The sequence below is a fragment of the Camellia sinensis genome, chromosome 8 (assembly GCF_055761805.1).
Source record: "Camellia sinensis isolate YWXY chromosome 8, ASM5576180v1, whole genome shotgun sequence".
NCBI classification, from domain to species: domain Eukaryota; kingdom Viridiplantae; phylum Streptophyta; class Magnoliopsida; order Ericales; family Theaceae; genus Camellia; species Camellia sinensis.
The window spans coordinates 197,897,521-197,969,609 of record NC_138968.1 but is presented as its reverse complement, the minus strand read 5'-3'; the positions used below and the strand labels follow the sequence as shown (position 1 = coordinate 197,969,609).

The window sequence follows — 72,089 nt, the reverse complement described above, 5'->3', positions numbered from 1 at the left end:
CACATTCCCATTCCCGTTCCATGTACCGGAACGATCCATGTTCTAGGTAACATAGGTTTAAATCTTAAAAAGGATATATATATTTGTTTTCTTCTCCATAATAATATCCCAATAAACATAACATTGTTTGTAATGATTTATATGTTATGTGGATTAGACAAAGTGTGGTTTCCTGAGATTGTGGTTCGATGAATTTTAGGTTTTGTGTAGACCTATGCAAAAATACGGGATGTGTTGGGGATAGATGCTTTCCACACTGCAAATTCCCTTTGGATGGTGACTCACTTGATGGTCATTGGTACATGCAAGAACCTCTTTACTGGCAGTGGAGACAATGGGATTGCCAAAGTGATTGCCGTTACTATTGTATGGTGGACACAGAGAAAGAAAGGGCATCACTTGGTCTTGGGCCTGTGAAATATCATGGTAAATGGCCCTTTCAGCGTGTATATGGGATTCAGGTTCGTTATTTTACAGCTTTATACCTTGGTACCACCTTCCTTTGCAGTAGAAAGTGCTGTCGTAATTTTCTAGTTTGCACATGTTGATTAAATTCCTATATTAATGTCATACAATTACTCAGGAGCCTGTTTCTGTAGCTCTCTCAGCACTCAACCTCGCAATGCATTTCCGTGGTTGGCTGTCCTTTTTCACCCTTCTGTACCACAAGCTGCCACTAAAACCAGATAAGAAACCATACTATGATTATACCAGCTTGTGGCATATCTATTCCCTCTTAGCAATCAACTCATGGTTCTGGAGTGCTGTTTTCCACAGTCGGTAAGTTTTTCCCTCTCCAATTTATTTTTCTAGTAGCTGTGTATTTATGTCTGTAAATTCGATGGAGAGGCAAGGTTAGTTTATGTTAGAATAGGAATTATTATCAGGATAGGAAATACGTAATTGTGTGATTGTGTTTCCTTATATTATGCCTTATGGTTCTCCTGTAATTACTCAATATTATCAATATAAAAGGGAATGAAGTCTACCTCATTCCCTAACTCTTTCTCTTCTCTAAACTACATGGTATCAGAGCCTAAACCCTAGCCCATACCTTATTCTTGTCTGCCGGTAGCTCTATCTTCCCAGGAGCCCAATCGGCCACAGTAGCCTCTCACCCAGACCATCGTCTGTCATCCCACAGTCCATCCAGGCCATCATCAGTCTCCTAGGGGGTCTGTCGGCACTCTAGGGCCTCACCCAGGCCATCGTAAGGCACCCTAGGGCCTGTCGACAGCCTCTTTGGCTTCCTTGGCTTCCTTGGCTTCTGTCAGCATCTCCTAGGTTGCTGTCGACTCTTTCTCGCAGTGTCGTCTCTCTCGATTGTCGTCTCTCTCTCTCTTTCTCTCTCTTCTTATAAAGTTATAATGGTTAGTTAGTTAAAAATAAAATAAAATAAAATAAAATAAAGATAAAAAAAAGAGAAAAAAAATGATGCTACGTTAGAAAAATAAAATAAAATAATAATAATAATCTTCTGCTGATCTCTTTGTGGTCATAGTGTTTGCTATTCCTCCACCATCTTCCGAGTTTGTGATTGGCATTGGGTTTGAGGGTTACTTAGTAGAATATTCATGGCAGATTTCACTAGTGAGTCCACAACCTCTCAGCCACCTAAGAGCGAGAGTTTCCTTATCCTTTCTACTATGATTAATAATCTCAATCCTGGTCTTGAAATCACCACTTCTCTATTCAATGGTTAGAACTATCTAGCGTAGTCACAGAGTCTGATTATTTTCTTGAAGAGTAGAGGGAAGATGGGGTATGTTGATGCCAGAATCCAGGCACCCCTCGCCACAGACCCGAGTTATGATCGGTGGGAGATCACCAACTCCCTTATTATGGGTTGGTTGATACATTCTATGGTCTTGGAGATTGGAGAGGGCTATCTCTCTATAGACACTGCACAGGATATTTAGGAGGTCGTGACTACCACTTACTCCCGGAAGGGGAACTTCTCACAGACTTTCGAGTTACGTCGCTCCATTGAAAGGTCGGTACAAGGTGAGATGACGATTCTCCAATATTTTACCTTCCTTAGCAATGGATGGTGATGGGTCGTTACAGACATCAAAAATAAATACTAAATTATACCAAATTCTTTTAGAATAATGGCAAGTCCAGGTATCGATTTACAGGGATAAATGTGAAATTAGACTAATTTAATCGCTAAATTCCTAAATTAATTTTGATTAAAAGATTGGTTGTTCATAAACTAATATTAAGATTGGTTGTTCTTGAAGAGTAGAGGGAATATGGGGTATGTTGATGGCAGAATCCAGGCACCCCTCACCACAGACCCGAGTTATGATCAGTGGGAGATCACCAACTCCCTTATTATGGATTGGTTGATACATTCTATGGTCCCGGAGATTGGAGAGGGCTATCTCTCTATTGACACTACACATAATATTTAGGAGGCCGTGACTACCACTTACACCCGGAATGGGAACTTCTCACGGGCTTTCGAGTTATGTCGCTTCATTGAAAAGTCGGTACAAGGTGAGATGACGATCCTCCAATATTTTATCTTCCTTAGCAATGGGTGGTGATGGGTCGTTACACACACCAAAAATAAATACTAAACTATACCAAATTATTTTAGAATAATGGCAAGTTCAGGTATCGATCCACTGGGATAAATGTGAAATTAGACTATGTTAATCACTAAATTCCTAAATTAATTTTGATTAAAAGATTGGTTGTTCATAAACTAATATTAAGTAAATCAAACAAAGTGATTAAACTATCAATTATACATAAAATTGGAATTATTGATTTTTGGGAAAAACCTAGGGTAATGAGTCCACCCCTAGTTACATAAATAAAGCTTCAATTTGAGACTCAATTATGTTACGGTTCGAACGGAATAATAGTTCGCAACGACAAATTTGAAGCATTTATCAAGAAAATCATCACGTTCAATGTACGAGCACGAACCATCTCAAGTAGTACGAATCGTTCGCTCTAAACTAGGGTAGCGACACGACTCGTTCCTCGTAGTATGGTTCATCTCATACCTTGAATATGAAGGAATAGAAAACTATTGTATGGGAAGCATTTAACAATCACAGAAAGTAGAATACTTAAAGAGATAATGAAAAATAAATATTTGTAACTTCATAAACACCATACAATTTGTTTAAACCTTTACATAATCAAAACGCAAAGAGAAAACCGAATTACATAGCTAAGGTTTCATCAAAACCCTAGAAAAGAAGAGCCTAGCCACTCATGGAGGAGTGGGAAAAGGTGGAAGAGATGGAAGACCCCATGGAAGTTGGATTGAAAGCTTGAGAATCACCTTTTTCCAAACCTTAGCCTTCTCTTTCTCCTTCAAAATTTCAGAACGCTCATCCAGTCTCTTTCTTGCCTTTTTTATACCTCTACTGTCTTTCAAATAGGTTTAAAACATCGAACCGTTTTCCGAGGTTCGGCCGTACGTGCGGAAAGCTCTTTTCTCTCCAAATTCTGTATTTTTGCCCATTTAATGCTCTAACTATGTACAACCTAATTGACATTAAACAAACATAAAATATATAGTTTGACAAGCAAGTAAAGTTAAGAGATCCTAATTAACAGCTTCAATGTTGCACAATTCGGCCTTAATCACATCCCTCAACTTACAACTTGCTAGTCCTCAAGCAAGCAATAAAAATAAAATAAAATTAAATTAAACAAAATTTAGCTATTTCCTCTTTCGTGGGAAGAACGGTTGCATTTAGCATATGCAACAAGCCTTTAAACCACAAAGTTACCCTAAGTGGATGAGTAAAGTCTCGTGAGGGTTTCCAGAAATGATACCCACAAATATTAACATATTTACATCTATCTAGCAACAATCAATCACACTACACTACTCAAGAATTAACTTATGTGCCACTATAGTGCAATATTAAGACATTATAAGTCATTGAAGGCACAGTAGACAAGCATGAAGGAATCTATTGAGTAGAGACCGTAATTCAAGATTACACAAATCTATGTACTTGTGAATGTTAGTAGCACACATCATCAGTAACCTCGGTGTAACGTGCAATCTCCATAACTAGTTAATTGACCACAATAATAGCCCAGTGTAACTCGTAATAACCCCCAACATATATAGACAAGATTAAACTTTTGCAAATAGGATTCTCAAAATGTTTTTTTTTTTTTTGGAAAGACTGTGCAATGTCTTGATCCATTAAGCTTTCTAATTAACCCATGTAGCAAGTATTGAGCCAATGATTCCCAAACCAGACGGTTTTAGGGCACTAGGTGTGAAGACAACCCTACAGGCTTAATAACTTGAGTTGAAAAGGTTACGAATCCGAACAAGTCTTTTTCCTTATTTTCCTTAACTGTACAATGTCTAGGTTCCTTAAGCTTTCTAATTAACCCATGTAGCAAGTATTGGGCCAATGACTCCCAAACCAGACGGTTTTAGGGCACTAGGTGTGAAAACATCCCTACGGACTTAATAACTCGAGTTAAAGAGGCTACCCCAAACAAGTCGAGTGTTTTTTTATTTTATTTTTTTATATTGATTTATTTTGAGAATCAAGGCTAGTCATTTATTCTTTCCTGCAACACTAGCAATTATTAATGATGTACTATGAAGCATGGACACGGCAAATTTCATGCCGTGGCAGTGTCTGACATGGGGACACGCCGGGGACACGTGGACACGCCGAGGACACATACGGGACACGCCGGGTGGCGTGTCCCTTTAATTTAATTATTTTTTTTTGCAGGGGACACGGCGGAGACACGCGTGTCCACCAAATCTAGACATGCGTGTCCAAATCTGAACATAAAGAGCAAAAAAGAAGAGTAAAGGAGAAGGTATCAGGATCCTCTAGAGTAAAGAATCCTGAAGTGATCTCCTAGAGTGAGAGATCCTGTGGCTGAAATCAAAACTAACCAAAACGACGTCGTTTTGGTTAGTAAATTGAAAGAAAAAAAATAAATAAATTTCTGCTCTGGTTCAAAATGACGAACAGGTTCCTGCAAATATGAAAGAATAGAGAGACTCTCTCTCTTCTTCTCGGCAGCCATGAAAGTAAGTTAAACAATTTCAAAAACATTTTTATAGATTATACTCACATTAAACAGTTCATTGCTGTTATTGGCAAAGCCATTCTCCATAGCTCTTTCAGCTCTTCCACAACCTATTCACAGAAAAGAAACAGAGCACTTTTGAAATGGGTTATTAATCAAACTCTATTTTTATGCTTGATTCACTGAAAAAATAATAAAAAAATTTATTTTAAATAGAATAAGGGCAAAATGAATATTGTTATACCTGGGTGATTGTGGGGAGTTTGGGGGAAGAAAAATCTGGGTCTTTGTCTTCCGTGTTGGAGATTGATTGAGAAATGGGTTTGAAGAAGATTGATTTTAATCAATAAGAAAACTGATGACCCAACTTGCTATGTTTTGGTTTTGAGTCCTCATATTTTTTATGGGTAGTTCATGAACTTAGGAATAAAGAATAAGAATCAAAAGGTTTTGGGTTGAATAGGAAGGAAAGGCTAAAAATGGGGAAGCATTAGAAACAGAGGTTGTGTTTTTGAAATCAAACTCCTCTTTTTCTTTTTTTCTTTTTTTTCACTTACTAACCAAAACGACGCCGTTTTGATTAGTTTTGATTTCAGCCGTCAGATCTCTCACTCTAGGAGATCACTTCAGGATTCTTTACTCTAGAGGATCCTGATACAAGGAGAAGAGTAAAGGTCTTGAAACAAACTTGGACTTTGATCCAGTCAACTCGCCTGTCGATCTCCATGACTTCGACCACCGTAAGCCGTCGACCTGGACCTCCATCGCCTTCGACTTCGACGAGCTCTCTCTCTCTCTCTCTCTCCCTCGCGATCGATCGCTTCTTCCTCTCTCTCTGTTGCGTCTTTATCTTCTTTTATCTTCTTGATTCATATATATATATATAACTATTATTATTATAATAGTTATAAGGATGACGTCGACTTAGTTATTATTATATAACTATTATTATTATGTAACAACTATTATATTGTTATTATATAACTATTATATTATATAACAGTTATTATACATATAATATATTTATAAGATAATATATAATACATATTATAAGATAATATATACTTGTACATATTAATAAAATAAAATAAAAAACACATGTATGTAAAATAAAATAAAAAATTAATTGCAACACATTATTTAAAAAATATAATAAATAAATAAAATAATTAATGTGTATTAAAATAAAAATATTTATAAAAAAATTAAAAAATCTGCCGTGTTCCTTGTCGTGTCTGTGTCCGTGTCCCCATTTTTTAAAAATTGCCGTGGTCCGTGTCCGTGTCCGTGTCCGTATGCGTGTCCGTGCCCGTATGCGTGTCCGTGCTTCATAGATGATGTTCACCAGAGATTATAATAGAGAGGTCACCGCTATGATAGTGTGTTCATGTGAATCAAGGCATACTCATGATAAGTGTACTAATATCGCAACCACGAATAACTATCCTAGTGCAAACATCATATACGAGTATTTACCCAATAAACTCTTTTCATACAAGTCAGCTATGCTTTCCAATTAACATATGCAAATATTATCACCCTACTAGCAACAAGTCGACATCAAGTGGAGTAGTGTAATCAAGTGAAGTAGGTATAAGCATGAATTAGGAGCCAAATAGAAATGCACAAAAGAAAATACCCTCATTCACCAACTTGAATATGACATTGTCCTCAATGGAAGCAAAAGCCAAGCAAATAGAAATGAGAGAATATTACCAGAGATTATAAGTGCACATCTAGGTAGGCAAATAGTAACACACATTTTACTCTTTTTTTTCTTTTTTTTATTATTATTTATATTTATTTATTATTTATATATCTTTTTTATTTACGAAAGAAGAAATAGCTAAAAGTAAAAATAGAAATAAAAGAGACAAAGCAAAAGATAGGCCGGTACTACTGAGAATTCAGTGGCAGTGGTGGCGGGAAATGCTGGGCAAACAAGGCGTTCATCAATGATCGCGTCTCGAATGCTTCATCCTGAACCCAGGTGTCGAGCTGGTCAAAACGTTGTTGGCTCGACTCTCGATATGTGTAAAAGTCAGTTTGCAGTGATGCAACTAACTGTTGAATGTTGAGCTAGCGGGCATTGAGCTGGTCGAAAGCCGCTTGAGAATAGTCTCGATGCGCCAGAAAATCCGTGCGCAACTGCATGAGAATCTGGTGGTGATTACGAAGAGTATTGTGGATCTGATCCACAAAGTGCTGAAGCTGTAAGTACTCCTCATGAGTCATGTCTAGTAGGTCCCCTTGGGAGGCACAGGGGAGGCAGGATGAGGTGGTTGGTCGTGAACGGGTTCCTGGGCCTTATCAACCGGGGCACCAACTTGCTGCGGGATGTGAGATATGCTATCCTACCATTCCCGCTGCCCGAAAGTCGGATAAGCTATGTCAATCTCCTCACTCGGATCAATGGGAAGGCCGTTCAACTCGAAGACAAGTGTAAGCAAGTTGGTAAATGACAGGGACCAAGTCAGGTTCTGCATAGGTTGAGACTGAATTGCCTCCTGTAGAAATTTGCGCATATGCATCCAGATGACGTCCGCAAGTGGTACCTGATAACCATGTTGGTACCCATCCATGTAGGACCCGGACAAACTCCAATTGGTGCTCAGGTTTATGTCCAAGTAGAAGGGTATTCTTATGTATGACGGAGTCAATGAATAACAAGCGGTCAGGCAACTTGCTCCGGTGTAGGCATGTGTAACTTGCATCACCATGGGCCCCCGGGAAGTACTCTTGGATGAGGCTGTGTATCGGTTGTCGGTCCTCAACTTCCGAGAAGGGCTGGTGGTCCTCCTTGGAAAAGAACCCTAATACTTGGGCAATCATGAATGCGGTGATGTTGACAAGGTGGCCATCAATAGTGAACAAAAGTCCGACCTCAGTAAGTGACTCATACATGTTCTGGTGGAAGAGCTGTACCAGACAAGAATAAGTGGGTGCTGTCACAATGCAAAGGCCCAATTATTGTCGGAGTTGGAGCTGCTCAACGACCCAAAAAGTGACTGGGTCACGCTGAAAATATGTGATGTTAAACTGTGTGAGCTTGTGAAGTGGGTGTGAAGCCCACTCTAGTCGTGGCAACTCCACCGGTGGTGGTGGCAAGGATGGTGGTGACGGTGGCGGTGGTGGCACTGAGGAAGTGGAACCTCTGGCCTTTTGGAGGCGCGGGTGGATATCCGTCGACTCATGACCTGCGCACACCAACAATAGACACATATACCTGTGAAACCAGCATGAGAATCAAATAAGATATTAAAGCACAAGTCTGCTCACTGAAGTACTACATGCAATTCTTATCATATTTTTTATTTATTTTTATTTATTTTGAAACCTAAAACAATTAAAATAGAATAATATAAACTTACACATTAACATTTTAATAAGTAATGAATTAAACAAACAAGTAAGACTGAGATAAGAGAATACATCTAAACAACTAAATAAATCAATAGAAAATACAATTAATTAGAAAGCTAGGCATTAGGATTTTTATTTATTTATTTATTTTTTGTAATAGAGAAATAAATGAACTAAAATAAAATATGAAAAAAAATAAAAGGAACAACAACTAAACCAGTTACACAATTAGTTATTAAACTAACTACTGAACAATAGGACAATTTTATTTAAGTAACTAATGGCTGAATAATTAAAACTAACAGAACTAAATTATTTGCATGAACTAAACTATGGTAAGCAACCAAAATAATAAAAATAACAAAACAAAAATATATATATATATTTTTTTGGAAGGGACTGCACGTGTGTCGGAGATGGCCGCATGTGCAAGCGGTCGTCTTCTTGGCTGCCCAGTTTTTTTTTTTTTTTTGGTTGGAAAATAGACTGACTGGAGAAAAACAAAAACAAAAACAAAAACAATACTCTACTCCTACACTCACAAATCTAAACGAAAAGGAAGTTTACTTTGGAAGAGTGGAGAAAGAGAGAAAGAATGGAGATTTGCCAGAAAAAATGGTGGTCGTCGATCGCCGGACGGAGAAATGGTGGGCAGTGGGATGATGGTGAGGAAGGAGGGTGATGGTGTGAAAAAAAGAAAAGAAAAGAAAGGAGGTTAGTGGTGGTGAGGCTCGAGTGAAAGAGAAAAGGTTGAAAGAAGATGATAAGGTAGAGAGAGAGAGAGAGAGAGAGAGAGAGAGAGAGAGAAAATCTGTGAGAGTGATTGTGAGAAAAGTGGGTTAGGTTTTTGATGAGGTCAATTTTTTTTTTTTCAAAAACGAAATAAACTAAAAAAAAATAATAATCAATTAGATAAAATAAAATAAAATAAAAATGGAAAAATAAAAATAAATAAATAAATATAAATAAAGAAATTTATTTATTTATTTATTTATTTGGAATGACATTCGGCACGTGCGGGGATCAAGCCGCACGTGCAGCTCTATTGCTGCACCACACACCCCCATCTGCAATTAAAGCAGGCTCAAAAAAAATTCCAGGAATTTTTCCAGCATGTGTGAAACCCAGGCCGCACGCGCGTTGACTGCGACGCACCACCCCCACGTACCTGCATTTAAAGCAGTGTGCAAATTGTGAATTGAAATATCTTCTGCACGTGCGGTGGGTTGTGCCGCACGTGCGGGATTTTTATTTTTTTATTTTTTTAATTGCAACCCAAATAAATTTACAAAGAACGACAACCCAAGTAAAAATTCAAATCATTTCTACCTTCATTTCACATCCGAAATAAATAAAGCATTACTAAAATAACTAAATGCTCACCAAAGGTATAATCTTCACGCGAAAACCACGGGATTTTTATTTTTTTATTTTTTTAATTGCAACCCAAATAAATTTACAAAGAACGACAACCCAAGTAAAAATTCAAATCATTTCTACCTTCATTTCACATCCGAAATAAATAAAGCATTACTAAAATAACTAAATGCTCACCAAATGTATAATCTTCACGCGAAACCACGGGTACTACTTTTCTCCCTAACTGTGTTTGTAACTTTCCCTATTCTTCAACAGGGTGACAAACTAGGTTGGTTCGGTATCCAGAATCGAGGCGACTAAGGCTAACTCAACTTATGGGGCTGCCATACAGAGTTTAAGCCGAGGTGGTTTTGAAGCAATCTCCACACCCCTGGGTATTCAAACCAGACTTTAGTCTCAGAAATTCCAAATCCTTGTGTTATAGGCTTTGCCATTCGAACTCTAATTTCCACCGTCTAAGTTGGTCTCCTAGGAACTCACTACAAACACAGTTAGGTGGCTATACTAGACCGTCAGATGCCATTCGGGCACAGCTAATACCAAAAGAGTTACACCTTTAGAGGATTTAAAGTCTCCTAGACGTCAATTAAAGCACAGCAAGAATAAAGAAAAATATAATAGAATAGAAAGGAAAGAAAAGAGATCAAGACTTCAATTTCTCAATCAAAGTAAAAAGGGTCCATCAAAACAATGGATCATATCTCCATTCTCAATCCCTTTTATATATGGCTTCAGTCTTTGGCTATTCACTTCGAAAGTGTGGCCATTCTTTGGATCTTACACCTCAACGGTGCCATGAATAAATGCCTCTACAACCACAAAGGAACCATCCCATCTTGATCTAAGCTTACCCGGAAAGAGTCTCAATTTTGAGTTAGAAAGCCACACTTTTTGGCCGGGTTCAAAGGATTTTCTATTAATGTGCTGGTCATAGAATTCCTTAGTCCGAGTTTTAAAAATTCTCGAACTCTCATATGCATCATTCCGAATTTCCTCCAACTCATTGAGTTGCAATTTCCGGTTGAGCTCAACCGCGACCATATCAAAGTTAAACTTCTTTATGGCCCAAAATGCTCAGTGCTCAAGTTCAACTGGGAGATGGCAAGCTTTGCCTAACACCGCCCTATATGGTGACATCTCAGTGGGTGTCTTATAAGCAGTGCGGTAGGCCCATAGTGCATCAATCAAACGTTTTGACTAATCTTTCCTATTTGGCCTCACCGTTTTCTCTGTTATGTGCTTCACCTCCCTATTTGAGACTTCCACTTGGCCACTAGTTTGAGGGTGGTATGGAGTGCCAACTTTATGAGTGATAGAGTATTTCTTAACTATCGACTCAAAGAACCAGTTACAAAAATACGTACCCTGGTCACTTATTATGGCTCTAGGAAACCCAAAACGACTAAAGATGTTTTCATGCAAAAATTTGATTACTACTTTATGATCGTTTGTTCGGGTAGCTATCTCCTCCACCCACTTAGACACATAATCCACTGCCAAGAGAATATACTCAAATCCGAATGACGACGGGAAAGGTCCCATAAAATCAACCCCCCCAAACATCAAAGATCTCTACCACAAGAATAGGAGACATTGGCATCATGTCACGACTAGATATCGAACTTATTTGTTGACAGCGCAAACAAGTTCTACAAAATTGATGGGTATCTTTAAAAATGGTGGGCCAATAAAACCCGCTTTGTAAAACCTTGGCGGCCGTTTTATGCCCACTAAAATGACCGCCACCTGCAGGAAAATGACAAAATGTAAGAATGCTATGCACCTCACTCTCCGGCACACACCATCGGATTACTTGGTTAGAGCAATATTTGAACAACCCTGGATCCTCTCAAAAATAATACCTGGCCTGTGAAAAGAATCGGTCTTTGTCTTGCTTAGACCAATTTTGAGGAATTTGTCCATTTGCCCAATGGTTAAGTAATTCACAATATGTGCAAACAACGGGGGGCTCGCTCGTGACACCACAAGAAGTTGTTCGTCCGGAAACAAATCATGCAAAGTTAGATGGTCACTAGCATACTAAACAAGGACTCGAGAGAGGTGATCCGCCACCATATTCTCAGACCCTTTCTTATCTCGGATCTCTAGGTCAAATTCCTGAAGCAACAAAATCCATCTAATCAATTTAGGTTTGGTCTCTTTCTTAGATAGTAAGTGAAGACTATGACCTTGGAACCTACGAGATAGGATCGGTACTTATCTAAGGCAAAGACCACGGCTAGTAACTCTTTCTCGGTCATAGTGTAATTCAATTGTGCATCCGAGAGAGTACGACTAGCATAGTATATAGCATATGATGCCCTATTGATCCATTGGCCCCAACATCATAATTTGAGGCATCACACATGATTTCAAAGGAAAGCGACCAATCTAGTGATTTCATGATTGGGGCGCTGGTAAGGGCCACTCTTAGTGTTTCAAAGGCTTTCAGACATGCCTCATCAAAGATAAAAGGTGCGTTCTTAGCAAGTAAACTACACAAAGGACGGTATATTTTACTAAAGTCTTTGATGAACCTACGGTAAAAACCTGCATGCCCTAAGAAAGAACAGACTTGACGCACAAAAGTGGGTGGAGGAAGGCTTGCAATGAGGTCAACTTTAGTTTTGTTCACCTCTATACCTCGAGGGGACACAATGTGTCCCAACGTTATACCCTCACGAACCATAAAATGGCTCTTCTCCCAACTCAAAATCAAGTTTGCCTCAGTACATCGTTTCAACACTCTAGTTAAATTCCTAAGGCATTCCTCAAAAAACGGTCCAAACATAGAAAAATCATCCATGAAAACCTCTAAGAATTTATCCACCATATCAGAGAAAATGGCCATCATACACCGTTGAAAAGTCGCCAATGTATTACATAGCCCAAAAAGGATGTGCCTATAAGCAAAAGTGCCAAAAGGGCAAGTGAATGTGGTTTTTTCCTGGTCAGCGGGATACACTGAGACTTGATTATATCCCGAGTAGCCATCAAGAAAATAATAAAAACCCTGCCCCACTAAAGGTAAGGGAAAATGATCCTACCTAGTCATGGAATTCAATCTCCTATAATCAATGCACACTCGCCACCCAGTAGTGGTTCGTGTGGGGACTAACTCTCCTCTCTCATTCTCAACAACAGTGATGCCCGATTTCTTGGACACCACTTGTGTGGGACTCACTCACTTGCTATCCAAGATGGGGTATATAATACCCGCATCTAACAATTTTCACACCTCCTTTTTCACCACCTCTTTCATATTGGGATTAAGCCTCCGTTGCATTTCACGAGAAGGTTTGGTGTCCTCCCCTAGTTGTATATAATGCATGCACACGGAGGGATTTATCCCTCTCAAATCAGCCACCGACCACCTTATAGCACTCCGATGTGCCACAAAAACACTCATTAATTGACTTTCCTGCTCAGCGGTTAAGTCAGATGCAATGATGATAGGTAAAGTATCCTTTGGCTGTAAAAATGTGACTGGGAGTGGCTTCAACTCAAGTGTAGGTGGTGTGACTAGGGAGGAAGGGACTCAAACTGGGTTTTCCACGGAGGAAAATCCGGTGTAGAAGAAGAATTAAGTAAGGCATTCACCTCCTCAATTGATCCGTCAATATCAAAATTCTCGAACCCAAAATGAGCTAGACAAGCCTCTAGAGGGTTCTCTACAAGAATTGAGGGTAAAGCCTCCTTCACAATCCCATCCACAACATCCACAAATAAACACTCCTCTCTCTCATTGGGTTGTTGGAATGCTTGGAAAATATTAAGTTTCGCTTGCACATTCCCAAATGAAACTTCCATAACCCCGGTATGACAATTTATGCATGCATTGGCCGTAGCAAAGAAAGGTCAACCTAAGATCACTGGGATTTGTTTCCTAGAACTAGCTACCAGTTCCATGTCTAAAACCAAAAAGTCAACAGGAAAATAAAACTTATCGACCTTCACTAGCACATCCTCAATCATGCCACGTGGCACCTTAAGGAACCAGTCAGCTAACTGGAGAGTAATAGTAGTGGGTTTCAACTCGCCAAGCCCAAATTCTTCGTACACAGAGTATAGCAACAAATTGACATTAGCCCCTAAATCTAACAAGGCCCTATCAATGAAATGGTCCCCTATAATGCATGCAATGGTTAGGGCACCCGGGTCTTTAAGCTTAAGGGGTGTGTCATTCAACAAGATGGAGCTTACTTGCTCCGTGAGTACGACCTTTTGGGACACGTGTGTCCTAGATTTACGCTTTTGCGTATAAAGGTCCTTAAAAAATTTAGCATAGGAGGGTACTTGCTTAATCGCCTCCAACAGGGGGAGGTTGATTTTAACTTGTTTAAAAACCTCCATCATTGCTTCCATGGATGCCGCCTTCTTATTAAAAGGGGACGGTGTATCAAGGCATTGGGGAGAGGGTGCCTTAGGCACATATGGAAGTAAAAGTCAATATTTCTTGGTCATGCATGTCTTTTATGTGCTACTTGAATGCTTTCATGTACTGATAAATGGAAGTAAAAGTCAATATTGTTTTGGTTAAATATTCAAGTATCTATATCTTATTATTGTTTAGTTTTATAGCTTCGTATAATCTCCCTTAATAAATAAGTTAAATAATCCAAGACTGTTAAGTCACATGTCTAGCCTATTCCATAATGTACTCCTTCTTTCCTATGCCGTTACTAAGCCTTTTAAATTTATTTTTGCACATTTAATACAACTGAGTTGCTCCTGAAAACTGAGTTGCTCCTGAAGAACTGATAAGTATCTTATTATGTGCCAAATCTGGAATTGTAGTTTCTCCTAATTGTTGGTGTGGGTTGTCTTCCTATACTACAGAGATGTGGATGTGACAGAAAAGCTAGACTACTCATCTGCAGTGGCATTACTTGGTTACTCGCTTATACTGGCTATTCTAAGAAGTTTCAGCATAAGGGATGAGGCTGCCAGAGTCATGGTTGCTGCTCCACTGCTTGCTTTTGTCACTACCCATATATTGTACCTGAACAACTATAAACTAGATTATGGTATTATCACCTTCTCTATCTGCTGCAACTTGCAAGATGCACAAACTTCAATTATCCAACAAGCTATATTTCTTTTGTATAATACTGTTGATACAACAAAAAAATATTTTTTTTATTTACTATGTATATGAATATAAATTTAGGATACAATAGATGTAAGAGTCATCAATGTATTTGTGGGTGTGTTTTTTTTCCTCTCCCTTTTCCCTCCTTATTTCATATATTTTACTTAGACCCCAAATCAAATTTCTTTTACTTTGAATCGTTTAAATGCTAGGTCGTTCCCCTCAAGTGACGCGTTGCGCCTGCCTCCGGGTGTTTCGAAAAGTGAGCAAGGGGCGCCGCATCGACGCCTGGGTGCGGTGAAAAATGGGCAAAGGTTTGCGCGTTTTTCTGGACGAGCGCGGGTAAAGAAGCTAGTCCAAGACTATAGGTTTAGGATAGCCACTTGGAACATAGGAACCTTAACTGGTAGGACGATGGAATTAGTAGATGTTATGATTAGGAGGAGAGTTAGTATAACTTGCATACAAGAAACTAAGTGGACGGGAGAGAAAGCTAGGGAAATTGAGGATACTGGTTTTAAACTTTATTATAGTGGTAAGGATAGACGCAGGAATGGGGTAGGAATCATAATTGCCAAGGGTCTTGTGGAAAGTGTGGTGGCGGTCATTAGGAAAGGAGATAGGATTATGCTAGTTAAATTAGTTATTGGAGGGAATATAGTGAACATTATTAGCGCTTACGCCCCTCAAGTAGGGTTAGATGATCAGACTAAGAGGCATTTTTGGGAGCAAATGGATGAGATCTTACAGGAGATACCCGTAGGAGAGAACCTGGTTATAGGTGGAGATTTTAATGGCCATGTGGGCATAGATAAAGTAGGTTATGAAAGGGTGCATGGTGGATACGGTTTTGGTGACAGAAATGAGGCTGGAGAGAGAATCTTAGATTTTGCGTTGGCTTCTGACTTGGTGGTGGCTAATACTATGTATAAGAAGAGGGATGAGCATTTGATAACCTTTAAGAGTGGATTAGTTAAGAGCCAAATAGATTATTTCTTAGTGAGAAAAGTAGACTGCCTAAAATGCAATGATTGTAAGGTGATTCCTGGAGAGAGTCTGGTCTCTCAACATAGGATTTTGATACTAGATTTATGTTTTAGAGGGCAATACCAAGCTAGGAAGGATGGTGGGCGTCGTAGGACGAGATGGTGGGACTTAAAAGGGGATAAACTAGAAATATTTAAGAATCGAATGGATAAGGAAGGTACTTGGGACTTAGAAGGTGGGGCTAACACTATATGGAATTCGATGGCCAATTGTATGAGGAGAATCTCAAGGGAAGTGCTTGGAGAGTCGAAAGGAACGGGACCCAGCTCTAGGGAAACTTGGTGGTGGAGGGAAGAGGTCCAAGCGGTAGTTAAGGCAAAAAAAGAGTGCTTTAAAAAGTGGCAGAAGGATAGAACTGAGGAAAACCTTAAGAGCTATAGATTGGCTAATAAGGAGGTCAAGAAAGTAGTGAGAGAGATTAAGTTGAAAGTTTATGATGACCTATACACTAGACTAGATAGTAAGGAGGGAGAGAAGATGGTATACAAACTTGCTAAGATGCGGGAGAGGAAAACAAGAGATTTTAATCAAGTAAAGTGCATCAAGAGTGAGGATTCTAAGGTATTAGTGAAGGACGATGAGATTAAGGAAAGATGGAAGAATTATTTTGAGAAACTATTAAATGAGGAACATGGAAGTACGACAATAGGGGAAGAAATAATCAGTAATACGATAAACCAAGACTATAGGTTCTATCGCAGGATTAGAAATTTTGAAGTGGAGATTGCACTTAAGAAGATGAAATCAAATAAGGCTTTAGGACCTGATGATATCCCTATTGAAGCTTGGAAGTGTTTGGGTAAAAAGGGAGTTGCTTGGTTGACTAGGTTGTTTAGTAAAATTTTGTTGACTAGGAACATGCCAGATGAGTGGAGGAAGAGTATTTTAGTGCCAATCTATAAGAATAAAGGTGATGTCCAGAATTGTAACAACTATAGAGGAATTAAGCTAATGTGTCATATAATGAAAGTGTGGGAGAGGGTGATGGAACGTCGATTGCGAGACATAACAGAGGTGTCAGAGAATCAATTTGGGTTTATGCCTGGTAGGTCAACAATGGAAGCGATCTATCTTTTGAGGAGAGTAATAGAAAAGTATAAAGAAAAGAAAAGAGACATTCATATGGTGTTTATTGACCTTGAGAAAGCATATGACAGAGTGCCCTAAGATATAATATGGTGGGCGTTAGAGAAGAAAGGGGTGACAAAAGGCTACATTGACGTGATTAGGGACATGTATGAAGGGGTGGTGACCACTATTAGATCGCCAGCTGGAGAAACAAATGAATTTCCTATCACTGTAGGGTTACACCAAGGATCTACCTTAAGTCCTTATCTTTTTGCTTTAGTTATGGACGAGTTGACGATAAATATTCAGGATGACGTGCCATGGTGTATGCTTTTTGCAGACAATATTGTGTTAGTGGATGAGACTAGAGAAGGAGTTAACACAAAGTTGGAGATCTGGAGAAAAGCTCTTGAATCTAAAGGATTTCGGATAAGCAGAACTAAGACAGAGTACATGGAGTGTAAATTTAGTAACAGTAACAATGAAAGCAGAGGAGAAGTGAAGATTGAGAACCAAGAACTGCCTAAGAGTGAACATTTTCGTTATTTAGGATCAATTATCACAACAGCGGGAGAGATTGATTCAGATGTGGCCCATAGGATTAAGGCGGGATGGTGTAAGTGGAGAAGTGCGTCTGGGGTATTGTGCGATAAACGAATACCTACTAGACTCAAAGGTAAGTTTTATAGAACGGCTATTAGACCAGCTATGTTGTATGGGACGGAGTGTTGGGCAACTAAGAAACAACATGTAGATAAGATGAGTGTGGCTGAGATGAGGATGCTAAGGTGGATGTGTGGTAAGACTAGACAGGACAGGATTAGGAATGAGTGTATTCGGGAATGGGTAGGAGTAGCACCGATAGAAGATAAGTTGAGAGAGAATCGTTTGAGATGGTTTGGTCATATTCAACGGAGACCAACAGAGGCAGTAGTGAAGAGATGCGATGCTGTAACGGTAGATGGAAGTGTTGGTGGACGAGGTAGGCCTAGATTAACGTTGACTAGCGTTATAAATAGAGATATGAATCTACTTAATTTGACCAATGAAATGGCCTTTGATAGGGCCGCGTGGAGAAGAAGGATTCATGTAGCCGACCCCATTTGATGGGACTTAAGGCTTCGTTTGGTTTGGTTTGGTTATAAGAAATAACCTATAAAGGTGTGCCCTGTGGCGGGTCCACAATGTGTCCTACAAAAAATAATAATTTTAAAAAATGACATGCCCCATGACATCGAAGGCTTGTTTTAGTGCCCCCCTGCCTTTTTTGGACCTTTTGCATTGATCACATTTCTTTTTCCTATGATTGTTACTCTTCTAATGCTTGTTTTTAATAGTGTGCTGTGTTGGAAATTTCTTGACAGGATGGAACATGAAAGTGTGTGTTGTCATGGCTGTTGCTCAACTTCTCATTTGGACTTTCTGGGCTGGTGTCACTCACCATCCTTCTAGGTGGAAGTTGTGGGTGGTGGTCGTGGGAGGTGGCCTTGCAATGCTCCTAGAGATCTATGATTTCCCTCCATATGAAGGATTCGTTGATGCGCATGCTCTTTGGCATGCCTGTACTATCCCACTCACCTACCTTTGGTGGAGTTTCATCAAAGATGATGCTGAGTTCCGAACATCTATCCTTCACAAGAAGGCAAAGTAGCTTTTTGAGAATTTGATGCGTAAACCCACATGATGGGGTAATGTTTCAAGAGCAAGTTGTTAGTTAGGCCAACATTAATCTCTGTAGGTACTACATTCTTCTTTCATTCTTGTGTTTTTGTTTTGTTTTTTGGTTTTTTTCCCTGTCATGCGAAAGGGAATGAGGATGCTTCATTTATTGAAAGAGGTTCCACAAGTTGGAATCTGATCATCTGCTGAATTAGAAAGTTGTAGCAGTGCACTAATTCATTTTGTTTTGGCAATGAAACCTTGATAAGCTATATTAGGGTGTTTTTTATATTCACATATCTACATATATTGGTTTTTTTTTGAGGGGTTCATGCCAATCGTTGGTTTTTTTTAATATATATATATATATATTTATTTATTTATTTTTATCAAGAAGCAAATGATTCATTGACTAAAATATAAAAGGAAGCCGAAGAATGGTCGTTTTCAGTTTCATATGTAGTACTTGGGGAGCAAGTAGTCTTATTTATTTATTCATTTTGTATTGAAAAAATTCAGATTCATATACTACTTGGGCCGCAAGTATTCATTTTGGATATTTATTTATTCATTCATTTTTCTTTTTAGGAAAAAAAGGTTGTTTGTATTGGTTTTCATTAAAGAAGAAAGTGTTGTTGGTTGCTAATTAAAACCCTTCAAACCGAAGTTAGGAATTACTATAGTATTTAAATAGAGTTTAAAAAAAAAAAATTACTAAACAGAACAAATTTAAGTTATTAAATAAAAATGGTGTCCTATCTGGAAAAAAAAAAAATTGAGAATGGTGCAGGATGTTATTACTATAATTTAGTTTTTTCATTATTTAATTTAGAAATTTTCATTTTAATTAATATTTTATCTTTAATAAAAAAATAAATAAAAATTTGAGTCCGTTTTTACATTAAAGGCCTAGGCCCAACCATGAGGTAGGCTCACGTCATGTATATAGAGTTGAACATTCACCCTAATCTAAAGAATATGGAATAATTGTATAAATTACGCAACCCTAATGTTGGGTTTGATTGGAGGATTTGAAAAGAAATTTAGAAAAGAAATAGAAAAGGGGAGTGAAATTAGGTGAAATATAAATATATTTTATTCATATTTTACCTATTTTTTCTTTTTTCTTTTCAAATCCCTTCTTAAATCCCACAATCAAAAACTTTCAAAACTATGTTAATCCATTATTCTAGCACACTATTTTGTTGGGCATTTTGATCCACAAGACAACATTGATCAATCGGTTTAATTAGTTTATTTATTTATAATTATTTATATTATAAAATTAAAGTTCTTGTTGAATATTTTGAGACATTATCTCATGAATTTTTTGTTGAATATGGTTGATTTATATAGTAAAATCAAATGTTTAACTTAATAATATAGTAAAATCATATGATAATAATGTGAGATACCATATGACAATACAATATCATACCTAACATTTTTTTTTTTTTTTGTGCTTAACTCTATTTTTCTTCTTCATATTATTATCATTTTTTTATATTTTATCTTTAAAATATTAATTTTATCTATTTAATTTATAATTTTTTAAAAAGTTTGAGCTAATGTAATTCGATTGCAGATGATTATTAAAATAAATGTTGAAGCCTAAAGTGAAGGGCAAAACAGTCAATTTAAAATTTGAATAATTAAATGAATGCAATTAAACATTACAAATTCTTATTTACTATTTTGAAATTAAGAGTGAAAAGAGAGAGAGACAAGCTTTTGGTTGTAGGGTTTAACTCGTTGAATATAATAATGTGAGTAAGAAGATGAATGTTTGATTTTATAATTTAAGTTTTTAAAATTGTAAAATTATAATTTTGCCCATTAAATCAAATTAGATTTTCACCATTACTCTCGTTTCAAAACAGACTATTTTAGTACTTTTTAATTTTTTATGAAAAAATATATAAAAAGTAGAGAGAGTGATGTGACAATTTATAATGAATTTTTGACTCGTTTGGCAAGAGGCTATTTTAGTCAATTAGTCAAAAAGTTACTAAATTAGCCAAAAAACCAACAACCCATACCAAAAAGTCAAAGATTCTCTTTTCTCTCTACTTTTTGCACATCTTTTCGTAATTAGCCAAAAAGTCATCTCAAACATACAAGTTTTTTTTACCTACCTTTTTAACCAAATAGCCAAAAAGTTACTAAATTAGCCTGTTCCCAAACGAGGCCTAAAAGTGAAAATAATTAAATCATATGACCTAAAATAAATAAACAAATAAGAAAATTAAATGAATGAAATTAAATAATTTATGAAATAGAGAAAACAACATACTATTAATAATTTTTTCTTTAAAATTTTTTTGAGGAGAGATTTTTCTTTAAGACTAAGTTTGGTTAGAATGCAAAATGGTAAAAAGTGAAAAAAAAAATAATAATAATAAATAAATAAAATTCTAAGTTTGATTACCATGAAAGTGGTGGAAGTTGTAAGAAAATTAATTTTATTGTACAACTTATAATAACATGATAATTAATCTTGCAAAAAATATAGAAAAATATAAGAAAGTTTAAATTTATTATAAAAGTAGTTACTTATAATTGAAATTCCTATTTTCTTGCAAAATTTTCATTCTAATCAAATTCATATGAGAAAATATATTCTTTTTTCCTTTTCTTCATTTTACTTTCTACCATTTTCACCTTCTATTATTTATTTATTTATAATCAAACAAAGCCTAAGACCATCTTCAATGGCTTGCCTTTAGAGCTGCCAAAGCCATTTTATATCAGGCGTGGGCCAAAAGTGTTCTCCAATGGTAAGCTTGAGGATGCCTTAGCTCGGTCTCAACTATAACTTGATTCGACCTTTCATGAGATTGCTTGTAGAGATGGGTTGGCCCATTTGAGTGGGTTCAGTCCATTTTGGTTATGTTAATGGATACAGCTGACCAGTTCAATCCAGCTCAATACCTCTTCTAGGCTGCTCTTGTCAGTATGAGCTTGCCCTAAGTACTTGAAGACTTTGGAGAATGGTCTACATGAAGTTGGGCTCAGTATGATCCACCCCACATAGGTATCTAGCCCTTATTGGATGGTTGTTCGGGTTTGGGCTTAATGGTTTTGATGGGCCCAAGGCTTGTATAACACCTTGTTTTGTGAGACCGCTCGAGCGATCAACTGATCGCTTGAATAGAGAATTAGGGCCCCCAGTATCTTGTTTGTAAAATGGGTATATGGAGGAGACTGCGCAAGCGGTCTGGTGGTCGCTCAAGCAAAGATATGTTGCTCCCAGTATTTTCATTGTAGACCTGCAAAATTTCTAGGACATTGCGTTTACCGCTCGAGCAATGAAATGATCATTTAAGTAGTGAAATGATCTCTCGAGCGATTTGTTTAGGGTAGCAAATTTAAAAGTCGATCTAAACTCATTTTTCTCTCACTTTTTCATACCCTTTCTCTCTCAAACACCTATTTCCGAAACCCTATCCATAAAACTCTTGATTTATTTATATTTTACCCAAGATCCTTCAAAAAAGTTAAAGAACAGGTGTTGTTCAAGAGTTCCACCAGTTGTTTTGTGATTTCTTGAAGTTTGGAGTTGGGTTCTCATCTTTTGTCATCAATCTTGAAGTAAGGATACTCTTAACTTGATATATCTTTGATTTGGGACACATATATAGTATTTTTTGTAACGCCCTCAAAATAATAACATTAAACCCATCCATTTAGAGACATGCATTGAAATATAAAAGGTCCACATTCATCTATTCATCAGAGTATTTCATTATAAAAGTATTATATGTTTACAACAAAAGCAAATGCCCTACGGGTTTACAGCTTTCCAAGTTAACACTTGGTTACAAAAGAGAGTACTAACTTAATTACACATTAAGTCCCTGGCTTGAATCTATATGTAATACAATCAAGGAAAACAATACAACAACAGTATGTCTGTCTCTAGTCTCCCAAGTTATGTCCTCAGAGGTGGCATGCTACCTGTACTTGAAAATGATGTTCCCATATAGGGTGAGCCACAGCCCAGTAGAAATATACTAAACTGACTATGAACAATGCCTAAAAGATTAGCAACTGATAGATGGTCAATACTTACACTTCCATTTACATCTTATTACAATTCCATGACAGCCAAGTCTATGTTACAATTCACTTTCCATTTCTTATTCAACTTTGAGTTTGAAAACAAGGCTCAATACTCTGGCCAAAACATTTGATGAGATTATAGTTCATCACTAGGACACTTTCGAAATTCAAGGTGGATACGCATTTTGGTGTTGTATCAATAACACATAAACTACTTCCATACTTCGCAAACGATGATGATATACCTTTTAGTGCTATATCAAATCAAACAAACTTTTCAATAGATAAGTATATGAGCTATATCACTACTACAACAGATAAGCATATGAGCTATATCAACATTCCAACAGATAAGCATATGAGCTATATCAACACTTCAACAGATAAGCATATGAGCTATATCAACACTTCAATAGATAAGCATATGAGCTGTATCCTCACTATAATAGGAGAGCATATGAGCTACAACCCTCGGTCCATCCCCCATCTTCCCTTAACCATTAACCGGTTTAGAGGTGCATCCCTCATCTTCCCCTAAATCGTGGAGTACATTCCCCATCTCCTCCCATACACAAGCAATGCATATAAACACAGAATCACATATGCAATCCAACAATACATAAAGTTAATGTATTCTATCAACTGTCTACACTTAATGCATATAAACACATTGGTCATATACACAATCAATCAATGCATAAGGTTAATGTATTCTATCAACCGTCATACTCTATGACACATCCGATTGATTAGTTTTAGTTTGCCTAATCATCATGCATTATCTACAACAATCAATACTACCCTCCACCAGCAGCCCAAATCAATTATTTCTAAATAGGAAATAAATGCACAAATGGATAATATATCAATATTTCAATTAGGTGAGCAATAAATGATCTAACTACACCCTTTTGTCTCATACATTCCCAATTTCAACATTTCCAATTCAATTCCTCATTTCCTTTAATTAATTATAGGCATTAATTAATTGAAACAATTAGGGCAAATTACCAACTCTAAGGTTCCATTTTCATCCACAACCCGTCATCCAACTCATTTTTACATCAAACTTGCGTATAGGTTTATTTCAAACAAAACCTCAACTTTTGTAAAATTACACAAAAGCCCAAACTTTCTTGAATCTACCCAACAACACCCAACATATCAAAATGTTAAAATTTAAAGACAAAATTCATAAAGAGGAGTAGGATATCCCTACCTCAAAAGATGGCTCTCAACGGAGAAGACGAAGAAACTCAACGTGCTCCAAAGCTCAATATTTTCGGATCAAATGATAGCCCTCGATGATCAACCCAACTTTTAAAAAGACCAAAGGTAAGGAGGACACCCTAGCTAGGTCAAACCCTAGAGAGAAAGAAGATTCTAGAGAGAGGAGCTCTCAAAAAAATGGGTTTTAGAAAAGTAAGAGAGAGAGTGTGGATGTAAAAAGTGATTTAAAATAGCCTAGTTGTCAATTGATATACGACTCTCCCGCTCGAGCGGAGAACATAACGCTCGAGCATCAAGAACAAAAACTAGGTCCGCTCGAGCGCAAAAAGGCCCGTTCGAGCGCCAAGACACAAGAATAAAGCACATCCACTCGAGCGTGAAAACCAGTCCGCTCGAGCGTAGATTTCTCCCTCCCAGAACTTACACCAAAAAGTACCACCCGCTCGAGAGCTAACATGTCCGCTCGAGCGTGACCCGCTCGAGCACAAGAAACTAGCTCTAGCGTAGAAAACACATCTGCAGAAGTTTTGCAGAGGCACGAAATACTGAAACTGTGAAAACCCCGCTCGAGCGCAATAAGACCCGCTCGAGCGGACTGTCCAAAAAACTGGGTAACAACAATGGGAGCTGAAGCTCTACCAACCTGATACAACCTAGCCTAACGCATTCTAAAACTCAAACAAAAGAGTTTAAAGGTTGACAACACGATAGGTTCAACTACCAACTCCACGGAACCGCGTCTGGAAAACAACAGAATAGTAAAGGGATAACTGGGATCGCTATATTTTCTTAGTTATATAGATATATGAGAGGATTTTTGGTTATATAAGTGGATTTGAGGAATAAAAAGGGAAATACTCTATGTTTTGGAAAAATTTATGTATATGCTATCTTTGACAAATACCAAAACTTGTGTTAAATTTGACACAAGCTGTGAGGCCCCTGAAATATGTATTCACTTTAAAGATCTTAATGTTTGAATTATTTTCTTAAAGCCCCTCGGTTATTTGAATTATTTTAGATCTTGTCAGTTAGCATTTTATTTTATTTTTTTTAGCAAAACAGGAATTTCCCTAGCCGGAATAAGTTCACTAACCTAATTTAATTCTACATAAGTTACATGTATTTAACTCCAAGCCCTCACTCTTTATTTAAATTCAAAACTTACCCCAAACTAGTACTTGTACCTTATACCTTGAAGTATTATCAATCATGTAATGTATATATATATACGTGTGTGTGTGTGTGTGTGTGTATACTAGTACCTAAAGTGATTAAAATAATAACCCATCACACTCCCCCAAGGCCGGCCACCCTAGGGAATAGAGACGAGCCAATTTTCAAGATTCATGATGAAGATATTCTAGGAAACCAAAACCTAGTACCTTAGACCTAGGTTGCTAATTCCAAAACTAGTTCCATTCTAACTAGTATTGACCTAATCCTTGAGTAAGCCTCCCAAATCATCCCTATTTCCTCTAAAATTTCAAACAAATCCTAACATTTCCATCCATTTCCAACTAATGGGCTCTTAGGACTTTTTACCCCAAAAATTGCCTATAAATACCAACCTCCCCTAAGCTTGGCAAGCACAAACACCACACCACACACACACATTCGGTTAGAGAGAGGAAGGAGAGCAAGAGAGAGAAGTCTAGAGGAGAGAAGGAGGAAGAATAGAGCTTTCTTGTGCAAGCTTAGTACGTAAGCCACAAACACAACATTCTCTTTCATTTTTCCTTTTTTTCAATACATGTTTCTAAGGGCTCTAAATAATGTTTTCAGATGTTTTATTACTGATTTCTCATGTTAAAAATGATATGGGTTGAGTATTGATTCCATCTCTCTTGTATTTTTCCCATTTTGGCACAAAACCATCTTATTTTTGTACCAATCTCTCAACTTTTCAAGGGCACTCTTTCAAACAAACTTTTTGAGTTAAACATGTGATAGTTAGCATATTTTCTTCACAAAAGAAATGAATCCTTCCCTTGGTAGAACCCCTTTTTCATAAATCTTCTTGTTTTGGGCAAAGCACCCTAGAACCTGTTCTTGCAGTCCACTTCCAGAAATTCTAGAAAAATGTACAAAATTATTCTGGACCTCTATTTTATTTAAAAACCTTCCTTAAGGTGTTATCTTTCAACGAAAATTGGTTTCATCGAAAAACATTAAGCGGTTTGCAATAAAATCAATTTTTCGTAACGGTCGGTGGATCTGGACAGAATCTAGACAGAGCTGAAATATTTTCTGAATAACTTAGAAGCTGGAAAAGCAATCCCGTTTCTGAAAAATGTTCTAGAAACTAGATCAAATTCCCTACGAACCATAGGAAGACCAAGTCCGGTGAAGGATCTAAAATAGGTCTTTCATTTTAATCTTTATGCGATACTAAATTTGGAAATTTTGTTATGTGCGGATGTTTATACCCTTGAGTTCATGACATTGCTTATTAGATTATGATCATATCTTGGCATGATGTTATATGTGTTGTGATTATGTTATTTACCTTTCTCATCTTAAGAATGCATGCTTATATGGATATTATTGTCTTATAAGTGGAACTAACCTTGTTTCAAAACATTTAATTCAATGGGAAACCTAATAGGGAGGGTATTGGGTTTTCGAATACTTGAGTAATGAAAGGATGAGAATATGTGATATTTGGATTGTTGGGATGCGTTCCCTATTTGAAAGTTAAAGTCTTGCGCAAGTGGTTTTTGGAACCCTTGAACGGAGCGGTTGTATTCGGACCCTAGGTGGTTTGGTGTGAGGAGGGATTTGGGCAAGGCCCTATTTTACCATCTCTTTTGAGGCCCTGCGGTTGGCGCTACGCGGTATATAACCGTTGGTAGGCATCCGAGGTTAGTTCTGCAACAAAGCAGCAAAAGAGGGGGCATACCGAATAATCCGCGTCCGTCGTGTGGTTGGGAGGATGAAATCTTTTTGGGGGATTTCTAGTTTACTGACATCTAACTTAACCCTATATTTATTTATTTGAGTATCATGCTTTACTACTTGATGTTATATTGGTGTTTGTGTATTGGACTAGGAAAAATAGACGGGATGTGTGCGTGTTTACTGGGCATTCAAAGCTCACGGCGTATCATGCCAGGTGATGAAGCGGAACTCATAGCTGGAGACGACGAGCCCGAATCTTTTGAAGACTTTTGGCTATCCTAGAAAAATTAGAAGTTTCTTTTTGGATGTTTTGTAAAGACTCATTTGAAGATTTAAGCTTTCTTTTGGGATGTAATGTACTGGAACCATCTTTTGAATTATATACATATTGTGGTTGTTATGTATTTATATTCTATGTTTGAACCTTACTGTTGCTTATGAGACGTTGTGTCAATACCTTTTAAGATCTGTCAAAAGGGTAGTGCGCTGCCTAAGAAAGCTGGGCTTAGAAGGGAGGCTAATTTGACTCCTCCGGTGATCTAGGATCTTACTTGGTTATTGACCATAGGACTCATTAGTGACTCTCCCTTGACTGCAACCTGTAGTGTAAAATCAGGGCGTCGCAATATGGTATCAGAGCCTAGGTTCAACCCTTACCCACGCGTTTCGACCTGAGGTTAGAGACTACCTTGCTCTGACTATGTTAGAATCTTTCTTGACCTATCTTAGGGAATTTCTTCGAATTTCGGGCACACCAACATCAACTCGTGAGGACCTACTTAAGGATCATGATATGGCTTTAACTTTGAGTGAGGCCTCACATTGCGCAGTAGGGGGTACTGTTAGTTCTACGCGTCTTCTATCGATTGTCGTACCCTCATCTTGTATTCATAACCTTTATTCAATGTCATCATTTTCTAAGATTAAGTCTTGTCCATCTAGTCCTGTTTTATATACTACTATTTGTAAATTTGACCTCCTTTGACCCTTGATTATTTTATTTAGCCCCAAACTTCTTGTAAATAATTTCATCTTCTTTACTTGGTGATGAATCTTGGATATTCAGTTTGAAACACGGATGGCCAACGTAGTTTCAAGTTAAATATCTAGTTTAGTCACTACATCTATAACCTTGATCACATTGAAGTTTGAAACCATAACATCATACCATTCATCTATATTTCAGTTAATCCTGATGTTATCACCATAACTGCTTCATATTCTTCGTCTCCACTTTAATCCAATTTTAGGAATCTCGTAATTATTATTACGTATATATGAAGTTGTGCTATGTGAACACCCTAGGATAATTAAACTCTAACTTAAGATCAGGAATTGCCTCTATAGTTAGAATTTGACTTACGCCTCACTCCATTCAAAGAAAAACAAATGGTGGACCCTACTTCGAGACAAGTAATAACATGAGCTTGCAAACAACAATAGAAATGCAGTATCAGGAAATCGAAACCTTAAGAATGGACTAGTAACCGTGGCTAAAATCCCGAACCCTATCAAGAATCAAATTTTGGAGGAGTGTTACCATCTTTGTGGAAATAATCGGCACAACATTGACTTCAAAATGAAAGGAGGTAGAATCCAAGAGGATTTGGAGCTTGTGGAAAGAAAACCCAACTTCATGAGGGACCAAAAAGGAGCAACCAGAAGGCAACCGGCAGAGTCTTTGCCTTGCAAAAGGAAGAAGCAGACCCGTCTATAATTGAGGGTAATTTAGTGCTATACAATTCTTGGGTGCATGTTTTATTTGATATTAGTGCATCACATTCTTTTATATCCTCTGCTTGTGCTAAATCATTAGAACTGGTAGGAGAACCCTTAGAAACTGCCTTAGATGCAATGTCACCTATAGGAGGATGCGTTCGGATAAGATTGATCTGTAAGGACTGTAAAATAGGAATGTTGAACCTACGCTTAACTTGCGACCTTCGTGTCATGGAAATGTCGGACTTCGATATCATTTTGGGCATGGCCTGGTTGTCTGCCCACCGAGCGGTGATCGACTGTCGTCAGAGGAAAGTAGTAGCTCCCATGTAAGATGGAACACGTTTCCAATTTAAAGGGGATAGACAAGACCCCATGGTTTCAATAAAACATCGGACGCAGTGGCGCGATCAACTTGCGGGTAGGATAGCAAGTCTGATTCTAAATGAGGAAGACCAAGGAGAAATAGAACTTCTACGCATAGTATGCGATTATGTAGATGTATTTCCTACGGAATTACCAGGATTGCCGCCAACCCGGGAAGTAGACTTTAGCATTGAGCTACAACTAGGGCTGGGCAACAAACCCACCCGCCCGCACAAACCGCCCGACCCTACCCTACCCGCAGTGCTTTGGGCGGTTTCGATGTAGGTAGGCAGACGGGTGCGGGTCAAGAAATTCGCAAAAGATCGGGTTCGGGTCGAACACGACCCACCCGCAACCCGCCTCTTTTTTTTTTTTTTTTAAAGAAAAAATAACTAGTTATTATTATTATTTTTTGCATTTTGGATGGATGGAGATAACTAGTTATTATTTTTATTTTTACACTTTGGATGAAAGTAAAATTTATTATATAGGCCCTTATATACATTATCATGATCTAATGATATTTAAATTAGTGTTACTAGTTTGACTTTTATTTATATATATAAAAAAAAAATCATTATATTCCATTAGTCTAGTAGACACAGTTAAATATGATATTTTGAATTGTCATTCTATTATCACATTATTGCATATTAAAAACTAAACAGTGAAGATTAATCCACTATTAAAATTAATGTTACTAGTTTGACTTTTAAGGGTTTGTTTTTGCATATTTAAATTAGTGTTACTAGTTTGACTTTTAAAGGTTTGTTTTTGCAAGCTAAGGAGGAAGATTAATTACTATCCTCAAGCATGGTTCCATATCATCTTATCTAACATGTAGACTATTTATTATGATCATGAATTGCATATCTTGTAATTTAATTTATAACTCTTCTAAAAAAAAAAAAAAAGTGTTTAGAAAGTAACAAAAAATGTCAAATTTGCTTAAGTTAAATAAAAAAAAAAAAAAAACTAAACCGCAAACCGAACCGCACCCGCCCGCACAAACCGCGAACCGCATCGCGGGCGGTTGCGGGTCCATTTTTCCCTAACCGCACAAGTACGGGTCGGGTCGGTTTTGACCCGCACCCGGCCAAAACCGACCCGCGAGTAGCCCTAGCTACAACCTGGAACTATCCCAATATCCATGGCTCCGTATCGCATGGCACCAGTAGAACTACGAGAATTGAAGACACAACTACAGGAATTGCTCAAGAAAGGATTCATTAGGCCAAGTACTTCGCCATGGGGAGCACCCGTGTTGTTTGCTAAAAGAGAAGGATGGATCGTTGAGGCTATGCATCGATTATCGTCAACTCAATCGAGTCACGATTAAGAACCGATACCCACTCCCAAGGATTGATGACCTTTTGGACAAACTTAGAGGCTCAAGGTGCTATTCAAAGATCGATCTCAGGTCAGGTTACCATCAACTACGAGTCAAGGAGGAAGATATACCAAAGACTGCCTTTCGTACCAGATATGGCCACTATAAGTTTGTAGTAATGCCCTTCGGACTAACCAATGCACCGGCGGTATTCATGAGCCTAATGAATAAGATTTTTAGACCATACCTTGACCAGTTTGTAGTAGTGTTCATTGATGACATCTTGGTATATTCAAGGTCTGAAGAAGAACATGAGCAACATTTAAGGACTGTCCTTTAAGTTCTTAGGGATAATCGGTTATATGCCAAGGCGAGTAAATGTGAGTTCTGGTTGAATGAAGTAAATTTCTTAGGGCATGTGGTATCAGAAAATGGGATTGCGGTGGATCCAACCAAGGTGGAGGCAGTATTAGATTGGAGGCAACCAAGGACCGTGTCAGAAATCCACAGCTTCTTAGGATTGGCCGGTTATTACCGGAGGTTCATCCAAGATTTCTCCAAACTAGCTAAACTAATGACTCGTTTGACGCAAAAGGGAGTAAAATACGAGTGGGACGAAGCTTGCGAAAAATCCTTCCAAGAGCTAAAGAAGAGGTTAACTAGTGCGCCAATTTTGACCATCCCAGAACGAGAAGAGGGGTACACTGTGTATTGCGATGTGTCTAAAAAAGGATTAGGTTGCGTGCTTATGCAAAATGGAAAGGTAGTCGTGTATGGATCCAGGCAGTTAAAACCTCACGAGCACAACTACCCCACACATGACTTGGAGTTAGCAGCCGTAATTTTTGCCCTAAAGCAGTGGTGACATTACCTGTACGGGAAACAATTTGAGATTTTCACAGATCACAAGAGTCTGAAGTATCTATTCACACAGAAGGACCTTAACTTGAGGCAAAGATGATGGATGGAGTATCTTGAGGATTTCCAGTTCATTCTCTCATATCACCCCGGTAAAGCCAATGTAGTAGTAGATGCTCTAAGTCGCAAGAGTAGAGGGATGATGGCTAAGATCTCCGTCAAGGAGTGGGATATGGTTAAGACACTCAATGAGTTCAGGATCTAAGTAGAATCTCAAGATACAAGAACATATCTGAGTGCGCAGAAGGTGATGCCTAAGTTGATGAATGAGATCATGGAGGCCCAGAAGCACGATCAAGAGGTAGCCTACATCAAGGGACGTCTGGAATCAGGAGAGCCCATGCCCTATTGGGTAATTCACCCCGATGGGAGTTTAAGATACCAAGGCAGATTGTTTGTACCAAGTGATGAGTTACTTAGAGAAAAGGTACTGAAGGAATGTCATCATTCTACGTTCGTGGTACATCTAGGAGGGACTAAAATGTACCAAGATTTGAAGAGGCAGTATTGGTGGAATGGAATGAAGAAGGAAGTGGCTAAATTTGTAGCAAAATGTCTGACCTGCCAACAAGTGAAAGCGGAACATCAGAAACTAGGGGGAATGTTGCAACCTCTTCCGATAGCCGAATGGAAGTGGGAGTATGTGACGATGGACTTTGTGACAAGATTGCCTAAGTCACTTATAGGGCGCGATGTTATATGGGTAATAGTGGATCGCCTCACCAAGTCAGCACATTTCTTACCCTATTAGATGACCGACACTTTAGAGTCTATGTGTAGACTCTACATTGGGGAAATCATTTGACTACATGGAATTCTGGTATCTATTATGTCAGATCGTGATCCACGATTCACCTCTCGATTTTGGGGAAGCCTGTAGGAAGCTCTTGGTACTAAGTTATGTTTTAGCAGCGCTTTTCACTCGCAAACAGATGGACAATTTGAACGCACCATCCAGACACTCGAAGATATGTTGAGAGCTTGCGCAATGGATTTTCAAGGAAGTTGGGAACGACACCTACCCCTAATTGAATTCGCCTATAACAACAACTTTCAAGCTAGCATCGGTATGGCGCCTTTTGAAGCATTATATGGACGACCTTGTAGATCGTCGATTTGTTGGACGGAAATGGGTGATGCAAATCTGATAGGACCCGAACTTGTTCTAGAAACTACTGAGAAGGTCAAATTGATCTGACAACGGTTAAAGACTGCCCAAGACCGTCAAAAGAATTATGTAGACAGGAGGAGAAGACCATTGATGTTTGAAGTAGGCAGGCACGTGTTCCTAAAGGTGCAACCCAGGCGTGAAGTCGTATGTTTTGGGAGAAAGGGGAAGCTGTCGCCACAATATATTGGACATTTTGAGGTATTGGAAAGAGTGGGCGAAGTAACATATAGATTAGCTCTACCCCCGCAGTTAGTAAGGATACACAACGTCTTCCATGTATCTATGTTGAGAAAATACATCGCTGACCCGACACACGTCCTCAAATGGGAAGAGATCAGTCTTGACAATAATGTTACGTTTAGAGAAGGACCGGTAGCAATACAGGATCGTCGAGAGAAGAACCTTAGAGGCAAGACGGTTCACTTGGTGAAAGTGCTATGGCGTCATCGGGGAAATAAGAAATGTACTTGGGAACGCCAGGATTGGGTGAAGGCAAACTACCCCAAGCTTTTCGAAGGCAGTATGTAGTTGAATTTCGGGGACGAAATTGTTTTGTTTTTAGGGGGATAGGTTGTGAGGCCCCTGAAATATGTATTCACTTTAAAGACCTTAATGTTTGAATTATTTTCTTAAAGCCCCTCGGCTATTTGAATTATTTCAGATCTTGTCGGTTAGTATTTTATTTTATTTTTTTTAGCAAAACATGAATTTCCCTAGCCGAAATAAGTTCCCTAACCTAATTTAATTCTACATAAGTTACATGTATTTAACTCCAAGCCCTCACTCTTTATTTAAATTCAAAACTTACCCCAAACTAGTACTTGTACCTTATACCTTGAAGTATTATCAATCATGTAATATATATATATATATATATATATATGTGTGTGTGTATGTGTGTGTGTATGTACTAGTACCTAAAGTGATTAAAATAATAACCCATCACACTCCTCCAAGGCCGGCCACCCTAGGGAATAGAGACGAGCTAATTTTCAAGATTCATAATGAAGATATTCTAGGAAACCCAAACCTAGTACCTTAGACCTAGGTTGCTAATTCCAAAACTAGTTCCATTCTAACTAGTATTGACCTAATCCTTGAGTAAGCCTCCCAAATCATCCCTATTTCCTCTAAAATTTCAAACAAATCCTAACATTTCCATCCATTTCCAACTAATGGGCTTTTAAGACTTTTTACCCCCAAAATTGCCTATAAATACCAACCTCCCCTAAGCTTGGCAAGCACAAACACCACACCACACACACACATTCGGTTAGAGAGAGGGAGGAGAGCAAGAGAGAGAAGTTTAGAGGAGAGAAAGAGGAAGAATAGAGCTTTCTTGTGCAAGCTTAGTAGGTAAGCCACAAACACAACCTTCTCTTTCATTTTTCTTTTTTTTCAATGCATGTTTCTAAGGGCTCTAAATAATGTTTTCAGATCTTTTATTACTGATTTCTCATGTTAAAAATGCTAAGGGTTGAGTATTGATTTCATCTCTCTTGTATTTTCCCCATTTTGGCACAAAACCATCTTCTTTTTGTACCAATCTCTCAACTTTTCAAGGGCACTCTTTCAAACAAACTTTTTGAGTTAAACATGTGATAGTTAGCATATTTTCTTCACAAAAGAAATGAATCCTTCCCTTGGTAGAACCCCTTTTTCATAAATCTTCTTGTTTTGGGCAAAGCGCCCTAGAACCTGTTTTTGCAGCCCATTTCCAAAAATTCTAGAAAAATGTACAAAATTGTTCTGGACCTCTATTTTATGTCAAAACCTTCCTTAAGGTGTTTTCTTTCAACAAAAATTGGTTTCATTGAAAAACATTAAGCGGTTTGCAAGAAAATCAATTTTTCGTAATGGTCGGCGGATTTGGACAGAATCTGGACAGCGCTGAAATATTTTCTGAATAACTTAGAATCTGGAAAAGCAATCCCGTTTCCGAAAAATGTTCTAGAAACTAGATCAAATTCCCTACGAACCATAGGAGGACCAAGTCCAGTGAAGGATCTAAAATAGGTCTTTCATTTTAATCTTTATGCGATACCAAATCTGGAAATTTTGTTATGTGTGGATGTTTTATACCCTTGAGATCATGAGATTGCTTATTATCTTATGATCATATCTTGTCATAATGTTATATGTGTTGTGATTATGTTATTTACCTTTCTCATCTTAAGAATGCATGCTTATATGGATATTATTGTCTTATAAGTTGAACTAACCTTGTTTTAAAACATTTAATTCAATGGGAAACCTAATAGGGAGGGTATTGGGTTTTTGAACACTTGAGTAATGAAAGGATGAGAATATGTGATATTTGGATTATTGTGATGCGTTCCTTATTTGAAAGTTAAAGTCTTGCGCAAGTGGTTTTTGGAACCCTTGAACGGAGCGGTTGTATTTAGACCCTAGGTGGTTTGGTGTGAGGAGGGATTTGGGCAAGGCCCTATTTTACCGTCTCTTTTGAGGCCCTGCGGTTGGCGCTACGCAGTATATAACCGTTGGTAGGCATCCGAGGTTAGTTCTGCAACAAAGCAACAAAAGAGGGGGCATACCGAATAATCTGCGTCCGATTCTTATAGTTGGGGGGACGAAATCTCTTTGGAGGATTTCTAGTTTACTGACATCTAACTTAACCCTTTATTTATTTATTTGAGTATCATACTTTACTACTTGATGTTATATTGGTGTTTGTGTATTAGACTGGGAAAAAGAAACGGGGTGTGTGTGTGTTTACTGGGCATTCAAAGCTCACGGCGTATCATGCCAGGTGACGAAGTGGAACTCATAGCTGGAGACGACGAGCCCGAATCTTTTGAAGACTTTTGGCTATCCTAGAAAAATTAGAAGTTTCTTTTTGGATGTTTTATAAAGACTTATTTGAAGATTTAAGCTTTTTTTTGGGATGTAATGTACTGGAACCATCTTTTGAATTATATACATATTGTGATTGTTATGTATTTATATTCTATGTTTGAACCTTACTGTTGCTTATGAGACCTTGTGTCAATACCTTTTAAGATCTGTCAAAAGGGTAGTGCGTTGCCTAAGAAAGGTGGACTTAGGCCTCGTTTGGGAATCCTCATTTTTAGCCAAAAAGTCAAAAAGTTACTAAACTAGCCAAAAAGCCAACAACCCATACCAAAAAGCCAAAGATTCTCTTTTCTCTCAACTTTTTGCACATCTTTTCGTAAAAAGCTAAAAAGTCATCCCAAACATACTATAGACGTCCCCGAACGCCCCGGGAGGACGAGTCCCGTTCTGTTCGTTTTGGGTTCACTACAGTTCAGGATTCTCGAATTGTCACGGTTCTTAATCTGAACCAAAGAGTCCAAATCCGGCAAATTATTTTGAGAAAAATAGATTTTGAAAGAAAAGAAGTGCCAAACATGGACTGCTTTGCCAGATACAGAGTTGCCACCTAAATATTTTTTTATGGGGGAATTTAGGAAACCCTGACTCGGTGCCAAAGGCCACGTGCCCGTCATCACCAAAGTTACCTCGGCTTGGGAACTTGGGTACGATTGGGGAAGGTCAGCTATGAGCACCCCCTCTCGCCTGATCCGAAGATCGGCCTCTACTAACCATGATATCCTATTTTGAAAACGTTATGTGTTCTTATTCCGGTTATTAGCCTAGGATTACTACGTTATGCGCACAACAAACAAGTATAGACCAAATCGCCTAAATTGGAACAAAATATTTCATGCTTGTTTTGAAAATAGTTTGCTACTCGCAAGTAGGCTAAAAATGTAGATTTCGCCACCCTCAAGTAGGCTTTAGAAAAGATGATTTTTGCCACTATCTGGTGGACTTAAAACTCACAGTTTTAATGCATTATTTCAATTTAGGTAATTCGGCCTCCACCCACAGGCACTCAAGCAGTTATATCACACAAGCAGCTAGCCTCATGGTAATCATGCTATTATGGCAACACTCACATGCATGCGGTATGCTAAAGCATAAATGCTTACCGAGTACTCCGAGCCAAAACAAAAGCTAGTTAGTAATCAATGCATGATCCTAGCTCATGTTGAGATGGCTAATGCAACACATGCAAGATGCAACTACAATAGGCTCGGCTATCCTAAAGATGGCATGTGAAAATGCTGCAACTAACAGGTATTCAATTTGGAATTGAAATGCAAGTGCAGTTAGTATGATGTACCGAGCCCGGTGCATGTAAGACGAAATGAATGGATGCAAACATGCTATCATACTATATGCTAATTGAAGCATGCCCTAGACTAACCATCGAAAGCTAGTAAATAAAAGGGAAGAAAGACGTGGGGTTGGGAGACATACACACACTCACGCACACTTATTACACAATTGCCCTCACTCGGAGGGTCCGAATAAATATTACAGTCCGAATAAATAATACTAAATTAATTATTACAGAATTTCTAATTAATTAACGAATTAAATGCAGAAAGAAGGTGGCCACAGCCCCGCTTCGGGATACGTGAATGATGCATGCTTGACTCGTCTCGCCCGGAAACTCGTTGCCATAGCACTGTTGCCTCTATTTACACTGCCCTGATCCTCTGAAGAGTGTGAAAATTCTTGGGGCACCTCTGAACTGATTCCTGATCACCCTGGAATGTCACCGATAAATTCAAAGTACCACCGGCCATGGAGATGGGCTTATCGGCTAAATGTTGTACCACCGGCAAGCCACCGATGGTCAGTCGGCACTGTAGGTGGCCGGCCGGCCATTGCTTCCTGTAGAATCCTGCAGTTGACAGCAGCAGAGGGCAAGCAGTGTATGGCATGGAATTTTCAAGCAAATGTGAGCATGGCCACTCTCCCAATCATGTTATGGACTCAAGAGAGTGTGGCCCTCGACCCTCGGGTCATCAATTGCGCATTTCGATGCGTGATGGCCTAAGAGGCCAAGTTTGCCAATCAATGTAAATGAATGCAACAAAAGAGATGAGTGCCAACACCCTATCATATTGAAGTCAAGGGCATTGGCTACCGAGGGTTGAGATGTGTTTCGTCACTTGGAGTACGAACACTCCTCACCCCTCAAGTTTGGTTTGACACCCCAAACCAAACAATGCAATGTATGTATACAAACTTGGCTCAAAGATGCAACATGAGGCTAAGATGCAAACATGCCAAATGTGATGCAAGCTAAACATGCAAATGTACAATGCTAGGCATGTAAGATGCAATGAAATGCAATCAAACATGTAAGCTAAGACATGAAATGCAACTAGCTAATAATATGCAAGCATGCAAGTATGATACAATGCAAACATGAAACCAATGCAACATGATCATGCAATGGTGGACCTAAGACACAAAGGGCAGACCTCAACCCACTCCCAAAACAATGACAAAAGATGCCTAAAATGATGAACAAATACTCATGTAAGCATACACACCAATAGGCCCAAGATTAAGGCATAACCAAAGAGTATTCTACTACCACTACCCCAAGCCAACATGGCATGAGCTATACAACCAAAAACAGAGTTCAGATGCATTGAAATAAGTCCTAAAACCCTCTGATATGGCAGCCCCAAAGGCTTAAACACTTAGGCATGCACAATGCTCATTTCAAGGCATAAAAGGACGCATCTTCAAAACATGAAAGAGGTGATGAATGCAGGCATATAAGCATGGTTTGGGGACTGAAATGACATGGCAAATGACTCCAACTCATTGAAATAGGCCAACTAGGGCATGTTTATGACTCACACACTTTGGGCTCACAAGCCAAAATGCATAGCAACCACATCAAACATGTCAAGCATGACCAAATCAGTAACCAACAGACTTTAAGCATGGAAAAATAATGCTAAAACCTTTTTAGGACCAAGCCAAAAACATGCTCAAATGACATGCTACAACATGACACACTTTAAGCCAAATGATGGGATTTCAAAGCAAGTGTATTATACATGCAAAAGGCCAAAAAACCAACATGAGGCAGAGACAATACATGCTAAATCAGCACCAAATAAGCTCTGAAATAAAGCCAAACAAGACTAGGCATGCATGCTACCATATTGAGCCAAATATGCAAACAAAAGAGAGACCAAGGGAGAGGGGTGTCCCTCCCCTAAGAAAAACTTCAAAACCTCTTCTTCACCACTGAAAATCCACTGGATTTCAGTGGTGAGAAAGCCAATACATAAGAGTAACCAAAGCCTAACAAAAGAGCACAAAAAGAGGCCAAAAGAGGCCTAAGAAGGGGAAGTCGGCCCCAAACAACCAAATGACCTTAATGAAGTATCTTAAGCATGCAAATATAAGACTTTTTTCAGTTATACACAAAGCCTAAAACAATGAGCACGATAGGCAAAAGTCTAGTGCAAGATTGGGGAATCTAAAGTAAAAGAGTTACCCTTGAAGAACCCTTGATGAACAGCAAGTGCAGCCTTCTTCTTTTGATCAAAACTAGTCCAAAACCTCAAGAACAAACCCTCAAAGCCTCTCAAATTCGAAGTATGGTGTAGTAGTGTGTGTTTGTGTGCAAAACTAAGGTCAAAACACACTTTTAGGCCACAAAACACACACAAATGATGAGAGAGAGGGAGATATAGAGAGAGAAGGTATATCTCAGATGTATATATGTATATCCCTCTGGTTTTTTGCTGAACCAAACAAAGGAGGAGGAGGGGCTCTTATATAGGCAAGGTAATTGGCCAAAGCTTCTAAGGGAAGCTACTCAAAAGGGTCAAGGCTTACAAGGAAAGCCAAGCTAAGGGTGCAAGGCTTCCTGAGGAAGCTAGGACAGCTGGCAAGCTTCTTGAGGAAGCTTTGACAAAAGGTCAAGCTTCCTCAAGAAGCTTTGACCAAAAGGGTGCAAAAAGGGCAAAACAGCTACCTGTATGCCCCGGGACAGGTTTAGTGCATTCCAGCTGCCACAGCTGGCATGCACCATGCCTGAAAAAAGTAAAAAGGTGCTACCGGCCAGAAAAGGAGGTCACCGGCCAAACAGATGGCCGGCCGGCCATACTGAATACCGACTGGCCATACTGAATGCCAACCGGCCAATGGTATAATTCACCAATGGCCAGTAGCCTCAAACCATGGCTGGTGGCCTCAAACCAAGGCCGGTAGGTGCCAGGGGTAGCTAACAAGCTACTTTCTACTCTCAGAAGCAAAAACACAAGTGTTTGGTGCAAAACCAAACACAGAACAGTCGAGTTGAGAGATCCTAAGGCAAGACGCGCAGCCGAGACCTCTGAGAACTCAAAACGAAACACAAACACGAGTAATCACCGAGTGTTCGAGCGGTGATGTCCAAGTCTTGAGGACGGTCAAAAATAGAGTGTCTACACATACTAGTTTTTTTTAGCTCATATTTTAGCCAAATAGCCAAAAAGTTACTAAATTAGCCTGTTCCCAAACGAGGCCTTAGAAGGGAGGCTAATTTGACTCATCCAGCGATCTGGAATCTTACTTGGTTATTGACCATAGGACTCATTAGTGAGTCTTCTTTGACTGCAACCTATAGTGTAGAATCGGGGCGTCACACAAGCTTTGGTCACTACCAAAGGTGCAAAGTCACCAAAGCCAATCGTTTTCTCCCTATCTTCCTCTTTTTCTTATCATTTTTCCTAGCAAAAACTTCCAAAACATAAATAAATTCAAAAGTTAAAAATTTTAGAATCAATCAACCAATCTAAAGCAAAATAAGAAAGAAAAAAAAAATGAATTTCAGGAATTTCAAGTAATATGAATCAATCAATTTCAGGAATTTCAATCAATCTAAAGCAAAAATAAAATTTGAATTTTAACAACTTTATACGAAAAAATACCTGCAAATTTAAGATTCTTCAGCTTCATCTTCCATATCTTTGTGTTTGGATCATCTTCGTTAGGGTTTCGGGTTCATCTTCTTCGTCTTTTTTGGATGGTCTTCATTAAGGTCTTGGGTTTGGGTCATTTTCGTTAAGGTTTGGATCGTTAGAGAAGAGGTTTAGAAAAGAGGGAGAGAGAGATCGAAGAGGAAGAGAGATGATCATTTTCATTAAGGTTTGGATTGTTGAAGAAGAGGATTTAGAATGGAGGGAGAGAGAAATCGAATAAGAAGATGTGGGGAGACAGAGAGGGGGTTTAGAACAGAGAGTTGGAATAGAGGGTTAGATAAGGAAATTTGGGATTTAAGGGTTGGAGATCGGCGGTGGTTGTGGTAGTGGTTCTTGTGGTTGTGGTGGTGAAAAAGGTGAGAGATAGAGGGAGAGAGTATGAGGGGAAGAATGGAGGTGGTAATGTTATGTTTGGGGAAGGGATTTGAAAAATGAAAAGGAAAAGATAGGTAAAATGTGAATAAAATATACCTATATTTCACATAGTTTCATACACATTTTCCAAATCCTTTAATTAAGCACAATATAAGAGAGAGAGAGAGAGAGAAAGATGAAGGGTTTGAAGCTGTTCTGGAATGGAGAAGAGAGAGAGAGAGAAGAGCCGACTTGGGAGATGGGATGATGATTCCATAGAGTTCATCTAAATTATATTTAATTTAATTTTTTAATGTAATTAATAATTTTATTTATTTTTTTTAATGTAGTTGATAATAGAGTTAATAATTTTATTAAAAAATAAACAATCACCAATGATAAAAGAGCACCGTTGGATTATTTATATTTATTTTTTTTATATTTGTCTAGCCAGGTATAATATAAATATTTATTTATTTATTTTAAATAGTTTGAAAAATGTCACAAAATGCAAAAAATAAAACACAAAAAAAAAAACTAAAAAATCTATATCCAAACAACATTTACAGAATTAGAGGAAAAATTGGTTGAAATTTGTCAAAATGACATGTGAGACCATCTCCAACGTTGCATCAGATTCAATATCAAATTTGAATTTGATGAAAAAAGTCACTTTTTTTGCTCTAATGGTTTCACCAAATTGAGAACAGAGCAAATTTTTCACCAAACTAAGAATCTGCGTGAGCCTTCACCAATTCACTGTGTTGTAACGTTGCAAGTGGGCCCACCGGTCGACCGGAAAAAGGTTCAAACAGTTCAAATAGGTAGGTTCAAACAAGTTCAAAAAGAAAAAAAAAAATTTTGCCTTACCGGTCGACCGACCGGTTGACCCGCTGGTTGACCCCTGCCTTTGATGACAACTATTGGAGCAGTTAATATCAAATTGAGAAAACGGTCATTTTTTTACTCAAATTTGATGAAAAAAAAGTGAACTATTAGAGATGCTCTGAACATTAAAGCACCATTACTATAATTTGGCAATTTGTTATTATTCATTGCCAAATTATAACAATGGCAATGTTATTATAGCAAACGTCATTGAAGATGCTCTAAATAATTAAAAAAAAAATTTATATGCTAATAGGGTACTACGTTTCATCAATCACAAATATATATGTCATTTATTATTCATTAAATATCTAATATAAATATAATAAATTTTAGGAGAAATTATCAATAGGTCCTACTTTTGATATTTATTACCCATTAAATCCTATTGATAAATAGTTTCTTGTTTTTATGAATAAATTTATAATAATAAATTTATCAGTTAAGAATTATAAATTTTAGGAAAATGTTTGGTTTTCTGAATTTTTGTGACTTGAATGTATCAAAACGACGTCGTTTTAAGTATTTTAAATCATTCGAGTTATAATTTTTTGAGTCACCTATCATTATTATTAAATATAATTAATAAGACGGATGGGTAAATATTCCTACATTTTACTATTAATAAAAGGTATTATATTACATGACACATACTTTATCCCTAAATAAAAATAACTCGTAAATGAGTCTGCCTTTTGTAGCCGTAAAATGATGGGCATATACTTCCATCGAATATGCTATGGGAAACTGGACACAAAATTGCACTGCAGCGAACCGGAGAGGAGCGAGCCTGCAGTATACCCTAGCGGTATATAGGGTTTGGAGGAACCTTATATTGGCCTCTCACTTCATCGCAATCCTCTCTCAGTGAAAGGTCGCTGAGAGCCTCCCTCCATCCTCGCCGCCTCCTTCTCCTTCTTTTCTCCTCGGTAACTCTCTCTCTCTCTCTCTCTCTCTCTCTACGCATATGTATATTGTCTGTATGTATATCTGTTGATTCATCTCTTAATCGTTCCTGCTCCTGATCCGTGCTCCGATCTATCTGTATCTATTTCTACCTGGTAACTTTTGATTCATCTAAGTTATTTTCTATTCGAATTCTCTGAATTGTGTATCTTTTGCATTTGATTTGTTTTGACCGATCGATTCTCTGTTTTCATGTTTTTGTTTGCTTCGTGAGGTTTTTCACCTGTTTTCTGTGTAGATCTAGATGAGATGAGTTTCTCTATGAACTGCCGATAACTTTCTTACGAGTTTTTACATGTAACAGTTCATTTGAATTGTCTGGTTTCTTTCTGATCTGAGTAGTTAGCTTTTTTAATCATGATGTGTTGTTTGAAGTATGAGATCTTACGTTCACGTCAATAACGATGCTGAGCTTTCATGCAGAATCTTATCGGTTGATTGTTTAAATTTGATTATATATTCGTTAGGTGCACTTAAAAAATTTATTTGTTTGGTGCTGAAACTTGATACTATGTTATGTCATCTGTCAATTTAGTCTGTGAGATGTAATGATGGTTTTCATTGAATTAAAACTATTGTACTTTTGAAATTACTATTAGCCGTGATGCAATCTTTTAACGAATTAGTTTTAGGATGATTTATTTTTTTCCATCTTGTGTGAAGTGTATTTTTTCAGATGAAAGTGAGAATTTATTATGATTATTATGTTTTGGAGTCTTTTTGTGAGGTAGATTATGTGAATTTTGTTACACAACGAAAACTTATGTGTTTTGGTTTGATGCAATAACTATTTCTGCAAACCAGTAGTGAAGGAAATGGTCGTGTAATTGGTTGTAAGGAATTAATGATGTGATATTGTTGTTGCACCAGCTGGAATATCATTCTATTTGTGCTATGTTAAATCGAGAATAGGCTTTCTAATATGAATGTTTATACTTGTGACTTGTGATTTACTTGATTGCAGTGTCAGTTGTGGAAATTTCATGTTTCAATGTTATAATTTGAGTATGAAGAAAATTACAGATTTTACATTGCATCAGTTTCTTCAACTTTAACTGATGTATTGATGCATTGATATATTTTCTAGTATTGCATTTCCTATATCAAAGGTCAAAGCCTGATGTTTATTACTACATTTGTATTATTTTACTCCATCAGCAGCAGCTTATTTCTGTTAATAGAGCATAACATATTGTTTTGTGAAATTCTTATTAAGATTTCGTGTTGCTTATGCTCAAGCTGACTCCCATCTACGCTAAACTGGTTAAGTTGCTGATGACTGTTTGCCATGTCGATTGCAGGTGTTTTTGGCGAATATCTTTCATTTTTAGAACTCTGTTGTGGTAGCATTTAAAAGTAGTCAAAATGGTAAGCTGTTTGTTTTGAGTGTTTCTGATATCATTTAATAATGTTGTCGGAAGTTGCAAGTTTTCTAATTGGAGAAATTTAATCTATATGTGCAGGTGAAGTTCACAGCCGATGAGCTTCGCAGGATTATGGACATGAAACATAACATTCGTAACATGTCTGTCATTGCACATGTCGATCATGGTATAAATATATCCTACTCGTTTTGGTATAATTTTTATTATTAACATATGGAAGCTTTTCTGTCATCTCATACATCAGGATGTGTTACTCTGTGGGATCATATGACAGATTAGCTATGACAATCTTTTAGTTAGGGAGAAGAAAATGTTGTGTTGCAATATTTGATCCTTAGTGCCCCCCCCCCCCCCCACCCCCACACACACACACACACACAAACTCCACTATAGTCAGATAATGTTCTCGGTTTTCTCAATCACTTTCATATAGTTAAATTAGTTGGGAGATAAGAACTGCTGATGGAACCTTTCTTGGGGAAATTTTGGTCAGCAGTTTATATTGATTCATTATTTGTAGTCTAATTTGCAATTAATTTTGAATCTATATATGTTCTTTGGTACTGATATAAATATATTCTTTGTTACCGATACAATTATTTAGGCCAAGTTTGGCATGCTTGAAAAAAGATAAAAAGTCAAAAAGTTACTATCCTATTTAAATCACATCATCTTATTTAAGTCACATCACCTCTCTAACAAATCACTTCAAACCCAACCCAAACCCAACCCATATTTCATAAAAAGTCAAAAAGTGTACTTATTTAAATCATCCCAAACAACCCCTTACTTGTACTTTTATTTCTTATTACAGGGAAGTCCACACTTACCGATTCTCTCGTGGCTGCTGCTGGTATCATTGCTCAAGAAGTTGCTGGTGATGTCCGGATGACAGATACCCGTGCGGATGAAGCTGAGCGTGGCATCACCATCAAGTCTACCGGTATCTCTCTCTACTATGAGATGACTGCCGCGTCACTCAGTAGCTACAAGGGAGAACGGGCAGGGAATGAGTACCTCATTAATCTCATTGATTCGCCTGGGCACGTTGATTTCTCATCTGAGGTCACAGCTGCTCTTCGCATTACTGATGGTGCACTTGTGGTGGTTGATTGTGTTGAGGGTGTCTGTGTCCAAACAGAAACTGTCCTCCGACAGGCTTTGGGTGAAAGGATCCGACCAGTCTTGACTGTTAACAAGATGGATAGGTGCTTCCTTGAGCTTCAAGTTGATGGGGAGGAGGCTTACCAAACATTCCAAAGAGTGATTGAGAATGCAAATGTCATCATGGCCACATACGAGGATCCCCTCCTTGGTGATGTTCAGGTGTACCCTGAGAAAGGAACAGTTGCTTTCTCTGCTGGGTTGCATGGGTGGGCTTTTACTCTGACCAACTTTGCCAAAATGTATGCTTCCAAATTTGGTGTAGATGAGGCTAAGATGATGGAACGTCTCTGGGGTGAAAACTTTTTTGACCCTGCCACCAAAAAGTGGACCACCAAGAATACTGGCTCTGCTACTTGCAAGCGTGGGTTTGTTCAGTTCTGCTACGAACCCATTAAGCAGATCATCGCCACTTGCATGAATGATCAGAAAGACAAGCTGTGGCCCATGTTGCAGAAGCTTGGTGTCACCATGAAGTCCGATGAGAAGGACTTGATGGGGAAGGCATTGATGAAGCGCGTCATGCAGACCTGGCTTCCAGCAAGCAGTGCCCTCCTGGAAATGATGATATTTCATCTTCCATCTCCTGCTACGGCTCAGAAGTATCGTGTTGAGAACTTGTACGAGGGACCCCTTGATGATCAATATGCTAATGCTATTAGGAACTGTGATCCTGAGGGGCCTCTTATGCTCTATGTGTCCAAGATGATTCCCGCATCTGACAAGGGAAGGTTCTTTGCCTTTGGTCGTGTGTTTGCCGGGAAAGTCTCAACTGGGTTGAAGGTTAGAATCATGGGTCCCAACTACGTCCCTGGAGAGAAAAAGGACTTGTATGTTAAAAGTGTACAGAGAACTGTCATTTGGATGGGAAAGAAGCAGGAAACTGTAGAGGATGTTCCATGTGGGAATACGGTTGCTTTGGTTGGCTTGGATCAATATATCACCAAGAATGCGACCTTGACAAATGAGAAGGAAACCGATGCCCACCCAATCCGAGCAATGAAGTTCTCAGTCTCACCTGTTGTTCGTGTGGCTGTGCAGTGCAAGGTTGCCTCTGACCTTCCCAAGCTTGTTGAAGGTCTGAAACGTCTCGCTAAATCTGATCCTATGGTTGTCTGTACCATTGAGGAGTCTGGGGAGCACATCATTGCTGGTGCTGGAGAGTTGCACCTTGAGATCTGTTTGAAGGATTTGCAGGACGATTTCATGGGTGGGGCTGAAATTATTAAGTCAGATCCTGTTGTGTCCTTCCGTGAGACAGTTCTTGAGAAGTCTTGCCGAACTGTGATGAGCAAATCACCAAACAAGCATAACCGTCTATATATGGAAGCTAGACCCCTGGAGGAGGGGCTTGCCGAGGCCATTGATGATGGACGTATTGGTCCAAGGGATGACCCGAAGATCCGAGCTAAAATCTTGTCTGAGGAGTTCGGTTGGGACAAGGATCTTGCAAAGAAAATCTGGTGCTTTGGCCCTGAAACCACTGGCCCCAACATGGTTGTTGATATGTGCAAGGGAGTTCAATACCTCAATGAAATCAAGGATTCTGTAGTTGCTGGGTTCCAATGGGCATCAAAGGAAGGTGCATTGGCTGAAGAAAACATGAGGGGTATTTGCTTTGAAGTTTGTGATGTGGTTTTGCATGCTGATGCTATTCACAGGGGTGGTGGCCAGGTCATTCCCACTGCTAGGAGGGTTATTTATGCTTCCCAAATAACTGCTAAGCCACGCCTTCTGGAGCCTGTCTACATGGTGGAGATCCAGGCACCAGAGCAAGCCCTTGGTGGAATCTACAGTGTGCTGAATCAGAAACGTGGCCACGTGTTCGAGGAAATCCAGAGGCCGGGTACGCCACTCTACAATATCAAGGCATACCTTCCAGTTATCGAGTCTTTTGGATTTTCAAGCACTCTGAGGGCAGCAACTTCAGGGCAGGCCTTCCCACAATGTGTTTTTGATCATTGGGATATGATGTCATCCGATCCATTGGAATCTGGATCACAGGCATCAGCCCTTGTTGCAGACATCCGCAAAAGAAAGGGTTTGAAGGAGCAGATGACACCACTCTCTGAGTTTGAAGACAAGCTGTAAGTTGTCAAATGATTCAATACCAAGCGACAAGGTTCAAAATTCATGAGAGAGGTGATGAAGACAGTAATGTTTTTTGTTGGTTGTTTTTTTGTTTTTTACTTTTTCATTTTTCGAATATTCGACTGTGGAGTAGCATTTAATTCCCTGGAGTTTAATGCCCCGGGTCTTATTGTTATGTTTACGTTTTAGATGCTGTCTTACATGGACAAGGTTATGTTTATTTATGTGCTTTGTTTCCCTGAACAATTTCTATCTCAGTATATCTATACTTGTTTTCAGGTGATGAGCTGATAATAATTTGGTGGATGATGATGGTTCATGCCATTTTGTATGTCAGTGACAGATACGAGTGAAGGCATATTTTGTATGCCATTTTGTATTGAAGGAATAATTTCTTCTTGTGAAGAAGAGGCATGTTATCTGTCTGATACCTGCTGGTCAAATAATCCTATGCCCTGTTTGTTACAGATTATTTCAATCAAATTATAGATTCTAGCTTAAAAAAGCTATGTTTGAGTGTTTGATATAAATATCAATAAGCTTGAATCTGTTTCAGCTTTTTTCCAAAAAAAAACTGATTTTCAAAAGTTGTCCAACAGCTGCTTCAGATTGTGAGAAACTCTGAGGGATATACAAAATTACTTAAATATCCTTATCATTTCCAAACATTTACATTTATGCCACCTCATCACTTGCACCTCTCTTCGTGCAAAAACACAGCAGTACCGCCTTTCGCTTCTGCCTCTGCCGTCGTTCTTCGTTGCTGCAATTGTTTGCCCGCCTTCGTTGCTGCAATTGTTTGCCCGCCGTATGTTTGTTGTTGAGGCTATGGATGAACTTTAATGAGTTGACTTGTAAACTTTGCTTCAAAGCTGTTTTGAAAAAGAATCGGAAGAGACATCTGAAAAATTGTAGGACATTCAATGAAGGATATACTTGTAAAGTAAGCTTATTGATTTTTTAATTTTTTTTTGAATTATATCACTCTTATATTTTTATTTTTGCATATATATATATATATATATATTTTTAATATATATAAAACAAAGCTTTAATTACTTTTCAAAATAGGCCAATATCATGACTTAATCATCTCCAAACACATTACAATAAAAAATGATTGAAAGTTCACTATATTTTAAATTTTTATGAAAAAATATATTTTAAAAAAAAAGTAATATTAGAAGATTTATAATGATTTTTTGGATTAAAAACCAGGGTTACAAACGGGGCCAAAAATTGAGGCACACCGCATTCAAAAAATTGCAAACCCAAAGCCAAACCCTACGAAATTAAGAACCCATTCTCTCTTCATATCGAGTGACATGTCAATGAACAGTATTCGCCATACCCTACTTACCACGAACCTCTCAGTCACATGATCTGGATTAACACACACCATTCCATTAAACAGCTCCATCAGGAAGATCAATACGTGGTGATACGCTTCTTATAAAGTTGCTCTCTTGCACGAAATACATATGTCAATGCTTTAAGTGGTTTGTCAAGGGACGATGATGATACCTCCTTGTTAGCTGCTGCTGCTTCTTCTACTACGTCTGGATTTGGTGTTGGGACGCTGTTTTCATCGGAAGAAGAGTGGATCGATTGATCCTCTGATTGTGTTGTTGTCTCCATCATCTTGCTTCTTCTTGGAATCCTTGTTGAAATTGGGGGTTTCTGTATCTTAGCTGTAGAGTGGAAGAAGAACCCAGATTCAAAAGCAATTGAAATCGCAATCAAACAAGTTATAAAGCCCCAACCAAACAGACTTCTTTTGCCATCTTCTTCAACACAAACTCTTGCACACTACTTGTTTGATAGTTGGTCTCACAGACATTTCGTCCCTCATTGCCATTACCAAAATGCATAGAAATTTCATGTTCTTGCGCCCACACCAATGTCTTGGATCATCTTTTATTGATAGAAGAGTAAACTGTGAGGGTTTTGGTGTGAGCTCATTTGGGAAATCAGGTTATATGAAGGTCCTAATAATGCACAAAACCTGTGGAGGAAAAAGACCCAGGAAGAAAATCTACTACAGAGTCCATGAACTTGACGGAGCCATGGACCTTCAAAAGAAACCGTCAATAATTCTGCAGCTCAAGTCTATTGTCTAAGCCTAGAAAAGCCAATCTCTCCTCCGCAGAGACCTTGAAAAAGAAGCTGGGTTTGTTCAAAAATGGAATTTCATGGCTGTCATTGAGAAGTACCCTACTATCTTTCATGTTAGTGGTGGTAGCAGAGCACCTCCCATGGTTATGCTTACAGAAAAAGCCAAAAAGATTGCGGCTGAAGAAATTTACACCAGAGAGCAAATGGAACCCATTGTAGTTAGGAACCTAAGGAAGTTGTTAATGTTGTCGATTGATTGTCGGCTCCCACTGGAAACTGTCGAATTCATTGAATCTGCAATGGGTTTGCGTTGTGACTTCAAGAAGTCTTTGATTCCCAAGTACCCAGAATACTTTTCTGTGAAAGATGTTAATGGCAGAGCACATCTTCAGTTGGAAAATTGGGATTCGGGCCTTGCAGTAACAGCTCGGGAGGAAAGATTGGTGCGGGAAAGGATTCTGGCCGCTGTTGGACGTTCAGGAAAGGTTAGAATCTCAAAAGATGGTAACATCCTGGGTCCTTTTGCTTTTCACTTGAGTTTTCCTGTTGGTTTTAGACCAAACAAGAGTTACCTTGAAGAAGTTCAGAGGTGGCAGAAAATGGAATTCCCTTCTCCATACTTGAATGCGAGGAGGTTCGAATCTGCTGATCCAAAAGCTCGAAAGCGAATGGTGGCAGTGCTTCATGAACTCCTTAGTTTAACTATGGAGAAGAGGATGACATCTGATCAACTAGAAGCATTTCATTCGGACTATCGGTTGCCAGCTAGATTGTTGCTTTGCATGATTAGGCATCATGGTATTTTTTACATTACTAATAAAGGTGCAAAGAGTACTGTATTCCTTAAAGAGGGTTATGATGGGTCAAATTTGATTGACAAATGTCCTCTGTTGGTTTTTTGGGATAAATTTGTTGCACTTGCGGGTAGGAGAGAGATTGATTCTTATATTGGGATGCCTTCACAAATTTTACATGACAGTGTCACTTGATAATATTAGTAATATAAAGACAATTCTCTTTTTCTTGAAGCTTATGCAATTTATTTTCTGTCATTTGTCATTTTATAGCTTGACCTATTGAATGAACAGATCTTGTCATTATTTGAATACTCAGGTAGTTGTGTCCTTTTGTATTTTAGTTCTCTTTTCCAGTCTTATAGTTTCATGAATAAATGAGAAAGTTCCTGAACAAAGAAGAACTAATACATCAAGTTTTGCCATGGATGTTTCTAGAAATTCCTGAATGATAATTTTTTTTTGTTGAGATATTTCAAGAATGGTTATCTCATCTAAATTAAATCCTTTACCTGAAAACCAAAGCTTACTGTAATACTGGAAGTCAAAAAATAAAAGCTTAAACTTGTGCCTTTGTTTGCTTCAGTAACTATATTCTCCACTCTGGTTTGCATCCCACTTTTTAGGATTTGACTAGATGATCTGGGGGGGATTTCATTTGCATGTCGATTGTGATAAGGTTTTGGACAACCGCTTCAAGCCAAAAGTGTATAGTCTTTGATATGAGGAGGCTAACTCTCAGTATTATACATTCAATTAAGGTAACTTACAAAAAAAGAAAAAAACTCTTCAAATGGCATCCAGTAGGGTTCACAAATGGTTTCGTGGGATGACCCACCACAGTCTAACATGATTGCCATACAGTATAATGGACGATCTACATAACAAACTGTATAATGAATGATCTACTCTAATTCACTAGTAGTGACATACACTGCTGGAAATTAGGCTTTTAGCGGCGTTTAAAAAACGCCGCTATAGGTACCAAAAACGTCGCTAATTCTTTTTGTGACGTTTAGTACCAAACGCCGATGACGCGGCCGTCGCTATAACTTTATGGCGTTTGGAAAACGTCGCTGTATTAGTATAGGCGGCGTTTTTAAAAACGCCGCTAAATGTCCTGCCTTAACAATACTATGACGTCACTATGATTTTAGCGACGTTTTTAAAATGCCTTCATAAGTTTTTTTAATTTTAAAAATTCCAACCGTTATAGTGTCATTTTAAAAACGCCGTCTTATCTTTCTTTTTCTTTCTTTTTTCTTTGATTTTGAAATTGTGCTAATTTTATGTGATTGAACTAAAAGAACACCAATAATAAAACTAAATAACATTAATATAAAATAATAACTCCCACTCAAATAACAAATATAGCATTAATTCATTTTTCCATTCAATTTAATATAGCATTAATTTTCCCACAAAATAACATATCCAAAAATTGAATTCACAATTCTCAATCAAAAAATTACTACCTTATATACAAGCAACAAAATAACATTACCCTCTCCTCTCTCACCACTCCCCCATTTAACAAATGGCCAACCAAATGTAGTGTACACAGCATGAATTATGATAATCTAATGCAACTAAGTTGTAGCACAAATGCGTCTAATCAATCATCATAATGCCATAAGAATTGATACTTGTCAATGAAGAAACTGGGAAATAAAATGAAGATAGAAGTACATAAGACCTAACCATTAACATCAAAGAAAATTTGCCGGTTGTGTCTATATCTCCACCAAACAAATGATCCAATGATTACTATAATTAAAAAGGCAGCACCAAAGCTCACGCCAAAAGTGACAGCCACACGGTGGCTCTTTGTCCCTGATTCTGACCCATCTGGGAAAGTAAAGATTCCATCAATTAAACATGTCATGGAACAGTTATGGAAAAGCAGTGAAGTAACTTAAAAAGAAAATTAAATACTACTATGTGATGGACACCTTTGACACCATCTGGCGGGAAGGAAACAGGCTCGGGATAGACCACAGAACAGTTGTTATTTGAATTAGGCCCACAAATTAATGGGTTGCCAATTATCCTGAAAGCAGAGAGAAGTGCATGACAACTTCATCAATTAAAAAAATACGTAAACAACTGAGCAATATGAGAACAATTTAGGTACAGCTCACTTGAAAGTTCGTGCAGCAATTTTTGGCACGGAACTGCTGAAGTTGTTGAAAGAAAGGTCTCTGCCAGCAATATTCACAAAAGATGGTAAAGAATATTTCTGAGGTCTCCTCCAATGTTCTACACAAAATAAAGTGAAGAGGGGCGAACACTTACACAAGTGTGAGACCTTCAACTTTGGACAGAGTGTCTGGAATGGATCCAGTAAGGCTATTGTTGTTTAGTTTCCTGACTTGCTCAAAAAAGCACAACAAAAACGAGTCAATTCCAAGAAGGAGAAAATCCGAATGTACTGAATTGTGAAATATATGGTGCAACTCAAGGTTGAAGAAAGTTCCAGAAACCTACAAATAATTCAGGTTCTTGAGGTCTCCCAATGAACTGGGTATTTCACCATTAAACTTATTGCTAGAGAGATCAACTGTCTGAAGCTTCTCCAACTTCCCAATTGCAGCAGGAATAGGACCAGAAATAGCATTATTCTGTAGCAACCTACACAATTAAAACAGTAACAGTATGTGATCAAAACTAAATTTCTTGATTATTTGCGAGGATTGTAAATAATATTGTGGTGAAAAGTAAAGTGAAAACATACAAATGTAATCACATTACATGGAAGAAAGAATGTTCCAACTTACACAGATTGCAAGTTACTGAGGTTAGCAATTGAAGGCGATAGAGTCCCAGTCAAGCTTTGGCTAGGCAATCCTCTGATAAGAAGATAAACAGCTCACTAAACAGGAGTTTGACAAGAAGAAATCTGTAAAATGAGATGAGTTTTTTGCTCATTTTTCCAATCTCTTTATGGTTAAGGGATTAAGCAACTTACAAAACAGAGACATAACCATCAGCAGAGCAAGTAACCATCCTCCAATAACAAGGATCTACTGAATTAATATCCCAGTTCTCCAAAACATTGTATCGGTCATTGAGAGCATTTTTTATAGCCATCAAAGCCACCACTGAATCAGATTTTACCAAACAAAAGATGGGTCACATTTTGCTCTTCTATATCAAGCAAGCATCAAAACAACAGAAAAATAATTATAAAACATGGGTTTCCAAGCCACGATTACATGGACTTGAAAAGGGTAAAAAAAAACTACAAGAATGCTAAAAATAAATGAAAGCAATGCTCTTGCAGAGCCATGAAGGCACTAAGGGCATCTCCAATCTTGCACTCCAACCTATATCAAACTCAAATACTCAAAACCCCTCCACTGCTTGACCCAAACTTATACCAAATTTGAGTTTTACTCCGATTTTTACCCAAATCAAGGGAGACTCAAATGCTCTCTCTTTTCTTTTATTTTTTTTGGCTCTCAAATTTACCACTTTGCCATTAGTAAAGCTTTTACAAACTTATGCTTAAATCAGAGTTTGTCTGTTGGAGTGGTTCATATGAAATAAATTTTTTACTCAAATTTGAGCAGGGGCTGGAGATGTAGCCCAAGTACAGGAGCAAAAAAAGAACTTACCATTCTACATTTAATAAAAGTATACTTTTCCCACATACAACATGAAAAAGATCAAAGAAAAAGCGAAAGATAACCACAGAGGGTAGAGGATGAACTTTTATCTTCACCGGAAATCAAATTTGGAACAGACAATTAAGTAATAAGGCCAAAACTAGAAAATCTGCCAAATTTTTGGCTTGTAATTCCAATAACTGCAATAGCTTAGTATCTTTCTTTATGCATTTAATTCTAAGAAACAACAAAAATGAACAAAAACAAAAAATGAAATCATCCCAAATAGAAACTGACCTTCATAGTTTATACCAGAACGAGAAAGAGTTGCAAAAGAACCTTCCAACAATGTCAAAACCAGCAATCCCACTCTCCACAACATAAACCCACTTCTTTCCATTTTCTATTCTACCTTCAGTACAACAGCACCCACTTATCAAAGCCACCAAAACCAACCATTCCAGAAACCATTAACATAAACTAACAACCTCTACATTATTGCCTCATCCAAACAACTCTCTAACAAAAAGTTAGCTTAGTATCAGAAACCCATCAAGCAAAACCCACCATTACTATAACATGAAGTAGAACCCTTTCAGATTCAGTCTTGCGACTCAAAACTGCTCTTCACACAGTCCACAAAACTTCATAAACTCCAAGACCCAGATGCTAAAACTCCACAAAAACAAAGACCCATATGCTAAAAATTAGTTTTTGCACAAGTATACACACCTTGGAGCCAAATGGGCAGGGTTTGGAGTGGGAAAGACAACAAGGAGGAGAGAATTTTCTCGAAGATTCATATGAAATCATTAATCAAGGAAAATAAGAAGCTTAATTCGCCTTGTGAGCTCCACAATCATGTCATACATATTTGAATGAAAGCCGTGTAAACACGTGTAGGGAAGAGAAGTACCCAGCCAACAATGTTGAAGCCCTTCTCAATAAATGCTGCATCAGTGGGTCACTTTCCACTCACTACTTCAAGAACCAGAACCCCAAAACTATAAACATCAGTCTTTTCTGTTGCTCTACCGCTTTGCATTTATTCTACCAGTGAAGTAATACACTCAATTCAGAATAGACTACTTTGAATGCTTATACCAAAATCACAGTAGCTATACTACAGCGTTACAAAATAGAAAAAACTTGGGCCAGTGCTCCACATGCCTGCTGCTTCTCAAGTTCAATTGAAAGTCAAAAACTGAAACAACAGATTTTATCATACGGGGTAACATTGTTCAATATCTTAAACCCAGAAGGCACCCACATTATTCTTTTCTTTCTCAAAATTGTAACTAATGCATCTTCCTGACAACTTTGATGCAGACCATTAAAAAAAAAAGTGAATTTAAAGAAGCAGCAAAATTAGAAAATTTATTGATATCATGATTATAACATTAGGTATTAATTGACATATTCACAAAGTAACCCAGAATGACTAAAAATAACAACACATAAATAGCCTACTTCCACAAAATAAGAGAATCTAGACAAATTGTAGGTTTCTATATTACATTGTTTCCATGAAAATATGGGAAAGAAAATGTAAACATTTCATATGTAAATCATGCATCAATTACTTATTTAGTAAGTAATACAATGCAAATAAATAAATGAACCGTTAAACTAAATTAAACAGAAATACCTCATCATTCACTTCATCCCTGCCCAGCTTCAACTGCTGCTAAAGCTTTTTCATGCCATCCATGTTGAAGAAGCCAAGAAATATGATCTGCATCCCTAGCAATCAACAAGAAATTGCATTTGTAAATCAACAAAGTTTGTGATTTTTAATATGGCATAGGAGACGATATAATGGCAAAACAAACAATGCGAGCAGTAAAGGAATCAAAATTATGCTTTTAAATCCCACAATTTTTTCTATCAATGTGAATTAAAATATAAAGCATTCCATTTTCAGGCAATTCACTCACCATATTAAGATGACATACACTTAAATTTTTTAAATAAAAATTCATTGAACTCACTAAAACTAATGGATGAATTCTACACTTGTCTGCTCAAGCACCCCCCAACCAACTGGGACACCTATCTGCCCATGCACCTCCTTAATTTGTTTCACCATTTTCTTATTTTTCAATAAGAACTACCAGATTTTTTTCACTTCTATCTACCTTCTCACAAACTTGAAGTATTCAGATTTAGCTATCCATAAATGGTGAGGAGCCTATGCTTAATTGGAATTGTAAAGATACTGCATTTGGTGAGCAGACATATGAAAAAGATGAGAAGCGGGGGAGAACTTTAAACAGATAACTCCTAATGTTTGCATAATAATCATCTCATGAACTAAACTTGACAGATAGCACTAAGCAGTGGTTGGATTCACAAGTGCGAAAAAAGTGTCTTCTCACTTTATAGATAAGATAGCATATAGATTGATATAATTAACGATAATGATAAAAACAGCCCTTAGGGCTGTTATTAGTGTTGAAAAATGTGTAAAGTGTATTGAAACATGTAAAAAGTGAATAAAAAAATATGAAAGTATTTTGGATATGTGAAAAGTGTATTCGGATTATAAATATTCTGGCCTTTTGTGCTGTAATTAATTATCAATAGGAAAATTACATACTGACATTCTATTGGAATAGAAACTAAGGAAAGATAAAATTGAACTAACCTAGGTTTTGCAATAACTACATCCTTTGGGGATACAATATAGTATAATGGCTCATCACCAGCAGCCCACTGCCCACCTGCATAGCTGCTACCTACATAAAAATGCATAAGTATTACCACTCTTTGAATGCAAATTCATAAACTCTTGCACACTTTTACCTGAGAATGGAGCGTGAGCAAGGGCATAGTCCTTTGCCTTGTAATGCTCAAAGCCATGGACAGGTAGTGCATCTGTTGCAAGCTCATCATTGTTCCATGTGACTACACGCACTTCCGGTCTTTGAGCATTTCCCTGCTTACAACAAATTTCTACATGTTAACACTTTTCATGTAAACTACTGACTTCTACCTATCTATATTTATATAGAAATATGACAGTGTTCTAGTACTATAGAATATATTGAATAAAGTAATAGAACTGAACCATAAAGGTTATTAGAGGCTTAGACAACAGAATAGTCCATGATTCAAAGGGTCAATGAAGGACAATATGCAGTGTCAGACCAGAAAGTTTATTGAACATCAAATATGTAATACTGACAAGGGGCCATTGTTGGGTGCAATGGTAGAAGTTTGGGCTGCCAAGTGTGAGATTACAGGTTTAAGTTTGATGTATTGAATCTGCAGAAAATAAGAATTATTTCTCATCTTCTTCTTTGAAGCTCTGTTTTCTTTCTTTTTCTTCACTTGATCTGCTCATATATACACATTCCACTACTCAACCATTTCTTCTTCATTTCTCAGCAAATTCTCATTGTTACATAATACACACTGTGCATCAGTTTCAAGTCCAACAAATTATATAAATTTCACTTCGGCATTTTATCAAACACTTTGTGTGAAAGAAAGAGACAGTGAGGAAAAACAAATAATCACAAAGAAAGGTATAAAGAACTAGATGATCTCCAAATTACAAGTTGAAGAACAAACACTGTCAAAATTCACCAATTTGTGTCTATACAAAAAAAATAATAAAATAAAATAAACACATATATACATATACACTTAATTAAGGAACACAAATTCAGATGTGGAAATCATCAGTAACCCATTGAACTCTACTTTAATAACATCTCATATTCTACATGGTAAGTTGTAAAGACTAAAGATCAACATAATCAACAAATACATATACAGATACATGTACATATCTAAGTAGAGAGAGAGAGAGAGAGAGAGGACTCACCAAAAGTGTACCGAGTCGAGCGGCTTGGGAAAGGAAGAATTGGGTCGAAATGTGCATATTACTTGAAATGCGAGTAATCGAGGGGTCAGAGTTCAGATCTGGAGCTTCGATGGAGCTTCGAAATCGGTTCGATCTGGAGCTTCGATGGAGCTTCGAAACTGCTTCGATGGAGCTTCGAATATCTGAATCTTCGATGGAAATCTCTGAATCTTCGACGGAGCTTCGAAATTGGTTCGATCTGGAGCTTCGATGGAGCTCCGAAATTGCTTCGATGGAGCTTTGAATATCTGAATCTTCGATGGAGCTCAGAGAGGGTTGAGAGAGAGAGAGAGAGAGGGGGCTCAGATTCAAAATGATGTATACGTATGGGTTGAGAGAGGTCCAGATACAAAATAAGGATTGAAAAGGCGCGTGCAGTATACCGCATTCGGAGGCGTTTCCTATTATAAAACGGTGCCGTTTTGGTTACAATAATATGTGGCGTTTATAAAACGCCGTTAAATGTTAATAACAATGACGTTTAAAAAAATTTCGTTAAAAAAACGCCACCATAATCCTTTTTTCTTGTAGTGATATGTCAGCTTAATGAACCAAACACTACATCAAGATTGTGGGTTAACTTGGCCTAGGGTGAGCTTATCCTAATGGGCTATTTTTACAGTGCAAAGTCATAAGCTATGAATTTGGGGTGCCGAGTTGGGGCTTTACCCTCGTCTTATATGGGTTTTTTGCTTGGAGCTTCTTTCAAAGCTAGAATGGTTTGAGATCTGGTGGTTAAGAGATTCCAGAGGACATTGGCCATGTGGAAGAGGCAATACTTAAGGCTAGTAGGGTGATTCTTATTAAGAGCATGTTGTTGAGCCTACTACTTATTTGTATCATGGATTACTATCGCCATGTCGGTGATTCATAGATTGGAAAAATTGATGAGAGATTTCCTTTGGATTGGGTTGGGTGATGGGTTTAGGTATATCATCTTACAGATTAGAAGGTGGTGCATATGCATTAGGAAAGGGGTGGGTTAGGCACAAACGAAATGTGTCTGGTTAACAAAACCTTGTTAGGGGAGTGGTTATGAACGTTCCTTTTTGAGAAGAAGAGTTTGTGAAGGAGGGGTGGTGGTGGGAAGATATGGGTTTGATTGGGAGGAGTGGTCCAAGGTGTCTGTCAGATGGCCCTATAAGCTGTAGGTTTGGAAGGAAATCATGATTGGTTTTGATGACTTCTATAAATTCACCTCTCTAAAGGTGGGTAATGGGCCTTGGGTAAGGTTTGGCAAGACATTTGGTTTGGGCATAGATCTTTGAGGGAAGCTTTTCAAGAAATCTCGAGTATTGTTGTGGATTGTTGGACTTTAGGCCAAAGAGGTGTGGTCTGGACTTCATTGCTTAGGAGATCACTACAAGAGTAGGATATTGGCTTAGTGGTGGAGTTGGTTGGCTCGCTTGCTCTCAGGTTGGTTTATCTGGATTGGGGTTGATGATTATTTGGTTTGGAGTGGAGCTTCGAACATTAGATCCATGGTGGCATCTTTCTATTTGCATCTCATTGGGCAAAGAGATTGCAATTTTCTGTGGAAAGGGGTGGCGTCTTTGCTTGGATAACTATTAAGGACGTTCTTTTTGCTATTGATGATAACTTTATTGTATAAATTTTTGATAGACTGGTGTTGGATGTCGGTGAATTATCTTTTGTTACATGTTTAGTGGCGTCACAGGTCTCAATATTGTTGTTCTCTATGTTCAGTATAGTACTAGGCTAGATTGGTAGATTGGTGAACTTCACCAATCTAGACTGTACTATACTTCCAAAAAAAAAAAAAAAGTACAGTACAGCCTAGATTGGTGAAGACATTTTTTGCTTTGTTGGCAATGGATGTCCAAAGCATGGTTGTAGGAAAACTTTGACTGTGCTCTTTGCATTATGTGTTTGGAGAGACAGAAATTATACATCTTTTGAGTGGAAAGAGTGTTCCATTCCTTCTTTGAAAGGCATGGTGCTAGCATCTTTGTTTTCTTGACTGAGTGAAGATTTTCCCTTTTCTTTATATTCTTGTGGAGTTTTTAGGAGAGTTTTTGTTGGCTATGTATTTTGTACAGGCCAGTCGCAGCTTAACACGTGGCTCATGAAGGGTGTTTTGGAGAATTAATGCAAGTCTCCCATCAGCAATAGACACGTGATAGTTCAAATTGGTAATGATGGGTCTACGTTACATGGAAGCAGTGAGAAGGCGCGGGGTGATATGGCCCAACAGTTACTCAAAAGTTCGAATTCAAATGCAAGAGGGAAGCCTAACTGAAGGAATGACGTAGAGGAAGCTGATTGTGCGAAGCCATGACCAGAGATCGTGGAAGTGCATTTCGACGGTTGGAAGCCCATTTCGACGGTTACCTTTGGGAAGTATAAATAGAGGAGAAGTGTAATAACCCGACCCTCGTATGTGATTCTGCTGCATTTTAGTCTTTATTCTGCACTTTCGAATGTTTAATGTGAAACCTCATGAGAAATTAAGTTTAAGTATATATATGTCTTATGAATCGAACCTGTATCTGTTTAATAAGGAAAAGCATCTGTTACAATTATAATGTTAAATCAAAAACTTGAAGCCCTAGAGGTTTAATTATCTGAAATTGATTTTATAATGACGATCAGCGTAATTTTTAGGTAATATTAAGCATGTTTACGAAATTTCAATTTCGGAATGATTAAACGAATGATTTTTGTCCTATTATGTCTATCAATGCATTCTTGCCTATAACCACTTGATTTGGGAAAAACCCATTTCGTAAATATCTCCTAGAGAGGCTAGGAGATTAAGGAAAGAAGGAGAAAAGGGGAAAGCTCAACAAGGAAGTGATTTGGGATAAAATTAGAGGGTTAGAGAAATTGAAACTTAAGGTAAGTGTAATTCCCTTAACTCAACCCTCTTCCTCTATTTGGAGTAGGAATTCCTTGATGTTGTGTGTCTTTGAGTTGTAAGGGTTGTAAGGGAAATTTTGTGTGTTTATGATGAAAAATTGATATGATCAATCTATCATTTGATTATTTTGTTCCTTGATTTATCATGTTTGAATACAAGTATAGAAATATATGGCTATACGGATATATATCTACATATGTGAGTTTAAAGTTTAAAGTAGTTATGAGTTTAAAGTTTTGATGAATCAAATTGAGTTGTGAAGTTAAGATCTAGATTGTTGTGTATTTATGCCTTCTAAATACATGAATTTGAACCATAGTTTAGTAATCAAAGGACCTACTTTGAACCTTGTCGTTGCTTACCAAAACTTGGCTTTTTGTATAAATTTTGGACTGCCAAACAGGGGCTTGGCCGCACGTGCGGAGAAGAGGGAAAAATCTGGGTTTACATACTGTCTACGGCCGCTCGTGCGGAGGAGGGGGGCCGCACGTGCGGTCCATGTCCGCTCGTGCGGAGGGGGCTGCCGCACGTGCGGCCCAGGTCGGAAAGAATACCTGCTCTGTTTTGTGTGCTTGACCCTCTGTTATTTTTACAATATTTTTTATGATCTTTCGATGGTTGTAAACTCATTTGAAGCGTAATGACTCAAGAATTATTTTAACAAGGAAGGAGAAAGCTAATTTGTGAACTTTAAATGTGTACAGGACATACTCTGGGAGGGACTAGCACGTCATCACAACGCTGTGAGTAATAGTACTTCGATGCACCTTTAACCGTTCATAATTATCGTTATTGACGTTATGATTTTCGTCGTAAGAATTATGTTGACATGTGTGCTATATATGCTATGTGAGAAACATTGTGAAATTATGGAAACATCAAAAGAGGTTGTGAAGTTATGTATGCCATGTGAGAAACATTGTGAAATTATGGGAACATCAAAAGAGTTTGTAAAGTTATGAACCTATGTGGCCAAGGGCCAATTGTGAAATATGAAATGATGAGGCTGAGGGCCAACTTGTGAAGTAAGAATTTGTAACTTGGGAAACTATGAATCTCAGAGGCCGGGGGCCAATTTGTGAAGTTGTGCATCTAAGTTTTGAAACTAAAAAGCCAAGGGCTAATTTGTGAATGTGTGAACTCTTCAGGTCAAGTGCCAAACTATGAAGTTGTGAACCGACAACATTGTTCTGTTTGCCCGAATGGAATCAGACTACTACATGATTTCTGTGTTGCTATATTTTTATGTGTGTTACATTTTTAATTAAGTAACTGATGCATTTAAGTACTATTGTTCACTGAGCCTAGCTCACTCTATGTAATGTCTATTTCTGTAGGTAACCAACCAGGAGGTCGGTCCTAAGCTCGGCATCATCACCTTTTTGTCAGCCTAAGCGTGGCCAGGCACTGGGTCAAAGCCTTACATTTTTGGTGGTATTTTGTTAAGTTATGACTTGCACCTTAGTTATTGGCTTAGATTGAGATGTACATAATGTTTTGTTATACGCCCAACCATGGGGCAGGTTCTGTATATGTATATGTTTATAACTAACTCTCACATATGTAGCTCTTTATGTCTATTCGTTTTATACTACGTCTGTGATCTTGGCATGGTAATAGTAGCTCAATGGAAGTCATACTTTCTCATAAATTGTCCTATGATATCAATGCCTCCATACAGGCCCCTAAATTATGTATATATATATATATATCAGGTTAAGTGACTAGTTTTGCGTAGGTCATGCCCAAACTTTTAGGGGCGAGTTAGGGGCGTGACAAGTGGTATCAGAGCACAAGTTGTTATCTCACACACGGATCTATTGAGCTTAGGGTGTCTAGAAAAGCTTTAGGCATCTTGCATGACATCCTGAAAGTATATGAAAGAGCGATGGCAACGTTAAGTGTACTCTGATAATGCTAACAACTTTGAATTATGTTTCTTGTATATAATTGATTGTTGTGTAGGAAATGATGAGAACAAGGACAGAATATGCGGAAGATGCTACATCTGCACAGTTGGATAGGATAGAGAGAATGATTATGGAAATGGCGGAGACCCTACGACAACAACAGCAACAACCACAATAGCAGCAACAGCCACTAGAACAACCGCCACCACTACCGGTACCTCCACCGGCAGTACCAGATTTTCATGTTGAAGACCGAACCATCACCCTTACTAAGGAGTTTAAAAAGATGAAACCGCCATTCTTCAAAGGAGGCATAGAACCAATGAAAGCTGAAGCATGGGTGTTGGGAATCGAGAAACTATTCGAAGTTTTCTCTTGTACAGAAGCTCAAAAAGTGCAATTGGCTGCTTTCACTCTTGAGGATGAGGCGCGGAGATGGTGGATGCTCACAAGGACCATACACCCAGAATTAACATGGGATAGATTTCTAGAATTGTTCTACGACAAGTATTTTCCTCAAAGCATGCAAGATAAGAAGATGACTGAATTTGAAACTCTCAGACAAGGGAACAAGACTGTTGCTGAATATGAAGCCCAATTTGTAGAACTAGCTCGGTTTGCGCCTCATATGGTGGATACAGATTATAAGAAGGCACGAAAATTTAAAGGGGGCTTACGGGGTGTTATCCTAGACCGGGTCAATATGTTAAAGCTACCTACTTATGTCGATGTGCTAGAAAGGGCCGTTATAGCAGAAGGGAATCTTGCTGCTCAGAATCGAATTTCCGAGTGGAAAGGGAAGAGGCAGAATAATCAATGGTCAAAAGGATCAATTACCCTACCAAATAAGAAGCAGAATTCAGGGAACTTCAGCATCACCACCCCTACCCACAACTCCACTCCGGTGTGTCCAGATTGTGGAAGGCAACATCGAGGGACTTGCCACTGGAAGACTGGAGCTTGTTTTAAATGTGGCAAAACAGGTCATCTGGTAAGGGATTGCCCGCAATAGACTCAACAAAAGGGCAATAGGACTGCTACAAGTTCCGCGGGGTCTACACCAATCCCCAACGCGAAGGCAACTGCTAAACCTACTAATAATAAGGATATTACAAGGCAAGGTAGGGTGTTCGCATTGGTTCCAGGTGATGTACAAAATGCGGCGACGGTGGTGTCAGGTACATTTATTGTTTATGGTCATTCTGTGCATGTATTGTTTGATTCTGGCTCCACCCACTCTTTTGTGTCGAAACTATTCGCTCCTAAGTTAGATAAAACTGAAGAAAACTTGTCTTATATGTTGTGTGTGTCTTCCCCTTTGGGAGACTCTATGATCTGTGCTTCGGTATATGTAGCTTGTGAACTTCAACTTGGGGATATTCGGGTGTATGCTAACCTGTTATCTCTCGACATGACCTCTTTTGATGTTATTTTGGGAATGGATTGGCTGAGTGATTATGGTGCGACTATAAACTGCTTGACTAAGCAAATCAATTTCCATCCTCTGGGGCAACCAGAGTCTATTATTCAGGGGCGGGAAGTGACTTCGCCACCTTATCTGATTTCTGCCATGAAGGCTTGTAAGTTAATGCAGAAAGGATGTCAGGGGTATTTATGTAGTGTTTTGGAGGAACAAGTGATGAATGGGGGTATTGATGTGATTCCAGTGGTCCGTGAATTTCTGGATGTTTTTCCTGAAGAATTGCCAGGGCAGTTGATAGACCGCGAAATTGAGTTTATAATTGAAGTAGCGCCAGGAACCCAACCCATCTCTAAGACGTCGTATAGGATGTCCCCAACTGAAATGAAAGAGTTAAAGATTCAATTACAAGATTTTCTTGATAAGGGATTCATCCGACCGAGTGTATCTCCTTGGGGTGCGCCAATTTTATTTGTGAAAAAAAAGGACGGAACACTTCGGCTATGTATTGACTATAGGGAACTTAATAAGGTAACAATCAAAAACAAGTACCCCTTACCACGGATTGACGATTTATTTGACCAACTACAAGGGGCACAAGTTTTCTCAAAAATTGATCTACGGTCTGGATACCATCAATTGAAGGTCAAAGTTGATGATGTGGAGAAGACAGCTTTTCGAACCCGGTACGGCCATTACGAATTTCTAGTCATGCCTTTTGGAGTTACTAACGCACCGGCAACATTTATGGATCTAATGAATCGCGTCTTTAAACCTTACCTAGATGAGTTTGTGGTGGTCTTTATCGATGATATTCTTATATATTCAAAGAGTGTAGAGGCTCACGAGGATCATCTTCGCCTAATCCTTCAAACACTCCAGGAGAAGAAATTATATGAAAAATTAAATAAATGTGAATTCTGGCTACAAGAGGTGGCATTTCTGGGGCATGTAGTAACAAAGGAAGGAGTCTCTGTTGATCCGCATAAAATTGAGGCAATTGTGAATTGGCCAACTCCTACCAATGTCACTGAGGTGCGTAGTTTCATGGGATTAGCTGGCTATTACAGAAGGTTTGTTAAGAACGTCTCCAAAAACGCTGTGTCGCTTACACAATTGACTCGAAAGGGAGTTGTATTTGAATGGTCAGAAGAACAGGAGTCTACTTTCCAAGATCTGAAAACAAAGTTGACTACAGCACCAGTTCTGGCCTTACCATCTGGTACCGAAGGATTTGTAATTTACAGTGATGCTTTGCATAAAGGGCTTGGTTGTGTACTTATGCAGAATGGAAGGGTTATCGCTTATGCCTCTCGACAATTGAAACCCCACGAGAAAAATTATCCCACACACGACCTTGAGCTAGCAGCAGTAGTTTTTGCTTTGAAGATATGGCGGCACTATCTCTATGGCACAACCTGTGAAGTCTATACCGACCACAAAAGTCTCGAATATCTTTTTACCCAGAAGGAGTTGAATATGCGACAGCGGCGATGGTTGGAGTTGCTTAAGGATTATGATTTGCAGATCCATTACCATCCTGGTAAAGCCAACACGGTCGCAGATGCACTTAGTCGGAAAAATAAGGGGGATTTGGCAAATTTATTTACGGAACAAAAGGAGTTGGTGATTGAGTTAGATAAACTGAATGTGGAATATATGATACGTGGACAGGAGGTCATAATGGCAGCAGTAATGGCTCAACCGACCTTACTTGAAGAGATCAAGTTGCATCAAATGGAGGATGATACTTTAAGGAAGATATGTGATGAGTTAGAGACAAAACCAAAACTGGGATTCAGTTTAATGGATTCGGTGCTCAAGTTTCAAAACAGAATATGTGTCCCTAATGTGTTGGAACTTAAGCGGGAATTGATTGAAGAAGCACATGCCTCAAGATTTTCAATACATCCGGGAAGTACTAAAATGTACCGGGATTTGAGACAAAATTTTTGGTGGCCAAGTATGAAAAAGGAGATCGCGGAATTCGTTTCTAAGTGTTTACAATGTCAGCAAGTAAAAACGGAACATCAAAGACCAGCAGGATTATTACAACCCCTTCCAATCCCGGAATGGAAGTGGGAACATTTAACCATGGATTTTGTTGTGGGGTTACCACGGACTCCTTGAGGCATGAATTTGATATGGGTCATTGTAGACCGGTTAACTAAGTCTGCTCACTTCTTACCAGTGAAGACTCAGTATAATGCGGATAAGCTTGCAGTACTTTATGCGAATGAAATTGTAAGGCTTCACGGCATTCCGGTTTCAATTGTGTTGGATAGGGATCCCAAATTTGTTTCAAGATTTTGGCAAAGTCTGCAGGAAGCTATGGGTACAGAACTTAAATTCAGCACAACTTTTCACCCTCAGACCGACGGTCAATCCGAGAGAACGATACAAACTTTAGAAGATATGCTCCGAATGTGTGTGCTAGATTTTCAAGACAGTTGGGAAACCCATTTACCGTTGGTAGAATTTGCATACAACAATAGTTACCATTTGAGTATTGAGATGGCACCTTATGAAGCTTTATATGGGAGACCGTGTCGTTCCCCAGTATGTTGGACTGAGGTTGGGGATAGCTCTTTGCTAGGGCCTGAAATTGTGCGATTAACAACGGAAAAGGTGAAAATTATTCGGGAAAGATTAAAAACGGCTCAAAGCAGACAGAAGAGTTATGCGGATAACCGTCGAAGAGATTTGGAACTTGAAATGGGTAGTCATGTGTTCGTGAAAGTCACACTGCTGAAAGGCCATCCGAGATTTGGAAAAAGGGGAAAGTTAACACCCCGGTATGTTGGTCCCTTCCAAATTCTGGAAAGAGTGGGCCCGGTAGCTTATCGAGTAGCCCTCCCACCGAGCATGAGCCAAGTACATAACGTGTTCCATGTCTCTATGCTTCGAAGATACCTGTCAGATCCATCTCATGTCATAGACTACCACCAAATTGTGTTGGATGATAAGCTAAGCTATGAAGAAAAACCACTTCGAAGTTTAGATCGGCAGGTGAAACAGTTACGCAATCGAGAAATTCCAATGGTAAAAGTAGAGTGACAAGAACATTATGGAACCGAGACTACTTGGGAAAAAGAAGAGGATATGCAACACCAGTATCCGCATCTGTTTTTGTTTTGAGGTACAAGCAAGTTTGAGGGACCAAACTTATTTAAGGGGGGGAGAGTGTAATAACCCGACCCTCGTATATGATTCTGCTATATTTTAGTCTTTATTCTGTACTTTCGAATGTTTAATGTGAAACTGCATGAGAAATTAAGTTTAAGTATATATATATGTCTTATGAATCGAACCTGTATCTGTTTAATAAGGAAAAGCATCTGTTACAATTATAATGTTAAATCAGAAACTGGAAGTCCTAGAGGCTTAATTATCTGAAATTGATTTTATAATGACGATCAGCGTAATTTTTAGGTAATATTAAGCATGTTTACGAAATTTCAATTTCGGAATGATTAAACAAATGATTTTTGTCCTATTATGTCTATCAATGCATTCTTGCCTACAACCACTTGATTTGGGAAAAACCCATTTTGTAAATATCTCCTGGAGAGGCTAGGAGATTAAGGAAAGAAGGAGAAAAGGGGAAAGCTCAACAAGGAAGTGATTTGGGATAAAATTAGAGGGTTAGAGAAATTGAAGCTTAAGGTAAGTGTAATTCCCTTAACTCAACCCTCTTCCTCTATTTGGAGTAGGAATTCCTTGATGTTGCGTGTCTTTGAGTTGTAAGGGTTGTAAGGGAAATTTTGTGTGTTTATGATGAAAAATTGATATGATCAATCTATCATTTGATTATTTTGTTCCTTGATTTATCATGTTTGAATCCAAGTATAGAAATATATGGCTATATGGATATATATCTACATATGTGAGTTTAAAGTTTAAAGTTTAAAGTAGTTATGAGTTTAAAGTTTTGATGAATCAAATTGAGTTGTGAAGTTAAGATCTAGATTGTTGTGTATTTATGCCTTCTAAATACATGAATTTGAACCATAGTTTAGTAATCAAAGGACTTACTTTGAACCTTGTTGTTGCTTACCAAAACTTGGCTTTTTGTATAAATTTTGGACTGCCAAACAGGGGCTTGGCTGCACGTGCGGAGAAGAGGGAAAAATTTGGGTTTACATACTGTCTACGGCCGCTCGTGCGGAGGAGGGGGGCCGCACGTGCGGTCCATGTCCGCTCGTGCGGAGGGGGCTGCCGCACGTGCGGCCCAGGTCGGAAAGAATACCTGCTCTGTTTTGTGTGCTTGACCCTCTGTTATTTTTACAATATTTTTTATGATCTTTCGATGGTTGTAAACTCATTTGAAGCGTAATGACTCAAGAATTATTTTAACAAGGAAGGAGAAAGCTAATTTGTGAACTTTAAATGTGTACAGGACATACTCTGGGAGGGACTAGCACGTCATCACAACGCTGTGAGTAATAGTACTTCGATGCACCTTTAACCGTTCATAATTATCGTTATTGACGTTATGATTTTCGTCGTAAGAATTATGTTGACATGTGTGCTATATATGCTATGTGAGAAACATTGTGAAATTATGGAAACATCAAAAGAGGTTGTGAAGTTATGTATGCCATGTGAGAAACATTGTGAAATTATGGGAACATCAAAAGAGTTTGTAAAGTTATGAACCTATGTGGCCAAGGGCCAATTGTGAAATATGAAATGATGAGGCCGATGGCCAACTTGTGAACTAAGAATTTGTAACTTGGGAAACTATGAATCTCAGAGGCTGGGGGCCAATTTGTGAAGTTGTGCATCTAAGTTTTGAAACTAAAAAGCCAACGGCTAATTTGTGAATGCGTGAACTCTTCAGGTCAAGTGCCAAACTGTGAACTTGTGAACCGACAGCATTGTTCTGTTTGCCCGAACGGAATCAGACTACTACATGATTTCTGTATTGCTATACTTTTATGTGTGTTACATTTTTAATTAAGTAACTGATGCATTTAAGTACTATTGTTCACTGAGCCTAGCTCACTCTATGTTATGTCTATTTCTGTAGGTAACCAACCAGGAGGTCGGTCCTAAGCCCGGCATCATCACCTTTTTGTCAGCCTAAGCGTAGCCAGGCACTGGGTCAAAGCCTTACATTTTTGGTGGTATTTTGTTAAGTTATGACTTGCACCTTAGTTATTGGCTTAGATTGAGATGTACATAATGTTTTGTTATACGCCCAACCATGGGGCAGGTTCTGTATATGTATATGTTTATAACTAACTCTCACATATGTAGCTCTTTATGTCTATTCGTTTTATACTACGTCTGTGATCTTGGCATGGTAATAGTAGCTCAATGGAAGTCATACTTTCTCATAAATTGTCCTATGATATCAATGCTTCCATACAGGCTCCTAAATTATGTATATATATATATATATCAGGTTAAGTGACTAGTTCTGCGTAGGTCATGCTCAAACTTTTAGGGGCGAGTTAGGGGCGTGACAAGAAGACCCTAAAATCTAGGACCCAGACTTAGATTTAGAAACCAGTTTATTTACTTCTTTTTTCCTTTCTAGTTTTTACATTTCCAGTTCTTTACATTTTTAGCACTTAAATTCTTGGACTGCACTTCATTTCCTAGGAGTAGTTCTCAAGTAGTCGTTGCTGTAAACCTTTTCAAGGCTGGGTCATTTCATTCTAAGTTTCTATTTACTCAATGAAATTTAGTTTCTGAATTGTTTTGTACTTATTATTTCTTATAAATTTCTCCTAAAACAAACCAACGGTAAAAGTCCTCTTCATTAAGGCTGAAAGAATTTCAACACAATCGTCTGATAATTGGTTGGCAATAAAAATTCTGTAAGGCCTGATTGATCCTTGCTGGCACACTTAAATTTACACTATTAACCTTAGAAAGCCAAAAAAGTATACATATATTTTTGGCACGCCCAGTGGGACTATTAAAAATGGCTAGACAGAGGAGAAAATGAACGCCTGGAAGAGGGTGTGGAAGGAGAGGTAGAAATACCTAACCCAGAGGATAATGTGATGGATGCACCTATTCCATCAGATCCTCCGCAAATGGTTAAGCAGACCAACACGTCAGAATATACAACACATGTCCAACATACTAGACAGGGCTATGAAACTGGACCTTCAACAGTTCTTTCTACCCAACCAATAAATCCATGGGAAGGTTTAGTAGATGTTATGGGATAACAATTAATGTATACAATGGAAAGATGAGCAACATCCTTTTTGGATCGAATGAACTCTCATCAACCAACTATTGCAAGATAGGCTGAAGAGAACGAGAATTCTCTTCTACATAGATTGGCTCGAGGCAAATAGCTTATGTAAAATAATGGACAAACTAATGGTCAATCTAGTAATCAAAACATGAGAGAATGTCACCTATGCCTCAGTCATGGTACGAAGCTCCTTTGAGACCACTAGCAAACCAAAATGTACCATTACCCACCAGCGAAACCATACAAATTGGTGGATCTGGGCCAGCACAAGGGAATGGTATGGGGATGTTTCCAAATCCTATGTTCGAAGCCATACCTGACACACGGGTTTCACTAATCCTGTGTTTGAATTTGCACTCGGGGGGTTGAAGGGATTCCTTGCGGTTGGAAGAGAAACAACACTTGTTCCTCCTCCTATAGCACCTTTCATAGGGCCTTTCCCAGGACAGATTCCAAAAGGTCAGTCATACCTCCAAAAGCAACCAGTACAACAAGGACAGCCAACCTTGAATGTACCCATATATGGACCAAGAGGCCCTCAAGCACATGGAGTTCCTCCAAACCCTGTGTTTGTTTCTCCAGTAGTGGTTTAACCAGCACAAAATATGATTCTGAGAGACCAAATTGCTGATATAGTTAGAGAAATGTGTGGACTTATGGCTCGGGGGGTCCAGACACTAGTGTACAAAAAACCTTACCCAGAATGGGTGGATAGGGTACATGAGTATCCAAGGGGGTTTAGAATACTAGACTTTGCCCTCTTTTATAGGAATGGAAACCCGTCAACGGTGGAATACATTACTAGGTTTACAAGCTAGTGTGGTGAGTTCGCCAATAATGATTATATGAAAGTGAGACTTTTTCCAAACTCTTTAACTGAAGCAGCCTTCGTATGGTATATAAACTTTACACCTGGCTCTATCCAAACTTGGCAACAAATGGAGGAGATTTTTCATGCCCAATTTTTCCAAACAGAACTTGACGTTTCTATGGCAGACTTGGCAAGATTTGAGCCAAAGGCCTGATGAAAAGGCTGCTCAGTTTATTGCTAGATTTAAAAAGGCACGAAACAAATGTAGGGTCATGGTACCCGAGCCTGAATTTGTGAGATTGGCTCAAAATGGGTTGGAGTTTAGGTTTCGAAAGAAGTTTGATTCAACTGAGTTTCGAGACTTAGTGGAGTTAACCTATAAAGTGTCCAGATATAAAACTTTACTCGAGGAGGAACAAGATCGAAGTAATGCATCATATAAAACCTACTATAGAGACCCTAACTATGAAATTGATGCAGCAGAGATCGTAGGAAAAGAACCTATGAAGCATTAGTTCAGAAAGACAGTACAATAGACCAGCAGTTTAAAAAGAAAGACCTTCATAGGAAGTACTCTTTTGATTTAACAAAAGCAGATGATATTTTTGATCATTTGCTTGCAGCAAATTTCCTAAAATTACCAAAGGGAGTTAAGATCCCTACTCCTGAAGAACTTAAAGGAAAATTGTACTGTAAATGGCACAATTTTTGGACTCATTCAATTAAAAGCTGTATTATTTTTCGAGATAGGATCCAAGAACAGATTCAGAAGGGGAGGCTAAAGGTTCCAGCCAAGACTGAAAAAGCTATGGGAATTGACACCAATCTGTTTTTAGAAATTGGAGAGGCTGCAGCCAATGTTGGTATGCTAGATTTCCAAAACCTATCCTTGAAGGAATTGGAGGAAGTCTCTGTGCAAATGCATGTAGCTAGCTAGGCTGCCTTCAAGAAGGACACCAGAAGTTCACCAGCAAGTGGACAGAACTCTGCAGGCCAAAAGGATGACTCCATTGAGGAGGTATTGGATGATGACTCCCTCGAGGCAGCTGTAGTGCAAAGGATGTGTCCTAGATGCAGGATGAGCTACAAATGGCTGAAGGGGCTCCCAGTTGATGGGAAACAATATTATAAAGATGTACAGAAGGATCAAAAACCAACCAGCACCTACAACAAAAGGCTATATCCAACTGGTTCTAGACAATATTCGTATTTGGCTGGTCCACCAGACACCAGGATGCAATCAAGGGTAAGAGGCCTTTGTATGAAGCTAGGCCACCCAATTATTACAGGGTAGACAACCAGCCTGAAAGGAAGTGTGGATTCAGTGTAAGGCATGGGACCAGAACTGTTGATTGGCCCCCAAGGACTGCTTCAAAGAGTGGGACAATAGATCCAGCAGCTATGCCAGTAGGCTCATGGGTCCCAGGAGTTTC

The 72,089-nt window shown here is 38.3% G+C and overlaps 4 protein-coding genes across 4 annotated transcripts in view; 3 read left to right on the top strand and 1 right to left on the bottom strand.

Moving 5' to 3' along the window:
• LOC114313173 (uncharacterized) overlaps positions 1 to 18,924 on the top strand; it is a 21,244-nt gene extending 2,320 nt beyond the window's left edge. The window contains exons 3-6 of the mRNA XM_082884556.1: positions 200 to 461; positions 584 to 780; positions 14,626 to 14,813; positions 18,358 to 18,924. Of these exons, the coding sequence (XP_082740682.1) occupies positions 200 to 461; positions 584 to 780; positions 14,626 to 14,813; positions 18,358 to 18,644 (934 nt within the window). The 3' untranslated portion in view covers positions 18,645 to 18,924. The remainder of the gene's footprint in view (positions 1 to 199; positions 462 to 583; positions 781 to 14,625; positions 14,814 to 18,357) is intronic.
• Positions 18,925 to 42,085: 23,161 nt separating this feature from the next.
• Positions 42,086 to 47,304, top strand: LOC114313175 (Ribosomal protein S5/Elongation factor G/III/V family protein). Its single transcript, XM_028259541.2, has 4 exons — positions 42,086 to 42,349; positions 43,688 to 43,754; positions 43,850 to 43,937; positions 44,586 to 47,304. The coding sequence occupies exons 2-4, from the start codon at positions 43,752 to 43,754 to the stop codon at positions 47,024 to 47,026; spliced, it is 2,532 nt and encodes an 843-aa protein (XP_028115342.1). The 5' UTR covers positions 42,086 to 42,349; positions 43,688 to 43,751; the 3' UTR covers positions 47,027 to 47,304.
• Positions 47,305 to 47,458: 154 nt separating this feature from the next.
• LOC114313170 (protein WHAT'S THIS FACTOR 1 homolog, chloroplastic) lies at positions 47,459 to 50,169 on the top strand. The gene has a single exon (XM_028259539.2). It carries the CDS (start codon positions 49,219 to 49,221, stop codon positions 50,128 to 50,130), a length of 912 nt encoding a protein of 303 aa, XP_028115340.1. The 5' UTR covers positions 47,459 to 49,218; the 3' UTR covers positions 50,131 to 50,169.
• Positions 50,170 to 51,547: 1,378 nt separating this feature from the next.
• LOC114303932 (protein CLAVATA3 INSENSITIVE RECEPTOR KINASE 1-like) lies at positions 51,548 to 57,368 on the bottom strand. Its single transcript, XM_082884557.1, has 11 exons — positions 56,349 to 57,368; positions 56,191 to 56,281; positions 54,460 to 54,593; positions 53,841 to 53,951; positions 52,904 to 53,036; positions 52,713 to 52,784; positions 52,423 to 52,566; positions 52,231 to 52,302; positions 52,077 to 52,136; positions 51,888 to 51,985; positions 51,548 to 51,783 (listed from the first exon to the last, which is right to left on the bottom strand). The coding sequence occupies exons 4-11, from the start codon at positions 53,941 to 53,943 to the stop codon at positions 51,632 to 51,634; spliced, it is 834 nt and encodes a 277-aa protein (XP_082740683.1). The 5' UTR covers positions 53,944 to 53,951; positions 54,460 to 54,593; positions 56,191 to 56,281; positions 56,349 to 57,368; the 3' UTR covers positions 51,548 to 51,631.
• Positions 57,369 to 72,089: the final 14,721 nt, after the last annotated feature.

Excerpts from the sequence above, each read along its gene's own strand:
- LOC114313175 (XM_028259541.2), top strand. Across the intron at positions 43,938-44,585 it reads CATTGCACATGTCGATCATG|GGAAGTCCACACTTACCGAT; the intron begins GTATAAATATAT and ends TTCTTATTACAG.
- LOC114313170 (XM_028259539.2), top strand. The coding sequence starts at position 49,219 with ATGGCTGTCATTGAGAAGTACCCTACTATCTTTCATGTTAGTGGTGGT.
- LOC114303932 (XM_082884557.1), bottom strand. The coding sequence starts at position 53,943 with ATGGAAAGAAGTGGGTTTATGTTGTGGAGAGTGGGATTGCTGGTTTTG. Across the intron at positions 52,785-52,903 it reads GATGGTTATGTCTCTGTTTT|AGGATTGCCTAGCCAAAGCT; the intron begins GTAAGTTGCTTA and ends TCTTCTTATCAG. Across the intron at positions 52,137-52,230 it reads GTTGAAGGTCTCACACTTGT|AGACCTTTCTTTCAACAACT; the intron begins GTAAGTGTTCGC and ends TATTGCTGGCAG.